General features: G+C 40.4%; 2 protein-coding genes across 3 annotated transcripts; both read left to right on the plus strand.

The window, feature by feature from the left end:
• Positions 1-883: 883 nt before the first annotated feature.
• Positions 884-36,140, plus strand: sh3tc1 (SH3 domain and tetratricopeptide repeats 1). 2 transcript variants are annotated; one of them, XM_033651651.2, is made up of 19 exons: positions 887-1,117; positions 3,839-3,910; positions 10,507-10,637; positions 13,087-13,192; positions 13,276-13,416; positions 14,083-14,281; positions 14,425-14,501; positions 14,681-14,876; positions 14,990-15,120; positions 20,221-20,259; positions 20,358-21,722; positions 23,312-23,452; positions 23,541-23,762; positions 23,861-24,041; positions 24,404-24,554; positions 25,013-25,135; positions 29,566-29,716; positions 31,212-31,408; positions 34,754-36,140. In XM_033651651.2, the coding sequence occupies exons 1-19, from the start codon at positions 1,003-1,005 to the stop codon at positions 35,012-35,014; spliced, it is 3,999 nt and encodes a 1,332-aa protein (XP_033507542.2). In that variant the 5' UTR covers positions 887-1,002; the 3' UTR covers positions 35,015-36,140. The 2 variants fall into 2 exon arrangements, with proteins under 2 accessions (XP_033507543.2, XP_033507542.2); XM_033651652.2 differs by lacking the exons at positions 29,566-29,716; positions 34,754-36,140 and having other exon boundaries at positions 884-1,117; positions 31,212-31,365.
• Positions 36,141-43,153: 7,013 nt separating this feature from the next.
• Positions 43,154-46,288, plus strand: LOC117272875 (uncharacterized). The gene is made up of 2 exons (XM_033652000.2): positions 43,154-43,423; positions 43,581-46,288. Exons 1-2 carry the CDS (start codon positions 43,252-43,254, stop codon positions 44,615-44,617), a joined length of 1,209 nt encoding a protein of 402 aa, XP_033507891.2. The 5' UTR covers positions 43,154-43,251; the 3' UTR covers positions 44,618-46,288.
• The last annotated feature ends 4,958 nt before the right edge of the window (positions 46,289-51,246 follow it).

The raw sequence follows: 51,246 nt of genomic DNA on the forward strand, positions 1-51,246 counted from the left end.
CAAAAAAATACTGAGTCTAAGTATCCAAAATGTTTAGTCAACTGTTAACTTGTTTAAATGTAGGGTTTTTTTTTTCATAAGACATCCTAAATAGCCCACTGAATAATAATAATAACAATAATAATAATAATTATCACCATCATTATCATCATTAGTAGTATATTAGTAGTAGTAGTAGTAGTAGTATTAGTATTATTAGTATTATGGTGCAGCGGTTAGCATTGTGGCCTCACAGCAAAAGGGGTCCTGGTATGAACCCAGGGTTGGGGGGCTCAAAAACCGGGGTGGGGGACCCCCTCTATGTGGAGCCTGCTTGTTCTCCCCGTGTCAGCGTGGATTTTCTGAGGGTACTCAGGCTTCCTCCCACAGTCTAAAGACATGCAGGTTAGGTCAATATTGACTCTAAATTGGCCATAGGCGGGAATGTGAGCATGAATGGTTGTTGTTATTATTATTATTATTATTATTATCATTATTAGTCATTTAAATAAATTGAATCTTCTCGAGGTTCATACTGTTTTGAAGAGGTATCATTCAGTTTGTCTTTTTTATTGGCTAATTATAACAAAACATACTCTATTAACCAGCATAGCATTAGAATACAAAGGCCATATTCAGCAATGCACGTTATCCAAAGGTTTATTCAAATATGAATTCCAACAATATATTTAAACAATCTCCTTTTCAGAAATAAGTTGCTAACCTCTTCTGTCAAAGCAAGGAACCTTTCTGTTAGTTTTGACCTCAGTGTGCATTCATTTTCATTAGACACAGTTAAAAAAATCTGCAAACCATTCCTCTACAGGTCAGTCAAGGTCGTGAAGTTTTTGTAAATACTGTAGGACTTTTATTTTGAAAGGAACCGCCAGGTCAGGTACTGTGGTGAGTCTGACACTCCTGTCTCCTGTACTGGCGCACAACTTTTGTTGGCAGAAGCACGTGAGGATGGTGAGGCGTTGACTGATCACAGGGGAACGGGGACACTGGACAGTTGTATTGGACATGTCAGCCAGGTGGGACCGAGACGCCGGCAGTCGTGGGAACCGGAGAAAAATCTCTCCAGAGGGCGAGCAGCACCGGGAGGTGGCGGAGAAATCAAACCGACACAGCAGAACGGGTAGGCTGTCTCCGTAGATCTATAATAGGAAGTTCAAAGCCAGAGCAATGTGATAAAATTCTGACAATATGTCAACTGATTAAAAACTTTATGTAGCCTAATATTCAAAATTATTTAGTGGAAGAAATGAGCTTAAATGATGTTAGCCTTTATTATAATTTTTGTCTGTATGATATTTTGTTTGGATACACTGATGGGTTACATTTATCTCCTGTGCTTAAATTTTTTTTTGTTTGTTTTTAATCGGTAACACCATTTAAAATGGACCAAAATGAAAGCCACTCCTGAATGGTGCGGGGGAAAAAATCGATACAGCATGGTGTTGCAATATTTTTGTGTGGTAATATTGTAATGTCACACAGGACCAAATATATATTTTTTTATAATATAAATTTTTAATATGACAAATACAAATTAAACATTAGTAGCCTACGAGAATAATATAACCAATTGTTTTTTTCAGTCCAACCAGATACATCTTGCTGCCGCTGCAAAAATGACTGCAAACTTTTTCTTATTAAGTAAAACTAATATTGACAAAGTTTTCATTTGGAGACATAATTTACAATTGAAAAAGGTTATATATTGCAGTATGTTTTATCGCAATACTCAGCATATCACAACATATTTAAAATTGCTAATCGTGACTTAAGCATCATGATAATATCGTATTGTGGATCCTCCGGTGATATCCACTACTCATTATGCATCACTCTTTAAAAAAGTAATAACATGATGTTACTGATTGCTCCCTGCTAACAGTAATTCGTTACATTTCTCGTTATATTACTTTTCCGTTATACAAGTGGTAATTTAATTTAATTAAGTGGTAACAGCTGTGTGTGACCTGTATTTTCCTAAGGCTCTGCCTAAAACATGGAGAGTCAATTATGGGGTAACATTTCATCCATAACATATCCATCCACATACTTCATTACTTCTTTGCATCCTGCAGCTGCCCATGAGTAAAACCTGGTTTTGGTTGTTTAGCACTACAGCCGACCTCTGCGGCTAAGAAGGGCTAACCTTTGGTGGGATGTATTTCCTGGAGCTTCACATTGTTGTGCTGTCAGTTATAGCAAGTGTTTCAGACTAGGGATGCATGATATTGAATTTTTTGCCGATATCCAATATGCAACAACTCATTTGACTGATAACCAATATCGATATATCCACTTTTCCCCTACCTAATTATAGTGATCATAAAGTCTCTTCTGTAGTAGATTTAACATCATATTATACATGATGGCCCACCAGCAGATGGAGACATGACATACAATACTTTTTAATGTATGTAATATTTATTCATTGTGCAAATTAAGAAAAAGTATATTGGCCAGTTCTGATAGTTCATTTTTAAGCCAATATTGGCCGATACAGATGACGTGCTGATATTATCAGCATGATGGCCGATTCCAATAGTTCATTTTCAAGCCAGTATCGGCTGACACCAATGACGTGCTGATATCGTGCATCTCTATTTCAGACAGAAGGAAATGTTTTCTACAGTGGAAAGAGTTTTAGTATGACTACTTGCAGCAACAGTGTTCTTGTTGTTTTTCCTCCCAACAAAATCAAAGTAATGGGAATATTCCCAGTCACTAAGGTAAGCGTTTCCATCTTCTAAACTGCTGCTTTGTCACTCAGGGCACCTTGTTTAAACTGCTGTAGCCTGCCTACTGTTGCTGCTTCCTCTGCAAGCCACTTTGCAACCTGCCTCCACCCCAGCTTTCATGTTGTGTCTGACTTATCAATGTCATTTCTGTTTGTCACTGATGTTTGCTCTGATTGGTTCCCGGGGGGGTCTTTGCTGCTGCATGGAGGGGCAGGGAGGTTTGCTCTCTCTGCCTCAGTCTTTCCTCGTTTACACATGGAAGGGCAGAGATATGTGCTTTCTCTGCTTTAAGGCTTTCCACAGGGGTGCATGGAAGGGCAGAGAAGTGTGCTCTCTCCACCAAGGAAAGGCAGAGAGGCCCCAGAACAGAACCATGCCACCAAATATGATACTGCAAATGGAAATAAAATTGTCTTTAACTAAAGTGGTCCTAACTGAACTAAAATCGCGTTACTGCCCAACACTGGTTGTGATGTCAGAAATCCTGCTGTATATGTCCAGGAGTTAAACTAGGATTTAAATTATCTGTATGCAACATTCAGAGCATTAATATAGCAGTAAACCACTAATTGCTATATTAAGATATAGTAGAGTATCTCCGTGTTGAGAACCATGTCCAGACAAGTCCTACGCTCTTAATTTTGCATAGAGCCCCTTTAACATTTCCTTCTACAGTACATCATTCTGTACAGTGAAACTCAAAAGTCCACAGTCAAGTAAGAGTACGCAATAACTTTGTTTATTTTTCCGTAAAAATTCCATTAGAATACCTACATTACATAATTGTTGATGGGTTAATTAGTGGAGTATTAGTGTTTAATTCATAGTCACACCTGGAGGCTGCCCAACACAATCACAATCTGATCTGAGCAGCACTGGAGCATTTAGAGAACTTCACAATGTCAGAAATTGTTAGGTTCTGTTTTCAGATTAAAATTGTTATACTGCAAACGGTACCTGCAGAGTCCATGGTGTGTGTTCCTTTTTGCTTTTCTGTTTCTTTCCTGTATTGGAAGGAAATGCCACATGAGTTCTGTAATAGTGCCTTAAATAAAAATAAGCCACCTGCAATTTTGGTTACATCAGTGTCTTCATGTTCTCAACAGTGCGTGGTTTCTCCAGAGACGCTGCAAGTCTAAAGGGAACTGCGTCAGCATGCGAGGAAAACTTCCCAACAGGTACCTGTTTTTTTGTTTTTTGTTTCTTTTTGACTTGCCGCTACTGCCACTATTGGTCACTTCACCCGTTAGGTCCAGACTGAAATAACACCTGTAGAGTGGTGAAGGGATGGCATTTATGCCAACATGGAAGTTAGTGGAGCCCTGGTTTCCTCATCAAAAAGCCTATGGGGTATGATTTTACCACTGGGTTTTGCATCATTACAGTAAATAAGTTCTGTGGCAAACTAACATTTATGGTACTTACACATTTTGTTCAGCAAGATAATCTTCACAAATTAACGCCGCCTTTACAATTTTTGAAGTGTAAATGAAATCACCAGAGGCAAAAGCTAATGTTAGGCTATAAATAAACTACACCACGGTCACATGACTTCACATTGCCATCATAATGAAGCTGTAAAGCTGTGTTTAGTGTGAAAATGTTCTGTGGTTGGTTGAACTTGCTCCTCTCCCGCTACCAGTCCACACTCCATACCATGGTCCCTGCCGGACTTAAACAGACTACAGACTGAGCTACTCTTTAAAAATTTGTGCTCAAACCTCATCTAGAGAAATAAATCCTGTTGAATGGGGCTTTAGAGCCTAAAAACAAAATTGTAAGACTGATTCAAAGTTTCTTTAGGATTGTTATCAGACAAGGTGAAGTCAGTGTAAAAATGGTGGTGGTTAGTGACTGCTATCGTGTTCACCATGACAATGCTAATATCCTGGTGTTTGGCAAGTATAATACCCACTGGTTCACAATCTTAGATTAGCATGTTAACATGCTAACATTTGCAAATTAGCATTAAGCATAAAGTACCGTTGAGGCTTATGGGAATTGTCATTAGGCACTTGTTCATAAAACAAAGTACTGGACAATTGGAAATTATGACCTGAGAATACTAAAGTTGGTAGGATTCATCGCCTGGTAATGCTGAACATTCATGCAAGGTTATGTGCCAATCCATGGCTCCATAGATGAGATACTTGAGCTAGATGAAACTTTAGAAGATCTTCAGAGTCTTTAGGGTTTATTCTATTGAGCATAGGCAGAGCCAGGGGGATGACTTTTTGGGGTTCCAGCCCCTAATGTTTCCTCAAAAGTCCAAACTCTATAGAGCGCTACAGAGATGGTGTTTTTCTGTTGCCCGGTGTGAAAGTTAGCATTTCCCTGGTTCCCTTGTCAAAAGCCTGTGGGATTTTTCCATTGTATATTGGATTATTACAGAACATAAGCTCTGTAGCAAACAAGCATTTATGATACACGTTTTGTTCAGCAAGATAATCTTCACAAATAGACACTACTTTTATGATTTTTGAAGCATAAATGAAATTGCCAGAAGTAGAAACCACCACAACGAGGCTGGAGAGCCGTGTTCTATGTGATGACATTCTGTAGTTTCATTTAGCCACTTGTTAGCAACTGCTTTTTTAAAGACACATAAAAGCATCAACATTCATAATGGGAACAAACTGAGACTGCTTGATGTTCTTCTGTTTGGTGCCAGACAGTGTATCCTATTCCAGTGGATCTCTGACAAACCTCCTAAGCTCTCACAGGGTTACAGGGTATAATGGAACTTATTCCTCTGGCAGCAATGACCTACTGGCTTAAGGACAAACCTCTGTTATTTTATAAAACTTGGAACCCCTTTTTGAATTACATTGGTATGGAGAGTGCACAGACTCTACAGAAGGGCCTCTATGGACTTATCTGGTCAGTCATTCCTAGAAAGAACCACACTTGAGTTTTGGTATCAACCAAACACCATATAGTAACACTGTAATGCCTGGATATATTCCTTCAACTGTCAATTTGAGCTTTCAATGTTGTTGTATGGGGTGTTTTTTTTCCCTTATGTTGTTACATATTTCTGTACTTCATATAAATCTTCTTTGAATTTATTTTTACTTATTTGTTTGTTTGTTTGTTTGTTTTTTCACTGTGTGGGGGTTTTTGTTCACCATGTTCTGTATAATATGAGGTGCTTTTATGTTTTTGTACAATGCTTTTCTTGTATAAATTGAAAAAGTAATAAAGATAACTTTAAAAAAAACAATGGGAACAAACTATAAAACTCTCTTAAGATTGTGTTGACCACAGACTTTATTTCAGGCATCTAACCAAAAACCCGTTAAAAAAACCCCCACTGAATTCGAGATGAGGGAATCAGGAGTGCTAAAATGTTAACTCATCTCCTGGTTTTAAGACTCATTTCTGCAGCACTCTATTGGATGCATGTCTATAAAGTTTGGAACAGATATTCATGGTGCCCAGGGGAGGGCAAAGTCACTGAAACTAATGACATCCCCATCAGCCTCGGCTACACTTTGTGTTTTGTGCTGATTTAGCATGCAAACATAGTATACTGAGATGGTTAATTTTATACCTGCTAAATATGTCAGTATTGTCACTGTGAGCATCTTAGCATGGTGATGTAAGCACTTAGCTCAAAACACATTTCTATTAACAGCCTCACAGAGCTGCTAGCAAGGATGTAGTCTGCTAGTGTTACTATCAAATATCGAGTTTTTGTCTTTTGCACGTGTTTTGTGTACAGACTAAGTTAAGGTGACACCATGGGGTAGGGATAATAAGTCAACTGGACAGAAATCTTATACAACGCACAAAATGTCTTTGTGATCATTAGATTTTGATATTTGTTATGTTGGAGAGGATATTAAAAAAAACGAAGTAATGATTAAAATATCGCCTTTAGTAGAACTGTCAACCTCGACGAGTCATAATAGAACACCTGACCTGTAAAACTGAAGTGACCTCAGTGAAAAGTCATGTGGGAAAATTGGAAGTGGTTTATACCTTGAACCTCTGTGTTCCTCTGGAGTCACTTATTAATCTGTGAGTCAGTCACACATTGTTATTATTGACTCAGATCACTAGATGAGCTCATAGGCAGCCAAGGGAGCTCAGTGTCAATGTTTTAATAGTGTGTGGGTTGGCTTTTATTGTGGAAATCTAACCCTATCCATCTAAACATTCACCACAACCACACCACAAAACAACAACGTACATTTTTATTTTTTTAATAGTGTCCATATCTTGCTTAATATTTTCTATCCTGAACCCTCTATAGCTAAAATTAGCATGTTTGGGCATATAGGATAACCTTAACCCTTTTCTTATAATACTGTTCTATTCAATTATAACTTGTATTTGAAAAAAGCTCCCTTTATTGTAACACTGGATTGTGGATCTTGTTTTATTACACTAGTTAAGTGGCAGAAACTGCTCAGCTCATTCTTTTTTTTTTAACAAACATTAACAAGAGAGGTGTTTGTCTAACTGCCTTTGAGGTTAGAAACATAGCAAATTACTCTGCTTGTGGAGATGTACACTATTGCTGTTGATGCTTTAAAAATGAATCTATATTTTACTGCAAGTTTATTTAAGTAAAAGTTAAGTTACATGAGCTTAAATTAAAATAGGTTATGGTATGATGCACTTCCTGGTCTCATTATAGCATCCGATAACTCCACCAAACCACTCAGAGGCCCCTTTTACACTGTCTGTTCGAAGCAGGAATATCGCGCCATTATTCTGCCTCGCAGTTCTGTAGAAAAGGTACGATTGCAGAGGGGACAGAGTTGCCTTGTATCTGAGCGTAGAACAAAGGTAATAACAGCTCTAAAACGAATTCTGTATAAACAAGACAACCAGCGGGACGGAATCATGGGTGGCACAGGGAGATTTTAAAGTTTTTTGTGGCCACTAGAGATTTTTGTGATGTTTAAAAAAGAGACCAAGATAAATCATTTCATGTGACTTACAACCTGTACAATTCAGTTATAAAACAAACAAATCTTTTTGAGGGAAAAAAAATTAAAAAATGAAAACCTATTATAACTTGGTTGCATAAATGTGCACATCCATAAACTAATACCTGATTTAAGTATATTTTTATTGCATAACAGCATTCAGTCTTTTTGGGTAAGAGTCTATCAGCATGCCACATCTTAACTTCACAGCATTTGCCCACTCTTCCTGGTTAAAGCGCTCCAACTCTGTCAGATTGTGAAGACATCTCCTGTGCACTTCCCTCTTCAGATTTTCAGTTAGATTTAGGTCTGGGCTCTGGCTGGGCCACTCCAAAACTTTAATTTTCTTCTGGTGAAGCCATTCTTTTGTTCATTTGGATGTATGTTTTGGGTCATAGTCATGCTTAAAAGGTAAAACTAGCAGTGGGACTCACCAGAGGCCCCATGATATTATATTATTATAATACATTAGTTATGATACAATATTATATTGCAGTATATTGCAAGTTATTACTTTTTTTTCCAGAGGTAAATTATGTCCCCAAAGGAAACTCAACAGTTTTATTGAATGAAAAAAAGATGTTACTCTGTTCATCTCACTTCAGTCATTTTTATCACAACAAAATGTATCTGTAGCTGAAAAAGCAACAGATTATATTATTCCAGTAGGCTACCAAAAAATATCATTTGTATTTGTAATGTCTGTGTAACAATACGATATTAACAAACAAAAATATTGTGATACACGCTGTATCAATTTTTTTCCCCCATCCCTTCCCTGCACCTTGACTAAAGCCCCAGTTCCAGCTGAACAAAAACAACCCCAAAGCATGACGCTGCCACCACCATGCTTCACCATGGGTATGGTGTTCTTTGGTGAAGCACAGTGTTGTTTTTGCGCCAGGCATTCCTTTTGGAACTATGGCCCAAAAGTTCGACCTTGGTTTCATCAGACCATATGTTACGACCCCTAGCTCGTGGTGGGAAAAGGGAAGCAACATAAACCAGTTGTAGTTGGTAAAAGTAAAATTATTTATTAAACAAGGTTTGGCAAACAGAAATTGTGAGGCGAAGCTAAAGGAAAGGGCTGATGGATGCTGCTCAACTTAAAGAAACAAATAGAACCAAAACTAGAGTATTAATAAGGAGACTAAATAAATCAAAAGCAAGAAACAAAATCGCTAACTAACTCTAGACTGGTTCAAAACATAACACAATTAGAGCAGCACCCCTTAACCTAGTGTGTCTAAACAGTAGAGATACCTATCAGTATCAGTATCGATAGTGCAATCAGTTATTGAACCTTACTTTACCTAGCCCAGTCCTATCTATCTAGTGCCTCATATACTTCAATCATTCAAGTTAATGCCACATTAACATTTACATAACTCAAGAGACACGTTTGGCAAGCTGCTCTACAGCCTCCCGATTGATGATCTGGCTGAGGCTTATATAGCCTTGCTCCTCAACTGCAGCCTGGGGATTGGTGGAGCTGATGTGGCACCATGCCAATCCAAATGAAGGAGACGCGGCCATGAGATGGAAGGTGGGGGGAAGGCACACCTCCTCAGCGTGAGCCAATCAGATGCAGGGGATCATACAGCCTGCTCAGCATAAAACACACAACTATATATCAAGTTAAACTATGAGGCAGGGGTACGGCGGCGGTGGCCGTAACACCATAACACATTTTCCCACATGCTTTTTGGAAATTTTATGGGTTTTTTGTTTGTTTGTTTTCTTACAAAATGTAGTAGAGTTGGATGTTTTTCTTTGTAAGAAAAGGCTTCCGTCTTGCAACCCTACCCCATAGTCCAGACATACGAAGAATATGGGAGATCATTGTGACATGTAGTACACAACCAGTACTCGCCAGAAATTCCTGCAGCTCCTCCAGTGTCGCTGTTGGCCTCTTGGCAATCTTCCTGACCCGTTTTCGTCTTGTCTTTTCATCAATTTTGGAGGGACGTCCAGTTCTTGGTAATGTCACTGCTGTTCTGTATTTTTTTCACTTGTTGATGACTGTCGTGTTCCTTGGTATATCTAATGCTGTGGAAATTATTTTGTACCCTTCTCCTGACCAAAACCTTTCAGCAATGAGACTGCTTTGATGTTTTGTTAGCTCTTTGTAGATCACAGCTTAAAATGTAAGATGCAACTCAGTAAATATGAGGAAAATCCTACGAGAACAGCTGAACTTTATTTAGAGTCAGAGTCACTTTAATTGATGGAAGGTGTGTACTGACTACAATTTAACATGAGTTTGAATGTATTAGTTTAAGGGTGCACACACTTGCAACCAGGTTACTATAAGTTATTAATTTTTTGTGTTCTTCCCCCTACAAGATTTGTTTATTTTTCAACTGAATTGTACAGGTTATAATTTACATTAAAGGTGAAAAAAGTTTTAAAATGATTTATCTTGGTCTCATCTTTTCACATCACAAAAACCTGATATTTTAACAGGGATTTGTAGACTTTTTATATCCACTGTATATCACAATAAAGGCTGACACTGTTGTGTTACATGTCACGCCCTTCACGCTTTTTTTGTTTTTGGGATGTCGGCATGCTGTCTAAAATCACACACTGGAGTGGCATGATGCTGCTGTGGTTTGGTTCTGTGTAAAAATGCAAAAGAGGCGTAAATTAGGGACTTCATAGAGGCTCTATAGCAGGATCTCTGTGTAAAACAGGACAAAGTCAGACACCATTACATACTATGTTATCTTATGAAGTGTTTTGATAACAATCCCTTCAATGTGGTTACATCTGTGTTCAGGATGTGTAGTAAGTGGAACATTTGGCATAGTGTCGCTGTGTTGTGTGTTCAGCTCTGCCAGTGCTGCTGGATGTGGTCAGGGGTCCTGACCGCCTTCCTGCAGATGAGGAGTCACAGGAAATGCTGAGAGGGAAACTGCGCATTCTGCAAGCTGACAGCACCAAGGTCAACGCTCTATTCATGGTAAAGCTCATGACACGCACACACACTCACACACACACACACACACACACCCCTACAATTTGGCAATTTAAGTTGTGCAAAAGTCCACTTCCTCCATATATTATAAATGAATCATACTGTAACGGCTGTCTGTCTAAGTGAGTTGCAGTTCTGCCTTCTAGTGGCCAGAATCTAAGCAGCTTAAAGTTTTGTGATAAAGGTTAAAAGGATACTTCTACCAAAATATATTCTTTTGGTGGTTAGAAGCTACAAGTTAGTAATTTTATCCGTCCTGGAGAATAGTGATTGTAGTTGATTTTGAAACTTCTTAAACCACCAGTCGTTCAGTAATGGTCATTATTGATGCACAGTGTTACAGTTACCACATTGATGCAAAGACCAATTTAAAGAGTAACTTTGGTCATTTTTAACCTGGGCCCTATTTTCCCATGTTTTTGTGTCTAAGTGAGTAATAGATATAAGTTTTGAAATTGGTCCAGTATTGAGCGAGAGCAGCGGCAAAAACAGGCTGTAATGTAACCACTCTGGGCAATTTACTCGGTCAATTTACGTCTGCTAAAAGTGATTGTTTTTGTCACTGACAGGCTCAGATTGTTATCTGAGTGTCTGACAATATTATGGAGAGGATCCCCACAGAGATACACCTTTTTGTTAAAGAGTAAGATCTTTTTGTTTCAACAGAAACAGCCCTGAAATAACCATTGCCAAACTCACCAGACTCCATTTAACGGTAATTTTATCATCGTAAAACACACTTCATTCAAAGTCGACAGAAACAAAATAAAAATCTCAAAAAACATCTTGGTTCGTCTTTCCAGTGTTCCAACAATCACCAATTTTGTTTTTGTTGAAATAAACCCTTAATTCACCCAGTCAGATGTGAAAATATGCTGGCTCTATATGTGGTTAAATTACTGTTTATTTATATGGAGTTTGGTGGAACTGGCAATGGTGATTTCGGGATTTTTCCCGAAATCACCAACAATCTGAGCACATCTGAGCAACAATCTGAGCACGTCGTTGACAAAAACAAACACTTACTACATTAGGAAGGAGGAGTGATATGTGCATACATGTATTGATGTATCTGTTTGTGCTTTATATGGATATATGTAGGCATGTGTATACATATACAGTATATGTGTACAAGTGGAACGTTTATTAGTATAGTCTTATTACAACCCCCTCAAAACTGAAATCACATGCTGATCCAACTTCCGTAAATTTTATCATGGCAACTCATGATGTGACTCAGTAGTGTGTACGGCCCCAGTGTGCCTGTATGCACTCCCAACAATGTCTGGGCATACTCCTGATGAGTCGGTGGATGGTGTCCTGGGGGATCTCCTCCAGACCTGGATCAGGGCATCAGTGAGCTCCTGGACAATCCGTGGTGGTACTTGGTGGCATCCGATGCACCAATACGTAACATCCCATAGGTGCTCAGTTGGATTTAGGTCAGAGGATCAAGAGGGCCAGTCAATGGCATCAATGCCTTTGTCATCCAGGAAATGCCTCCACAATCTGGCCACATGAGGCCAGGCATTCTCCTGCACCAGGAGGAATCCAGGGCCCACCACACCAGCGTAAGGTCTGACAGTTACTGTGAGGATTTTATCCTGGTAGCTAACAGCAGTCAAGGTACCATTGGCTCCCTCCAAGGATATGCCTCCCCAGACCATCACTGACCCACCACCAAACCGATCATGCTGGATGATGTTATGGGCAGAGTAACATTCACCATGGCGTCTCCAGACTCTTTCACACCTGTTACATGTGCTCAGTGTGAACCCGCTCTTACCTGTGAAGAGAACATGGTGTCAATGGCAGACTTGCGGATTCTGGTGTTCCATGGCAAATGCCAGTTGATCGATGCCGATTGATTTGTCATAAACATGCACACCAGTAGCCTGCTGGAGGTCATGATTTTTCAGGGCTCTGGTAGTGCTCCTCCTGTTCCTCCATGCACAAAGGAGCAGATACGAGTCCTGCCACTGGGTTGATGCCCTTCTACAGCCCTGTCTAGCTCTCCTCGTGTAATGGCTGGTCTCCTGGTATCTCTTTCATGCTCCTGAGACTGTGCTGGGAGACACAGCAAACCTTCATGTGACTGCATGTATGGATGTACCATCCTGGAGAAGCTGGACTACCTGTGCAATGTGATTGGGCTGCTGGTACCGCCTCATGCTAGAGACAAGGACACTAGCAGAACACAAAACTAGAGAAGAATCAGTCAGGAAGGTTCCCAAATAGACAGATTGAAGTTTAACTGACTTGGTGTTATACTGTTTTGCAGTGTATTTTAAATAGTATACATAATTTGGAGGTGAAGCTTGAACCAAAAGAAGACTATATTTACTCACGGACATATTCTTGAAAAAAAATGACATTCACATCAGAAATATCAATACAGAGGTATCATTTATTAACCCTTTTCTTTTCTCTGTAGGAGCTATCCACTAATCTCATCTCCATCAACAGTGAAGAAAAAGTGATTCTTGTGACATTCAAAACATTTGAGGAAATATGGAAGTTCACCACATATTACACTCTAGGTAGGTTTGGAATTGTGCTGCCACTGCTGTTGCTGCTGTAAGTAAAAATGACGTCACTTGTGCCCTCACCTCCTCCCCTCTAGGTTTCCTGGGTCAGTGTATGGAGAATTTGTTGTTCGACCAGAAATTCTGGCTCAATTCTTTGGAGGAAGACATCGCAATCGAGGTTTCCATTCAGGAGGAAACTCTTAACCTGATCTACAAAGGCATCCTCATGCAGGAAGGTTTGACAGAGTTCAGCTTTTTGTGCTGCTCTTGCATATTACTTCAGTCACTCAAATCAGAACATGCTTATTACCCAAAAACTACTGTATAATAAGTTTGCTTCTTGCACCAATAATTACCTCAAAATGATCTAGTAAATAATATACAACTGAAAAATAAGGCTTAACTTTATCATCATTATATTTTGTGATGTTAAAAATAGAATAAAAATGGAATAGGTCAGGACCACTTTAGTCAAAGAAAACTTTATTTCCATTTGCAGTATTATATTTGGCGGTATGGCTCCGTTCTGGGGCCTCTCTGCCTTTCTTAGGTGTGTGCAGAAAGCCAGAGGTGGAGAAAGCAAACCTCTCTGCCCTTCCATGTGCAAACAAGGAAAGCCGGAGACAGAGAGAGCAAAGCGGTTTACTGAGGAGGCAGCAACAGTGGGCAGGCCAGAGCAGTTTAAATAGGGCGTTAGTTGCATACAAAGGAATGGTGATCTATCAGCTGACTCCCTTCCATCAATCAGCTGATCCAACAGTTGATTGGGCTGTTTGAGATCAGCTGATGTAGCTGGGATGTGAGCTGAGCTTGACATCATGTCCTGCCTGAACTATTTCACACAAACACACACACACACACACACACACACACACACACACTTACTATTTCTCTGTCTTCAGGTTCATTGTTTGCTAGTTGTAGTACCAACCAGATGTTTGACAGCTCCACCTCTGGAGGTGACCTGTACCTGGAGCAGGGAGATATAGCCCAGTTTGAGCCTCCCTTCCTGGGCTCAGGATGGACAGTCCTCTGCCTGGCTGACGGAGCCAGAGGGACAGCACCCAAACCTGCTCTGGAGCTGGTCGTCCCTTTTTATCAGTGAGTCACATTAACACACAGCTGTCACATCAACACACACTGTGCGGACTAACAGTCTCATATAGGTGATTGTTACTGGTGTCACTGATCTGTGACTATACAGTATACATATAAGATGCTCACATGATCCCATCTGTCCACAGATGGTTTCTCAAATCCTGTGCAGAGAGCATTTTAGTTGGTGATGGGAAACCTGCCTGTGACTTCCCTCTGCAGTTTGGTAAGTGCAGAAAACCTAATGATATAAAATAAGAGAAATTAATTTCTATTTCTATTTAAATTGACATTTCAACTTGACTTTTGAGCTGCTTTAATATCCTGCACTTTAAATGAAAGCCAAAGAGTGGTACTTAAAGTTATGATTTAACTAGTCTCATGTTATCCTCCTCCTTTGTTCAGCCAGAGGAACCTGTCTGGCCACAGAGGAGTATGATGCTGAGGGCCCAGATGAGCTGAGTGTGGTATCCGGCGATCGCATCATCATTGTGGGGCTTCTGGTGTCCTGCTTTGATTGGTTCACAGGGAGGAAGGAGGCGACAGGAGAAGTGGGTCTGGTCAAGACAAGCCTGGTGAAACCATCCACGGACATTTACAAGTGGGTGCAGGAGTATTACTGTGTTAGCCATATTAACAAAACATACATTAAATCATTTTACAATAGAGCATATAAAAATACTGTGTCTTGTCCTGTGCTTGTCACCCTTCCAGCTCAGAAGATATCTTTTTGGACAGAGAGGACAGGACATTGTTCAGTCTGCAAGAAGGCAAAGTCATAAAGGAAACAACTGCCTTATTGAAGGAGAAATCTCAAAATGATATTGGTCATAGCTACAAACTGGGTGAGGCAGAAAGACTCACAGGTCACACTGATTTACTGTATACAGATTTGTGTCATGTGTCCACAAATTTCAACAAGTCATCCAAACTAAATGGCAAAGTATGTTGTCATTGCTCATATAAACAACCCATATGAGCATATTCTGATCTGTCACCTCTATTGGCAGGATGACATGCCATTGCCTTCTAAAACAGTTACAGATGACTGTACAAGACCAAGGGCCATGTTGTACACCTGGCGCACAGTGCAGTGCAAATGTCATTGCTAGTTTCAGGCCAATGCAGTTGTCATTTTCACTGCCAGCACCCATGCTGTGGAAGAAGCAAATGCACTTGTGCCCATCTGTACGCTCATAGGCATGTAGCTTTTAAAATGAGGTGGTGCATGCAAAGTTTGAAAATAGCAGAGATAAGAGCAGAGCTGCTATCTGACTTCACATTAAGAGAGATGCTGTGTGCATTTACAGGATCAGCTTGTCTTTGATTCTGTCAGAAGCTAAAAGTTTAATTATGTTTCCTCTGTCAAGTTTGTGAATACAGTTTTTAGTTTTGCTGCTCAGATATCCCACAATATTTGCTGCAGTGACATCACTGCTCTTACTGCATTACTCTCAGCAGGAAACTCCAAGCTTCTCCAATTTAATTAATAACAGCAGGCAACCTGGCTTTTAAGGGGAATGGGAGATGGCACTCTAATTGGATGAATTCATGTCACACTCAAAACACACTTTGATTAAGTAAGAGACAAAATAAAACCCCTTTGCCCCCTTTGCCTTCATTTGCAGTCAGATTATGCACTATTCAAACAGCAAAAGTGAAGTGTGACACACCTGAATGCACTTGCGCCATACACTTCAGAGACCATGTGCTATAGACGCTTTCGAGACCTACGTCATCGCCTCTACAGGATGCGCGCACAACAGGGCGGCAAAACGCTGGATGGAGTTTTGTGCCCACAGTCTCGAGTCCCATGTATGAGAGCAGCGGATTTGTTATCTTTTCTTTATATAATTTATTAACGTTAACTTTTTGTCATGTCTTCCTGTTGTGTTGTGGGATGCCAGAACAGATCTAGTAAAAACAAAGAACTTAAATTTTACCGGATTCCAAAGGGCAAAAAATCCTTCAATGCTAACCAGAGAAGACCATCTAGCCTTTTTGGTTTGTGGAAGCTGATTTGTTTCAGTGGAGCTGGCTGGACCTCTCTCCTGGACATCTTCCACATGCACGGTCCTGATGTACAGGACGCCTTCTCTGTCCTCCCCATCCTAACATAGAGCTCAGTCTTAAAGAGCACTGCTGCTGCATGGCTGCAACATGACCCTAGCCTGCAATGTCAGATAACAAAATGACAGGACAACAAAACTGAGCCTTGCCAGCAAATGCATAAGAGGTAATTTACTGGCTATCTTAACACACTGCAGTTGTAGCTTATAGGCCCGTTTCCACCGCAGGAACTTCAGGGTAAATTTACGGGGCTGGGGCCGTTGGTGCGTGTCTCCACCGCAGTAACCACCCCCGAAGGACAGAGTTCCGGAATTTTTACAGGGGCTAAACAAGTCCCTGCCCCGGAGTAGGTACTCAGAACGGCCCTGAAAAACTCCTGGCTGGGGCTTGGGGGTTACTTGGTGCTGATTGGATATACTCAAGGCGGAATGTGACGTCAACAGAAAGCAACAAAATAAAAAACTCAGCAGACGAGGGTTAGCTCATTCATGGCTTCCACCGCCATGTAAACAAACTCAATAACCGGCCCGTGAAAAACATATTTTTTTCCGGCAGATATCTTAGTTACAACGTGATTGAACTAGCAAAGCAGTTTTGTGTTGCTATGTGTGGTATTTATTCAGTTTTGGGAAATCACGATGTCTAGAAAGCATCAGCTGACAGGGACAGCTAACAGCAGCAGCAAAGCTAACATCAGGACATCATCTGTTAAAAGCCTCCCGTTGTCGGATACAACATGAAACTACTCCAATTAGCTCAATCATGTTGTAACTAAGACATCCGCTGGAAAAAATATTTTTGGATATGCATAAATATCTGGCCACTGGATCGTGGGCCATTTGGTTGGATCGTCCACCCATTCCTTTGGATATGGATGCGGAAGTCTTTCGCCGTTGGCTAATATTAATTTGTTTGAATACCATTCCCGATCCTTGGGATTGAGCGACTTCACATATCTCCCCAGCTCTGCCATGTTTACTGCTGCCCTGTTGTGCATGCATATCGAGTCACGTGATCACTATTTACCAGCACTCAAGGGGTCTATAGGTTGTTTAAATGGGGTCATAAGAGTCTACGGCCATGCTTGCAGCTCTGTGAGGCTGTATGGCGCAGCTGTGCTTTGAGCTAAATGTTAATGTCAGCATGCTCACAATGACAATGATAACATGCTGAGGCTAAGCAGGTATAAAGTTTACAATGTTCATCTTAGTTTAGCGTGTTAGCATGCTAACATTTTCTAATTTTTGATGAACTCAAAGTAAAGTTGAGACTGGTAAGAATATCATTAGCTTTTCAGATATGTAGTCATAAACTTCAGCATTGGACAAACTGAAATTTTCACCAGATGATGGCGCTAGATGAAAAGTCAGAAGGTTACCAAAGTTATTACAAATCATTCTGAGGGGAACATAAATGTGTGTCCCCAAATTTCATGGCAATCCATCTAATAGTTGTTGAGATAGTTAATCAGATAAGGGAAACCTGTTGGTGTTGCCAGATGAAAAGTCAATGGATCACCTAAAATCATCTTGATTCATCATATAGAATCATGTATCTGTAAAGTTTAACCGATCCAATAGTTTTTAAAGATATATATTGGCATGCAAAAGTTTGGGCACCCCTGGTCAAAATCTCATTTACTGTGAATAGTTAAGTGAGTAGAAGATGAACTGATCTCCAAAAAGCATAAAGTTAAAGATGAAACATGCTTTTCAACGTTTTAAGCATGATTAGTGTGTTATTTTTGTTTTGTACAATTTTAGAGTGAAAAAAAGGAGAGGAGCACCATGCAGTTTTGGGCAGCCCAAGATATTTGAGCTCTCAGACAACTTTTACCAGGGTCTCAGACCATCAAGGCTGTAGCCATGAAGTCAACATTGGGGGGGACCAGGGACGTCGTTAGGAGTTGAAAACATCCGGGGCTTTAGCCCTGAAGTGGGAACAATTTTTTACCCAGGGGTCCGGGGGTTTCTCCCCTGTGAAAATTTTGAATAATTCCCCGTTAAACACGTGATTCTAACATATTTTGACAAAGAATTTTGACAAAGAATGAGCACTCGTCTTCTATTATTGGGTTCCCCAAATTGTTGGAAACCTGAAAGTCCCCCAACTGGAACGACTTTGCAAATGCAGTGTGAAACAATGCACTGGTCACGAAGAATACAGTGATGTTGAACATCAAATTAAACAGCAGAGCCTGGACTACAAGGCTGCCGTAGAATAGCAATGAAAAATAAAAATAAAATTTTGTTGTTGTTTTTCAGTTTCAGTTATATATTGGGGGGGACATTTTGGGCAAATCCGAACATTGGGGGGATGTGTCCCCCTCAATATATATGATGACTACTGCCCTGCAGATCATAATTAGCTTGTTAGGACTGTGGTTTGTTCACATTCATCATTAGGAAAGGCCAGGTATTGGAAATTTCAAAGCGTTATAAATGCTCCTGACACCTTGCCATGAGCTCCTCTAAACAACTGTCTAGTACTCTGAAAACCAAAAACATGCCCACAAAGCAGGGGAAGGCTACAAGAAGATAGCAAAGTGTTTTCATGTAGCTGTTTTTTTCTCAGTTCTTAATGTAATTAAAAAAATGGCAGTTAACAGGAACTGTGGAGGTCAAATTGAGTTCTGGAAGACCAAGGAAACTTTCTTAGAGCACTGCTCATAGGATTGTTAAAATGGCAAATTGAAACCCCCATTTGAGTGCAAAAGACCTGCAGGAAGATTTAACAGACTCTGTTCTATTATGCAGTGACACCTGCACAAATATGACCTTCATGGAAGAGTCATCAGAAGAAAACCTTTCCTGCATCTTCACCTCAAAATTCAGTATCAGAAGTTTGCAAAGGAACATCTAAACAAGCCTGATGCTTTTTGGAAACAAGTTCTATGGACTGATGAAGTTAAAATAGAACTTTTTCTATGAAAAGGGTGCTGAATTTCATAACAAAAACACTGTCCAACTTACTACTAAGTACTGACCATGCAGGCCCAAACTTTTGCGTCAGGCTCTTTTAATTTTTTGTTATTTTGAAACTGAAAAAGCTTGAAATTAAAAATAATCTTTACAATATTAAAGAAATGTGTCATCTTTAACTTCACTCCTTTTGGAGATAAGTTCATCTTCTACTTACTTAACTACTCACAGTAAATGAAATTTTGACCAAGTGTGCCCAAACTTTTGCATGCCACAAAAGACCAAAAATGTCAACCTGTTGGTGGTTTTAAATGAAAAGTCAGGGGATGACCAAAGTCCGTAAAATGTATCCTCTGAGCACAATGACTGTCTGTGCCGATGTTCATAATAACCTAGGCTATCCAGTACTTATTGAAATATTTCAGGTTTGATGAGGTGGTGGATGAACTGCCTGATAGACCCATAGACTGACACTGACATTCCTAATATGGCTTAAAATGATTCATATTGCCATTTCCTGATCTGCTACAGTTATTTTCATCATTTGGTCAAATGATGAAAATACAAAAACTACCTGGTCAATGTTAGAGAACCTTTATGGTCATGGTTAAAAACCACAGTTGATCAGTAGGAGACAAGAAACAAAAACCTTTGTCAGGTTTGTTAATCCAACCATCCACCCTGACCTTCTCCCTACTGCTTTGACAATTTCATATTACTTCTACCTTTGCTCCTGACAGAAAAGTGTCATAGTTCATATGGCCACAAGAAGTCCTATTCAGATAACCAAACGACTGATGTTGTCATTTTTCTTTTGAGGATGGACACAAACCATGTAACGCTTTTGCAGTCTAAATGGATCAAAGAATCAGATTGACATTTACATGCTTTAATCATCAGTTGTTGAGATCTTATGGTCTTTTCTCATTCACTCTTCTCTGTGTTCAATCTCAGATATCATCAGTGACCAAGACTCTGAGAAAAAAAAATCATGTAAGTACTGCCACCCACAGTAAATGTCACATAACTGTGTTTTTTGTTTTGTCAAAGTAGTCTCCCATGTATCTCAACATCATTTTACTCTTTTGCAGGCAGCTCTTCAGGCAAAGTTGATTTTCAGCAGCAGACTGACCTGAAGAGAAATATTCAGAGAATTCTTGATCAAGGAAAAGACTCACTACCAGATTCCAAATTGACCATAAACGGGACACTTGGGGACTTGGTCCTGGCCGCAGAGGACAAAAACCCAAGCCCTCCCTGTTTCACTGTTCATCCTGTTGTAGAAGGAAACAACAACACTGAGAACTTCATTCCTCTCTTCTCTTTTTTGGATGGACAAGACTACAAAATAGAGTTTGGCATTTTGTATGGACTAAGTTCGGAAGTCCTCACCTCCTCCACCTTCACTGGTCACTCAGATGAGGATGAGCTGATTGCCTTCCTGGGCGTTGCTAGGGAAACGGCCAGGAAGAAGCGACTCTTTTGGTCACAGACGCGTTTGTGCTTCCTGTTGGGTAAGCTCTGTGCTGGGAGGTCAAAGTTCAGCCAGGCCCGGGTTTACTTTGAGGAAGCCCTCAGTGTGCCACGAGAAGGCTTCATGGATCTCAGGCTATTGGCCAGCATCTACTCCAACCTGGTTGCCATATATCTTTTGCAGAAAAATACTGAAAGTTTCTTTGCTCTGACAGAGCGGCTTGTTGCCTTGCTAATGGGAATCCCAGACTGCCTGGAATGCTTACAGGACAACTCTGCTCTTAAATACATCCTCAAGAAAGCTGTTCTCTCTCACAACCAAATGGCAGAGGCCAGGGCTTGTCATCTATTGGCTAAGCACCACTGGATTCGTTCTGAGGGGGTGAAATCTCTTCCTTACCTTGAGAGACTGCTCGTTCTTTGTGCTGAAACTCAAAGAACATGGGGCATCTCTACCAGTCATGAATACCTGTCCCTGGGAAGGCTCTACAGCAAACACCGACTTCCCCACCTCAGTGTTAGTTCAGCCAGGAGAGCTTCTCTACAGCCCTCTGCTACACTGACAGACTGCCTTAGCAGCATGGTTCTGGTTTTGGACGATATCAATAGACTGTATGGGATTACAGAACAGGAAGCCTCCATCCCACCTCAAGTGGCTCCATATTTACATCAAGCCCTCTCTTCTAGCAAAGTCCAAGGAGGGGGAAGTGATCAAAACCATGTTTTGAGCCACCAGCTTACTCTTTGCCTCTGCCAACTCTTTTGCAAGCACAGAATGGTTGGACACGCTATCAGCCATATGCATACTCTCATAAACGACAATCCTCCCTCACAGCGACTCCCCATTTCTGTTCCAGAAAGAAACAGTGCCCTCATCTGGCTAGCATGGCTTCACATTGACAACAATCAGCCAAATGTTGCTTTGGATATCCTGGACTCTGTCCTAGCTTCCATGCCAGAACACTGCACTACCCCTCAGGAAGGTCTGTGGGTTTCTTTGGCTTATTTTCTTAAAAAATATCAGGTACAGAGTGTTTTAGAAGCTGTATTGCAAGGAAGTATATCCAGGAATTAAAGTCAGATACTGGACAAGTCCAATTTTGGCATTTCTGATAGCATTTCCTTACATTGGAATAACCAAAGAAATCCTCTAGACAAAAAAACACATTTCAACTTGTTCGACGCGCAGTTCTCACACATGGTTACACAACACATTTATGATTTTCTTTGTTTCTGTTGACCAATAAAAGAGTGGTAGAACAGGGTACTAAAAACTCCAGGCTGTCTCCAAGTGGCAATGCTTCTTAGTGTTTTGTAAGGCATTTTCGGACCAAGCAGTTCTGGGGACTCCTTGAGATGAATTGCCCACAGTAGGTCCCACAAGAACTGCATACCTTCAAGGGCTTTTTTTTCCTGTTTGCTTTTGCACCGACATAAAGAATGCTCAAATAATTTATTGTAAGCCAGCCGGCAATCGGTAGAGTCAAAATCATGTTGTATTTCCACTGTCACATATGTGCCTAGTCAAGCCTGGACTTCACTGTTGGTCCATTTGTCAGTGTTTTCTTCCTTTTTTGTTGGTACAAGATGTCATTAGTGTTTTGTGTTGTCTGTTGTTTACACAGTTAACAGGTTTTTAAAAATGGCAGTTGTCAGTGCTACATTGGCTGAGTTTGTCCAATCATTGTAAACTTAGGTCTGGATTAATCACCATACACTTATATCACTCATGGTTCCTCTTGTGTTGGAACAGTTACTTCACTGAAATGGGAGGTAAAACGTACCTCAAAACAGTGGCCTTTCCTAGTTCTTACGGTGCGGACACAACAAAAAGGGGGGTTCTTAAAACTATGAAAAAGTTTCTCCAGTATGAAAGCACCTTTTGTTATTCAGTTTTGCTTTAGTACATTACTGTATTTTACGTACTAAAGTTTTGTTTCTGTTGTTCACACTAGTGAGCTAGTGAACTTACTAGTTAGCAAACTAGACACTCAAGCACTAACCCTGAAGCTTGGATGTTTGACATGTCTTATTTTACCGAAAGTCCAATTTGTGCAACAATCGGCTATCTGGAAAACAAACGCCCATTGTTCTAAAAGGGCTGTTTCAATGAAAATATGCTACAGACTCTTCCAACCAGAAGCACATGGCTATTTATTATGGAGAATGACAGACCTTTCAACTATGGCAAAGCATGACCCGCTTTTCAACCACTGAAGTAATCAGATAGGGTCCACTAAATTTTATTGATTAACCATGTAATCTAAACTACAGATTTGGAAGTGCAAGAGTTGAACATTGAAGATATTACATAACTGTCAGCTATTATTGTTTATGTGAAAAGCTACTTCCAGGTTCATCATCTTAAGTATGATGATTTGTGCCTCTGTAATTATTTTGACTCTAACAGGAGCACTTTATGTTTGAATTGAAGAACTTAGCTAACGTTTTAAATACATTAACATAGGATTGACTGGAAAAACAATAATCAGTGTGAGTTAGAGGCAAATACTGATTTAAAATCAGGCTATTTGATAACTGTTAAAGTAAATGTGTTTAATTTAATGCAAAGGTGTGGTCCTCAACATGCGTGGTGTGGCCCTTCGATGCATGGGTGACATTCGGAGGGCAGCAGAGAGCTACCAGGCTGCTGTTGACATCTGCCAAGAGTATGAGGATATGCCAAACTGGGCTGTTGCTCAGGCTAACCTAGGTAACATAGTTTATGCTTATTCTCAGATGATTCTTCCAATGAACATCACTTCTCTAAGATGACTCTCTGCTTCTCCGTCCTCATAAAGGGTTGTTATGTCTGAAGGCTGGAGCTAAAGGACTAGCGCAAAGACACCTGACTGAGGCTGTGCAGCTCTTCTCTGAGTTGGATGAAGAAGGTCATGAGGCAAACTTCATCACAGTACTGCTGGAGCTGGGACAGCACTATGTTAAGCAGCACCAGCTGGACTACGGGAAAGGATGCTATGAATGGGCCCTGCTGATAGCTATCAGCACCAACCTGTTAGACTGTAAGTATGTAAGTCATACACCCTCACTTGCTCTACTTTGTGTGCCACTTTTTTTACTTTTGCTATTTTCAATGAACTGAACTATTGCTCATTGCTAGGCCAGCTCACTGCAACCCAACACCTGTGCCATCTGTATGGGTGTGAGAGTCCAGACCAGGCCCAGTGTATCATCTACAGTCAGCACCAGGTCCAGCTGCTGAGACACACAGGAGACAGAGGACAGGAGGGGGACGCACTGGAAGCCATCAGCCAGCTCTACCTCACACTGGGCACAGAGAGGTGTGTGGGAGGGTGGAATAAGTCCTATAAGATTCACTCATGTGCTTATTTGCCCCCACTCATATATGGCTTTTTCAATAAAACAACAAAATACAGTTTGTTTGCATTTTTAGAGCAGGGGGCTGTATCAAATGGTTTACTGTCAATTAAATGAATTTGAATATATTATTATTGAATCATCCATGCCTCATAATCTATGGACTTTTATAGAAATTAGTGGTGACATTTATAAACACTATAACCTGCTGTTCCAATTTTCCTTGTTTTGTTTTTTCAATCAACATCAATAAAATCAATGCTTGTGTTTTGTAGGGTTAATGTTCAGAGCAACGGGACTAATCTAAGTTTCTGAATGTTTTCAGGGCGTACAGGGCAGCTCTTGACTACACCAAGAGCAGTCTGGGTATTTCTATCGACCTGGGCTGCAGGGAGAAGGAGGCGTATGGCTGGCTGCAAGCTGGGAAGATCTATCACCTGGTGAACCAGACTGAACTGGTGGACCTTTATATTCAGGTCTGAGAGCAGCTGTTTTTATTTCTATCAGTTGCAGCACAATGTATGAAAGTTTTGAAACTCAATCATGAACTGTTTTCAGTGTTAGTGTATTGTAAATTAAAACATTTAACTCACTGAACTGCAGAGACAGCCATCTATTGGAGATGGGCCCTTTTTTCTATTTTCCCTGTTCCCTTTTAGTTCAAATTTGAACTCTTCCCATACTCTACATGAATTCATTAACAATTTAATATTATTCCATAGCACCAAATCACTAAAGCACAGCACTTAACTAAAATAAAACATTTTATTACAAGATGAGCAGAGGACTTCAAGTTGTACTTCATGTTTTTAGTGCCCTCCTGTGGCCATAAGACCTTAAGCACCTGCTTAGGTAGCTTCACTTTTGTGCTGTCTTTGACAGGTAAACTAAAACACAGAATGAAAATCTGTATTTTTGTAAATGTCATCACCAGGCAGCTCAGGATGTTGCTCTGAGTACAGGAGACACCGGGTTCATTCTGAAGCTTCTGGAAGCTGCAGGAGACATTTTCTTCAACAGCAACCAAGACCGGGACAAGGCCATCACCTTTTATAGGGTACAGTCTGAATGAAACACTGAGACTATACAAATATTTAAAATATTTCCTTACACTTCCTACTGTCATCAACCCGTGTCCTGGAGCACTTTTATATTAAAGCAGATGCTATAAGCACCCAGGTGTCTGTAGCCACAATGCTGTTTGCAACTGGGATGCAAACAAGTCTACGTCAACAAGCACAAGTCTAAGTTCAAATAAACACAAGAAATTTGTGCTCTAAATAAAGGATCAGCGCTCAGTGAATAATCTCCTAAGCCCTACGATAAGCTCTTATGGCAAGGCTTAACTATACAGACCAGTGAGCAGTGATAACTAACACGTCTTTGGGGTCATCAGGTGGGAACCTCCTTTCACCAGTGTTTTGTCTAGTTGGTCCCATGACACTTCCAGGAGGCTAGACAGTGATCTCTGGTGTCCCAGAGACACTCTCCTAATGCCAGGTCTCACTGCTCCCCGCACCAACCGAATAACCTCCTTTACCTTACTTACACATGGCTTTCTCAGCCCAAACAGCAATGCCACCTTCAACCAAACCCAGGCTCCTTTGATGCGCGCTCCAGGTATAGACTGTGCCGATACTGCCTTTCCTAGCACATTCACCATACCCTGTTTCACACGCTACATATCATAACTCCAATATAAGCTAAAGTTAAAGGAGATAGAAAAGATTAACTCACAGAATCAGCAAACTCACTCACCTTGCAGCATGGTCTCAAACAAAATGGATTCAAATAGGCCACTCCCACACTTAAATAACCTTCTTCTTCTTCTTCTTCTTGGATTTTCTCCTGAGACAACTGATTGGTGGATCTCTCCACCTGATCTCAAGGAGTTATGTACCCTGCCTAGCAGTTCCCCCTGCTGGCCCCCAACTGACATTATTCCTCCTCATCAAAACCCACTGACTAGCTCTAGCTGTTTCATCTGACATTTCCTTCACTGTCTTCTTCAAACTCTGTCCCTGCACTCCGAGTTCCCCCAGGAGCGAGACAGCTGATTGTGCTTTAAATCCCCTACACCCCACTTCCACTGGACTAGTTTTCCACCCTCGCTGCTCAGCTTCTGCTACTAAGTCTGCATACCTAAGCTTTTTTCTTTCATAGGCTTCTTCCACTGAGGCTTCCCAAGGAACTGTCAGCTCAATGAAATAAACTATCCGTTGGGGCGTCGGTGGCTTAGTGGTAGAGCAGGCGCCCCATGTACAAGGCTGTTGCCGCAGCGGCCTGGGTTCGGGTCCGACCTGTAGCCCTTTGCTGCATGTCATCCCCTCTCTCTCACCCCCTTTCACACTTACCTGTCCTGTCCATTAAAGGCAAAAAATGCCCCAAAAAAAAGAAATAAACTATCCGTTGACTCACTGACCACACTATGTCAGGCCTCTGATTGGTACAAACTATTTCCTGGGGAACAACAAGCTTTCCTCCTAAATCTACTTGCATTTCCCAATCACAAGCACCTTCTAGGCGGTCACGCCCTTGCCTCCTTACTAACTTATCACTTCTGTATTTCTCCACCTCACGGACAAACTGAATTGCTAAACTCCTATTCTTAAAACCTTCTGAATTTGCCTGTCTTCGTTTCCCTTCAATGTCCGCAGCTAAACTTTTCATCACCTGGTTATGTAGCTGTGTATACCGGCCTTGTGACAAGCTAACTTTACAGCCTGACAAAATGTGCTTTAAGGCTGCGGTACCTGAAGACAATGGGCATGATGGGTCCTCATTTACCCACAGTTTTAGGTTCTGGGGGGTTGGTAACACATCGTATGTGGCCCCTACCAGGAATCTAATACGATTCTCCTCCATATTCCACAGGTCCTTCCAACTAAGCTTCCTCTTCTCTACACTTTCCCAATTCAACCACTATCCCTGCTTAGCCTGGGCCACTACCTTTGCGCTCCTTAATATCTCCTCCTGTCTATGTATCTGTTCCACAACCAGCTTACTTTTATCTTTGGGACCTGCTTTACTCCATACCGGTTTACCTGAGCCAAGCCCCAGGCCTCCCTGGCCAAACTGACCATTACCTACGATCTCTGCATGCCTAAGAGCTGCCTCTGCCTCCTGAACTGCCGATCTTGACTCCGGGTTTTTTTTTGACCTAATTGTATTGCAGAGTTTTGCACAGCGGTGAGCAGATCTTTGCTCTCAAACCACAAAAAATGTGATGGCACAACAGTCTCCTTCACTACATTATTCTATGCTTTCGTTTGATTTTCACATTGGCTAGTCATCCTGTTTAATTTGTCTTCTGATTAAATCGGAACCGTTGAAACAAGTTGTAGGAAGCCTCTGCAAGTAATTGGTTGCTGGCAGACACTCTGTGCTGCAGTAAAATGGTTAATCAGCAGTGCCGTGCACTGTAGAGCCGATGCGCTGCTGGTTCTGCCGGCCTGAATAGAATATAATGTCTATAGCCTTATTGTTGTGTACAGCCTTATAGACTGAGCTGGGTAGTGATGCGCGGGCCGACCCGTAACCCGTGGGGCAGGTCGGGCAGCAGTGATCGTCTGTTAAATCGGTCTGTAAATGATATTTTTACATTATTGGCTATTACTGTCATGTCATCCGAAGGTACTGATGCGTTGAGCAGGTGACAGTCCGCGGTCGTTTCAAAACACACTCCTGTCACGCACTCCAAAAGAAACTTGTTGAAACTTTAAACAATAATTTATTGTACAAAACGGGGGAGACAAACTTTGACAAAAATGGTTCCATAATTCATATTAAATTCAAAAGATAACGAAAAAACAGCTTCAAGTTAGAGGGAATAGTGATAAAGTGGTAAAACTTGGCACTGATCCACAGCCTCAGATGGATGCACTCAAGCGTGCCGTGCGCACAAGCTCAGTAGGCTATACTATATTTTCACATTTTTAACAATACAATTTAAAAGTTTTGATTTTTATTGATAACCTACATTTACCAACAACAAAAAGACTACATTTAGCACCAAAAAAATATGTTCAAAAAAACAAAAAGAAAAAAAAAAAGGAATATCAAATACCAAATTTTCATAACGAATACCTACCCATTAGAAACGAATATTCGAATATCCAAATATTTGGGTACAGCCCTACCAACCACTTCATAATATAGGAGCTAACTGACCTTTTAAGTCTCTCCACAACGGATATTGGAGTTTCATAAATTGACAGTGGCCACATTAACCTAGGATATAGACCAAACTGCAAACACCACAACTTCAGCTTTCCTGGAAGTTCTGATTTTTCTATTCTATCCAATCCTTCAGCCACATCTTTTCTAAATTTCACCACCTGTTCCTCATCATTCAACTCCACATCGTACCACCTACCTAAGCTCTTTACTGACTTTTCCCTAATTGTTGGGATTTCCTCATCATCTATGACAAACTTCCTATCACTTAATCTCTACGTATTGAGATGCTTCTAGACTTACTTGGCTTGATCTTCATGCTGTCCCACTTGTGGTCCTTATTTACCTTCTCTAGTAGCCTCTTTGTACATGGCATTGTTGTAGTCACCAGTGTCATGTCATCCATGTAAGCCCTAACTGGTGGAAGATGCACCCCGTTCTGCCGTCTCTCCCCACCTACTACCCACTTGGAAGCCCTGATGATTACTTCCATCGCCATAGTAAATGCTAATGGAGAAATTGTACACCCTGCCATAATACCTATTTCTAGTCTCTGCCAACCTGTTGTGAAATCTGCCTAAAAATAAGAAAACTGACTGGCACAGGACTTGAACCCCAGCCTCCTGTGTAAACGTCCTGTGCGTGACCCATTTATCTACCACTTACTTAACTCTTACTCCCTCCATGGACCCTGTGGCTCTTTATACTACATCATCCGTCTCTCTGGCACTATGTTTTTGAGTTTGTTTCTGTAAATTTACAGCTTTAATCTCAGAGATTATCTAAAATTCTCTAGCACTAGCCATGACTTCTTTGCCCAAACCACCCCCAACCTTGACACTTAATTGCAACAAGTACTAGCTAATTAGAGCACACAGTTGGATCAAACATAACACATAGTAGAGGTGGATGTGCATAGCCAAATAGGTGCATTACAACTATTCTGAAATGGGCGCTAATAGACACTCTGTTCTATTAATCTCAGTGAGTTCCAATTTAGGTTACACCTATATGTCCATGTATTTAGTAAGATCTGGCTTGCTGTTGTTGCTCTTTGTAAAGCGTCTTTGAGTATCCTGAAAGGTGCTATATAAATCCAATGTATTATCATTATTATTATTATTATTATTATTATTATTATTAAATGTACACTTCAAGTAGCCATAGGCCTTTTGTGCTATAAAATCATTACTGTTATTGTTATGAATGATGCTTAAGATTTAAGAAAAAAAGTATCAAGTTGTGATAAACCAGAGTTATCCCTAGGCCTATTATAATATCCAGTGTATCTCTGTGTATTCCACTTGGTAGGACCGTGCTCTGCCCATCGCAGTGAAGAGCAGCAGTATACGTTCCAGGCTCAGGCTGTGTAATAAGCTGACTGAACTGATGCTCAGTCTCAAGCTGTATGAGGAAGCTGTGGAGTTTGCTCAGACTGCACTGGACATCAGTATCACTCTGGGTACGGAAAACCTCCAACACAAATCATTTTAAATATTAGAATGTGCCCAACAGACTGAAGGTCAATCTATAAAATTGATTATAAGCAGAGTTGGGTATGTGTTATAAAGTAACGCGTTGGAGTACTTTGATTACTTTTTGCAGTAATGAGTAACCTAACGCGTTAGTTTGCTGTTTGAGTAATCAAATACTTGTGTACATTTTCAAACAAGCCATCAGTTATCTCCGTTACTTTTAGAATGCTGGTCCTTCAGCTCCAAAACAGCAACGACTGTCTTTTGGTTCTAATAATGGAGATAACATTAAACCTATCAGTCCGAAAGAATCCACGAAGCTTATGGCTAGCTACATGGTAGAAGAAATGCTGCTATTGTCTACGGAGTCTAAAACATTCCACAGTATCGTCAGTAAAATACCCACAACTCAATAGGTGGAGGAGGACTCGCTGACAGACAGGTCAGACTCAGGACTTGCATTATGCCTGGTACACACTACACAACTTTTCTGCCCGTTCTGAAAGTCACTATGTCACATTACACGATTATGGAGTCATAAAATCATGCCGTGACTTGGCCGACAGACATGACACACTACACGATGGTACTCACTAATCATCCCTGGTCGTCTTGACTTTTACTATTATTTGAGTCGCTGTGTCTGTTCATGTGCCAGCCGAAATGTTGTTGTAGTCACCTAAAAGCGTCAGCAGATGGCAAGAGCTACATTTGAAGCACCCTACGCAAACATTCAAGCTACTGTATCCTCCACAACAACAACAACACACAGTGCCTCTGCTGTTTCACACCATCATTTTCCCCTTTTACTTTGTGTGGTAACATCCCTAGAGGAAATATTAAAAATGCTGGGTTGTTGTTGTCATACAGTTGTCTACGGCAGCAGATCATTATGTGCTTCTACTGGTCAAAGTGATGGCTGTGATGGGAGAATTGGATCTCAGTGAAGGGCAAGTGGTCCATAACTTTAATTTGCGGACAAAAATGTAGGCTTAGCGCCCTGTGGTTCATTGCCCAATAGGAAATGTAGAATACTCAAAAGTACTTTAAAAATACTTGAGTTACTTTTCTCAGGGAGTAACTTTGTAAAGTAACTGGTTACTTTTCAAAAAAGTAATGCAGTAAAGTACTTTGATTTTTTCTAAAGTAACCCTTACCCAGCTCTGATTATAAGGTATCTTATGTAAGAGTAAAGTTGATGGAGTGTCCAGAATACAAAGGGTTCATCCTCTGGGAACTATGTATGTGCTCAGCAAATATCCTGCTCATTAGCTTACATTTTGTGTGAAAGTATACAATCTGGTGACCTAAACCATTAGAAATCTTCCTCTGTGATTCATAAATATCAGTATGAATTATTGCCATTGACAAAAGCGGTACACAGGCAAACTGATATCTCAACTTACAATTTTCCTGACAGCTGATAGTGATGTGCTTTAACTGAATAACTGTGTCTGCCTTTGTGTTTGTTTGTACATCTAGGTGAGCGTCTGAATGAGCGAGTGGCTTACCATCGTCTGGCCTCTCTGTACCACTGTCTGGACCAGTATGAACTGGCTGAACACTATTACCTAAAAACCCTGACCCTCTGTCCAGCACCTCTGCTGTTTGATGAGGAAACACTGTACTATGTCCGGGTGTATCAGACACTGGGGGACATCATATTCTATGACCTGAAGGTAAATGATAGACGTGGTTTATCCATATTTCAAATATTGGGAATTGAGAACATCTCGCCAACATATGACATTTCTCATTTGTTATTTTAACCTGGATCTGAACTCTACTGGATATTCTATCTTGCTTCCACCGGAGGAATTGTGGTCTAAATGTAACTCCTCAGCCATGGTCCTTGGTCCCAAAAAAGTACTTGCTGCTGGGTTTGTACTTTCTGATAAACAAGGATCTGGCAGCATTCAGTGCTGAATGTTGGTAGCTAGTTGAAAACAAACGTGGTGGCTGCTTTACATATGCAGCTTCATACAGTATGAAGGAATGAACAACTAGTTCCTGGTTAAGTTCCTGAGATGAATTCCTGTGGCTCTGTAGTAACCAGAATTGTTGTCTTGTTAGTTTCCAAGCTGGTCACCAGTTCATTTCACCATCATTTTTTAATCATCTTATTTGGAGATCACAAATTAAAAAAATGTATCTCGGGATGTGGAATAGTTTCTTGTGTGCCACCACATTCTGTTAGCACTGGGCACAACACACCTACATCACGAATCACAAAATTAGAGCTCATGTCTGACAAAATTCCAGTTATCTGCCAGCAGCGGGACTTCACTGTTTAGCAAGTCATAATAGTGAATGTGGTAACTTTTAATTATTATGTCTCTAGTCAAGTTTTTGCAGGCAATGTTGGTCAAAAGCTCATCTCTTACACAGGAGATAAACTTTTAAAATTAATTAGGCATTTTTGAGAGTGAGAAAGCTGTGCAGAATATAGCTCTAAGTGTAAAGGGCATTAAAAGTTTAGCCAAATGCAGCATAAATTGAAGATTTTGCGGCAATTACCGCATGCATTTGTTTTGGAGAGCGAGAGGATTAACTAACGTCAGGTCAGTCCAAGTAATTAGTGGAAACAGCAAAATTACTCAGTAAATTCTCCTGTCGTGTTTTTGTTCTGATCTAATCTAATCTGTTGTGTATTTTGAGCTACTAAGGCTACCGTAGTAGTGTGAGCCTCAAGTTATTCTGGGTAATGTAGTAACCATTGTTGTGCTACTGGAAACAATGAGAAGCAATCGTGTACGTTCGGTGTAAGGAGGAATAAACAGATAACAAGTCATCTGCTGATCAATTTTCAATCAATCACTTTTATTTATAAAGCCCAATATCACAAATCACAATTTGCCTCACAGGGCTTTACAGCATACGACATCCCTCTGTCCGCATGCTGAGTCCGCATTATTATGTGAAAAGAATACTCCGACGATTTGGGAGTTATGCCCTTTTTCTATCATTTTCATATTGCGACAGCGGTTAGCATGGCACTTGTAGGGGGTCAGTACATCTTGCGCGGAGGGATACACCGGTGAGTAACAGCTGCAGCTGGCTCTGGGACAGGTACGCTAGGTCACTTGGTAAAAGCAAACAAAGAGACGACACGGACAACATTACTCACCCGACTGAAAGCTGTCCATCAGCTCCTGCAGGCCTGGGGCGTTTTTTCCAGTTCATCTTAGGAACATGAAAAAAAGTTTCAATCACGCCAGGATTAGTGATTGCTGCAAAGTTTTCACTCCTTGTGATGCACTGTCTGCGGCGCTTTTCCTCCTGATGATATATCTCCCCAACGATGGTAGCACCGAATCCCATTCTGTGCAGCAAAATGGGAGCGGAGGATTCAGCCTCTCTTCTCGCCCGCTCAGCATTCAACACATGGAGTTCCTCATCTGTATGCTCCGGCTCAAACAGGTCTGGCTCTGGGTCTGTGTCCGCTACAAGAAACTCTTCAAAATCGCGTTCAAAGTCGTCCATTGCAGCTACTATAGTCCGGAGATATTGCTAGGCTAAATAAACAGCTGAGTTTTGTTTACAAGCTACGTCTGTGCCTGCTCACCGGTGTATCCCTCCGCGGATCACAGTGCAGGACGTACTGACCCCCTATAAGCGCAATGCTAACCGCTGAGACCCAGCCACTGGACGTACAGACACAAAAAAGATATTGATCATGTTGTCTCAATATGAAAATGATAGAGAAAGGGCATGACTCCCAAATCGTCGGAGTATTCTTTTATGTGAAGATACACAGTGAAGACATAACATAATCCTAACACAGCAAAGCTGTTACCTGCAGCCTTCGCTTGCAAAGCTAACGCTACTAACGTTAGGTCAGTCCAAGTAATTAGTGGAAACATGCTAACATGCTAACGTTACCCACAAATTAGTAGTAAAGTAAGACCTGTTCATAAATGTTCTGGTGTAGCTCTGAATTTCTTATAAACTGAGGACAACTGCCTGCTGTATATTTGTGTTCATGGTCACAGTCACAGATAATTTTAGATGATGCTCCTTTGTTATCCGCCATGACATCAAAAGTACAACCAAGTCCTCATAGATACATCTCTGGTAAAACTGTTAGGTGTTATGTGTTCAGCAATGCCCACTGCATACTGCTTACTCAAAGAACACTGTAAACACGGCTCCTTCTTCTGTGGTTTAATCGCTGCGGGCTGCTGCAGGCGGGCAGAATCACTTACGCCTCGGGTGCCGTATTCTGGTTTGCTGACTTCCGCTGTGTGTCTGACCCGAGTGAGGCTACGCTAAATAGCCATATAGAGAAAGACTTTTTTGTCGCTGTTGGGTTCAAATAAATATGCGGATCTTCAAGGGGGGGTGATACGAACTAGGGACAGTTTTATTAATGGTAAAAAGTTCCGCACAGCTGCTTTAACTAAATCCAAGTTCAAGCAGGACACAATGTCAAGGTCAGCTCATATCCCAGCTACATCAGCTGATCTCAAGCAGCACAATAAACTTAGGGATCAGCTGATTGATGGAAGGGAGTCAGCTGATAGATCCCATGATTCCTGTCTATGCAACCAATTGGCAAATATCATTCAGGGCACGCTATTTAAACTGCCTTGGCCTGCCTACCGTTACTGCTTCCTCTGCAAGGGGGTTTGCAACCCGCCTCCAGCCCAGCTCCTCCTTTTCATGCTGTGTCTGATCAGCGGTGTCTTATCAATGTCATTTCTGTTTGTCATTGATGCTTTCTCTGATCTGTTCCTGGGAGGTCTTTGCGGCTGCTCTCCCTGCCTTAGGCTTTCCATGTAGGCGCATGGAAGGGCAGAGAGGTTTGCTCTTGCTGCTTTAAGGCTTTCCAGGTGGACCTGTGGAGGGACGGAGAGGTGTGCTGTCTCTGCCTTAGGCTTTTTGCGTTGGTCAACTGAGTGAGCAAGAAAAAAAAGAGATTTTTTTCCACTGACATGACCAATACAAAACCTCAGGGCTTCTGTGATGGCCAATAATATGACAAAATTCTTAAAGGGTTGTACATTTTGCTATTATCTTTACAGGACCCATTTGACGCTGCAGGCTACTACCACCTGGCTCTAGCTGCAGCCATGGATCTGGGCAACAAGAGATCTCAGCTACAGCTTTGCACCCGCCTCGCCACCATCTACCACAACTTCCTAGAGGACCGGGAGCTCTCTCTCTTCTTTTACCAGAAGGCTAGAGCATTTGCTGCAGAGCTCAACGTGAGGAGGATTAATATCTCACCGGATCAGCATTTTAGCAGCATCTCCCAGTACAAGACCACCGGACAAAAGGAATGACAAGTCAAATATTTGCAACATAAACTTGAGCAGATAGCTGGATGAATGCTTGTTTTTGGTACAGAAAAAAATATGATTTTAACAGATCCCAAAGGAAAATCCATCTTTAAAACCTTATCTGGAAGAGATAATGAAGATCAGAATGTCTATTCTAATCATCTGTTGCATTATGAAACTGTATATGTGCAACTGTATACGTGCACACATGCAAAAATTCAGGATTCAACTTTACTCAGGCTTCTGTTAATCCTCAGGAAATATACAAATAGAATATAAACCAGAAAACAGTGAAACCTTTAAGTAATTGTATGTCATCACCTTTAAAAATTGGGTAGATGTTTAAGGTCATTTGATTTATTTTTTCCAGTATTTTTTGGTAATTTTTTGAAATTAAAAGAAACATGCAGATTTTAACTAATCACTCCTAAATACATGTACATCATCTGCATATAATGGAATTCTGTGTTTTCTGGTACTTCTTTTAATCCCCCTTAGCTGACAGCTTGCTCTTACAGTTTCAGCTAAATGTTCTATGAGCAGCAAAAAATAACAGAGAGAGGAGACCACCCTGGATAACCAGTATCATAAAGCTGCTTATCACCTTGTTTAGTTAACTTTGGGTTTTCTTCTGCAGCCACAAGCATGTTTATGTGATAGAGACAGAGCTGCTAATTACAGCTCTTAATTATGAGTTCATTAGATTAGTATGTTATATAATATGAAATGAAACTGTGATACTTGTGGAAAAATGTGATTAAAGCACAAGGTGAACTATAAACAACATAATTAACTAGAACAGAAAAAGCTGTAGAAACAGTGATTTCCAAATATTAAAGTAAGGCTAAAAATAAGTTAATTAGTTATGTCTTTATTACAAAGTATGTATTTTTGCACTTTTGTCTGATGATGAACAAACTGTTATCCATATATGTTAGGGATGGGAATCGCCGTATTTTATCACGATACTTATGTCATGATATGATATAATTGCAATATTGCAATATGCTGAATACTGCAAAAAAATATATCGTGATTTATTGTCTTTTTATCCAGCTGTAAATTATTTCCCCAAAGGAAAACTTTGTCAGCATCAGTTTTACCCTAGATAAAGAGAGTTAAGAAAGTTTTTAGTGTGTTCACCTGGCTTCATTCATTTTTATTGCAGCAAAATGTGATGCAAAGCAGACAGACTAACCAACACAGTCATAAAAAACTGTCAGAAATGCTGCATACACCTGACAAATTGAACTGTTGGCAGATTTAATTCCCTCTGCGTGGCCAGATTAAGCACGAGAGTGAATCACTTCACATACAGGTGTTCTGCTAACTGAATGACAACACCCATGTTAGATGGGTTGTCTGTTACAACAACAGTCCTCCATTCGTGTAATGCGTTTTACAGGGAGTCTGCAATGTTTGCTCCAGTGTGACTCTCAAGTACTGCTCTAGCTTAGAGAACATGAGACAACAGTTGCCAGTCTTCTGTGAGATAATGTGCTGTTATAGTCACATGTGAATCCATTTACCCTGAAGTCCAGGCATCACAAGTTAATGCCATCCGTCTTGCTTGGGTGCGGCTGAGTGAGTGACAACGGTAAAGGTAAGTGACGCTTTGAGGGTTATCATGTCTGCCTAATCAGACATTGTGGCGGTATTAAGAGAAATATTGGATTACTTCATTACGATATCAGCACATCCGTTAACGTTACTGTCAATAGCAAAACAAACAAAAGGAGGAACCCGTTCAAGTGTTGTACTCCTATGTGACACTGGCATAGTAATCAACCACATAGCCGGCCATCCCACCTTCAGCAATCCTGTCAAATCACCCATCCACTGAGTGAGAGCACACGGGTCGGCCAGTCTGGTCCTGTTGGTCAGTGTTTACTTATTCAAGTATCACTAGCAGCAGTTCCACAGAATGAGTGACCAGATATGGTGCGTTGCGGTTGGAGAAACGGAGCGTTATATTTCTTAAATTAAAGAACAGTTAATTATAGATTAACTCCGCCTGGTGCTCTGCTGCTCCATCACCCCTCACCTCAGAGTGCCTAGAGTGTGCTCTGCCACTCCAAGAGTGTAGTGCTCTGGATAACGGTACATTCTGACGGCGCTCTGAATTTACTAACAGTCCAGTTTGAGCCAGAGTGCACCCTGGTACTCGGATTTAGTATTTTTTAATGCACCACTTGCATCACCTTCCTCCATTGTCTTAAACAAGCCAACAGAACTTGTTAGCTAGCACTAGCTAATGTCTGTGGAGAATTGTTTTGCCTCCAGCTAAGCCCCGCCCACCAAAAAACATCATACTGTTTACTAACAGTAAAAGCATATATATGGTCTATCAGTTGGAAATGTTGCATTTATAGTTTGTGTGGAGTATTTTTCACAAACTTTCATGTCATTCTGAGCTGCAGTGATGGAATAAGAGTGTAAGAGCTGTCAGACACTGCTGCCTTTAAAAAACAAGACAGAGTATTACACCTGCTGTCTACAGCAGTCTGTCTCTGTCTCAGCATGAACCATCTGAACAAACACATCTCCGCTCTAGGCTGTAGACAAGATTTTGAATGAGCGTAGGAGCACATGTGGCTCCACTCTTTTAATGGAAATGTTCTTCAATGATCCATACTGCACTCTCCACTCAGTCAGTCTGGAGGAATCTGTCATGAGATGGATATTTAGCCACATATGTAACAGAGATTTGTGGTCCTTGACTGAAAAGCGGCCAAGCTGTTTCCACTTATTTATCATGAAAGTGACCATAAATGTCGAACATGTTGAATAATGACCATGAATCAGCCAAGGAGAGAAGTCCTCTAGAACGCCTGTGTTTGGCCATTAGACGTGTGAGGTCACTCTGCCAGTACTTTTTGAAAGAAACCCAGGAGCAAAATGTCAACACTGTCTGCTGTCTTCGGTCAGACTGACCTGACCTCATCACCTCTGTATAAGATCTTGAATGACCCTGAACTGGGTGAGGTCTGAATCTGGAGCTGAGAATCTGAGTCAGAAATCATTCTCAGCCTTGGAGTCATAATTTAAATTTTACCAGTGACCACACAGACATAAAACACCTGGATATCAATTGGTGTAACTTACACTTGTTGCGGATATTATTATCTCTGATGTCCAGATATGTGATGATGTGCAGATAAATGTCCATAAATCTGCATAGAAATCATAAAAAGGACATGTCACAACTTTGCTGAAAATCAACAGGTTTTTAAGTTTCCTTTTATATTAAAGTATTTCAGGCAGTACATTTACATGACATTAGAGAAAACTGATTTACTGTGTTAGTCTGACTAAAACTGGACTTTTAAAGTACATATAAATATGTTAGTCCAACTGAAATCATACCAAATTGAATTTCTCAAAGTCGGACTAAGAAACCCAGATAATGCGATTGGGAGTTGAATTACACCTGCATGTATACAGTCAGTCAGGCACAAACTGGTCGAGGTGCTTAGCGAATGCTCCACAGTTTCCACCTCAGGCTTTGACCCAGAAGTTAAAAGCATTGATGCGTAATAAAAGAAAAAGCATACAGCATGTACGAAATGTACTGAGCTATAAAGTTGCTCACCATGGTACCAGTTTGTCGCTAGTTGATTGTAGCTATCTTGTTTGTCGATTGTTTGGTCTGTGATGTACAAGTCAACCAGAAATAGGTCCAGTACTAACAAGCTGAAAGGGGGCATATCACCACCTATCATAGCAGAGTCAAACATACTTTGGTCAATAAATCAATTCCCCTCCTGTGCTTGGACTGTAGTCCAATTAAATGTCCGAGTCACGCCATAACTGTAGCTCGCCTTAACTGTGCATGTAAACGTACTGACTGATAGTTCTCTGTCTATCCATGGGCACATTGCTAACAGTACCTGCTCATAGCTAATTCCGCAGCTGTGGCTGGACTGAATTAAATTTTAGAGGGCTTAGGTGAAAGGTCAAGATCACTCTGACCTTATCTGTCTCACTCTCCTGAACAGGATATTTCAATAAGGCCTTGAAAGAATTTCTTAAAATTTGGCACAAATATTCACTTAGACTTGGAAGGAACTGATCAAAATTTGTTGGTCAAAGGTCAAGGTCACCGTGACCTTGTCAAGAAGGCTTTGAAGCAGTTTCTTCAAATTTGGCAAAAAGATCCACTAGCACTCAGGTATGAACTGATTTGAATTTGGTGGTCAAGGGTCAAAGGTCAAAATCACTGTGACCTTGCATCCGTCTCATTCTTGTGAACATGATATCTCAAAAACGCATTGAGAGAATTTCTTAAAATTTTGCGCAAACATCCACTTGGACTCAATGATGACATGATTAGAATTTGGTGGTTAAGGGTCAAGGTCACTTTGACCTTGAATCCGTCTCATTCTCGAGAATGCTATATCTCAAAAATGCATTGAGGGAATTTATTCATATTTGGCACAAATGATCACTTGGACCTAACAATAAAACTGATTAGAATTTGGTGGTCAACGGTCAAGATCACTATGATGTTTTGTGTGTCTTATTCTCGTGAATGCGATATCACAAGTATGCCAAGACACAATTTCTTCAAATTTGGAAAAAAGATCCAGTAGGACTAAATGATGAACTGACTTGAATTTGGTGGTCAAAGGTCAAGATCACTGTGACCTTGCATCCGTCTCATTCTCGTAGACATGATATCTCAAAAATGCCTTGAGGGAATTTCTTCAAATTTGGCACAACTGTCCACTTGGACTCAAGGTCATTGTGACCTCACAAAACATGTTTTTGGTCATAACTCAAGAATTTATATTTATGAATTCTTAAAGTAATTATGACAAATTTTCTAACAAATGCCTCAGAATAAAATGATGAACTGATAAAAATTATTTATATTGAAGAGCTCAAAGGTCAACTTCACTGTGACATCATAATGTTCTACAAAAACACTTTTCTGGCCATTAGTCAATGTCATATCTCAGGAACAGAAGGGGAGACATTTGGCCAGATACTGAATTGATTGGTGGCACTAATCTTGGGTGCCCACCTTGAAACTGTGCTGATTGTATAGCTCTGTGCTGTTGGGGGGGCAACGTTTGAAGCATCCATGTTTTCACAGACATGGATGTAAACTGTAAGAGAAACTTGACTGGTGAGTGCAGGCATACAACTGTGTAGCGGCAATGCTACTTTTTTTATTGTATAATTATTTTAGGAATTCTGCATCACTGATACTTTTCAAATTACCAGTTTAAATGTCACATATCCCCTGCAATACTTCAAAGTACCCCTAGGGGTACCCATACCCCCATATGAGAAACACTGCCCTAAAGAAATCAATCCAGTCTGAATGGGTCTACAGACAGGATTTTAGGACTCAAGGTTATTCAGGTATCAGTGATACAAAGTAATCTACCAGGGGCTTGCATGTATTTGATTAACCAACTCAGCCCCTTGCATCCCCCCAATGATTTAAACTTTAAACTATGTATGGATTTTTTTAATGTGGTTATTGATTTTTCTTTAGAGTTACTGTGTATTTTTCAATTATGACTGAATTATAATGGTATTGCTACTTTGTGATTCTTATTATGATCACCCGATGGTGCACAAATACAGTATACACAAAACAGTTTGGTTTTGGCCTAAGTGCTTAATTAATGAGTCATAATGTGTCAAATAGTCAGATAAATATTACTAAGTGCTGTCTGCATCCCCCCATGACCCTCACAAACTGTGTGTTCCTGCTGAACAAGGAGTCCTGTGTTTCCTCAAGTGACAGACCATTTCAAATAAACACACCCACGGCTGGGTGACCAACACATGTCTCTGTCGACACGCCTCTTGTCTGTCCAAACAAACATGGACTGTCGTCGATCCATGAATATGAGCCGTCCACTGCTGGCCTCCCCTTTGTGACCATCAACCTGTCAGAGGAAAGCAAGAATTAAAAACAGCCTCACATCTGTAAGTGTGTGTCGAATGGAAGGGTTCTTAGAATATATCCTATCCATCTGACAAGCAGCTTAAAGACACAGAGAGAAACATTTTTGCTAGATGAGGTCATTTTGGACGAAGGGAAATTCCACGTTTTACAACCTGAGTCTTGTTTTTGTAGTTTTGACCGTTGTTCCTGGTGGTTATGATTACACCAGCTTCATTTATCAGGGGACACCAAGACTCCTTCAGACTGCTTTACACCATAGTGCACGTGGCAGCAACACAAGTTTCAACATGTCATCTAAACCACCTTAAAGTGAGACTTTTCAAATAAGAAATTACACAATCATCCTTTTGGGATTCTAAGCAATAAAACACACCCTCGCTTAACTCAATACAATCAGGGGTTCTGCTGCAACAGCCTTACTTGGTCCTTTGGTACATTTCCACAGCACTTATTCTATCAGTGCAACAACAGAGTCATGTCATACTCTCCATCCTGCTGAGGACACTTTCTCTTTGCAAAGAAATAGTTGGGGAACATGCTTATTTGTTTTCTGGTGGAGATTTGGATTAGAAGAGCAACACTAGCAGCTGCAGTAGAAAAAGTCAGAATAGTCTTTGGCATGAATATTACCAGTCCTCCAGTGTTGATTTATTGTGCACGTGCAGCTGGATGAAAAGCTAAAGCAACGCCGCATATCTGTCTGTTCAGGGCTTTACAGCCAAACTTGACAGAGTAGGTTGTGTCTTCCAGCAGAGAAGGAATACATGAAGAGGGTGATTGTCCTTTAAAATTTGTAAGACAAAGTTGTACGGTGTGTGTGTGTGTGTGTGTGTGTGTGTGTGTGTGTGTGTGTGACTGCATGGTCTGGTCATCTTAAATTGCCCTTACAAGGGGACAGTAATGAAAGCATGTCCTCATATTCCCAGTCTGCACCAAAGAATGAATGACTTCATGTTTTGGAAAGAAAGAAAGAAAAAAAAAGCAAGTATGGAGCAGCCTGCAACCTGAACACACCACTGAGCCACCATCCACTGCTACGGCTACATATACACTTACTGCTGTTGCTAGGATTCAAAAATTTGTGTCCTGTATGCTCACTGATTAAAGTTTACAGTCTTTTAACCAATAATATTACTCAAATGGGCTACTGCTGTCAAACACTAAAGAATGTTTAGAATGTTTGTAAACAAACTGAGTGGATGACCTGAGCATCCGGAAGATTTATCAAAAGAATATCTGGAATGGGAAATTAAGGAAAATGTGTATATACTAGGGATGCATGATATAGGATTTTTGCCAATATCCACATATGTTTTTCCACCCAATTGCAGAGAACGTCAAGTCTATCCTGTATGCCTACTCCACCAGGGCCATATTGTGATGGTAGCTGTAGACATAAAATACAATGCTTTTCAGAATGTACACTGGGCAGAAAGAGAAAACTACTTTAACTTAGATTACATGTAAAACATGCCATACTTGATTTCATGTAACATTTTCAAAGAAAACTGTTAAATTCATCCCACTTGAACGGGCGTGGATGATGGTCTCCGTAAGACAACCCTGTCAGTAGCCAAAACCAAGGCAAATTTGACCTGTTTCAAGTAATTAAAGTCATATAATTAAAGCGTCATCTTACTGGCCTGTCATATTGGCAGAGATGTTCATTTCGTTTTAAGGCTGTTATCTGCAGATACTAATGACGTGCCAATATATATTATGCATCCCTATTCCCTAGTATATACTGTGTGTCAGACCATGATCCACCACCCATCTACTGGTATTAAAATCACTGGAAAGATAAACCTGGTAAATCTTGAACAATATCTGCACAGTACATTTCCTTGTTTATGGACAATTTGAATATTAAAACAGCAAAACAACCTATCAAATAAACATTTGCAGACTGAAATATGCATTATAGATGCTATTAATATATATATATATATATATATATATATATATATATATATATATATATACACACATACATATATATAAGAAGAGATGACCTGGGGAACAATGACCAATGACATGGGTTAAATGTAATATTCTTTCTTTATAACCTCATCTTTTTAAAATTATTATTATTTTAATTTTTTTTTTTTTCCTAATTTAACATACACGGGGTAGATGCAGGCCACATCCCTACTGCTTTTGAATAAAATGCCATCAGTTGAAAGCGGAACGAAAAGCTCCCGTCCTTCCACTGTCGGAACTTAACAGTGTGACACCCGGCGGAAGTAAACAACAAACGCTAGGACGATATTGTCGTTGTAGCGCAGCTACTTATTTAATTTATAATTGAGCAACAATGTCTTCAGTTGAGTATTTGAGAGAGTTTGTGAACGAGCGGTTGACTGCTGCTGCTGAGGAAATATTTAGAGTTTTTCGGAACTCTATCGTCCAGTATGAGGAGGAGATCCACCGGCAGCGCACACTCTTGGATGTCGTTTGGAAACCCGAAATAAAGATACACAGGATAGGTGAGTTAAACTTAATTATTTTAACAACACAGAATTTGATTTAGATATGACCCCGTTTGTTTAGATATATTCTGGTACTAGCTAGCATGTCTGCGTTTTTTTCTCCATCATCACGTATGTAACCTGACCATCATTCTGTTCTTGTATGTCCCTCCAGAGCTCCTACAGCAACATGTCTGTAAGGAGGAGGACCAGGGGCTCTGTATTCAGGAAAGGAACTCCGTTCTGGATCAGGAGGACCCAGAGTCTCCACAGATCAAAGAGGAACAGGAGGAACTGTGCATCAGTCAGGAGGGAGAGCAGCTTGTACTGAAGCAGGAGACTGATGCCTTTATGTTGACTCCTGCTCATGAGGAAAGTGACCACAATGAGGATCTGACTCTGAACTTCAGTCCTAATAACACCCTCAGTGCAGCACAGAAAGAGTCTGTAGTCAATATAGCAGTTAAAAGTTCTGTGCGATCAGAAGCAGGAAGTGACTACCAGCTCCTCCCTCACGACACTCATGTAGCTGAGAGCCAAGATCAGGAAGGAGGCGATCATGGAGACTCAGGATCAACTACAGACGCAGAGCCAACACCACAGAAGAGACATCATGAAAGTGAAAGTCACAGTAACAATGTACAAAACCCTGCCACTTCAGAGATTGACTGTAATTCTCAGACAGCTAAAAATCTTTTCCAATGTGACACTTGTGGGAAAGCTTTTAAGTTTAAGTCCCGTTTGCAGAGACACCTGATCACACACACAGGTGAACGGCGGTCTTACTTTAAGACTTTAAAATGTGACACATGTGGGAAAGCTTTTAACTTTCAGTCCAACTTGGACATGCACCTGAGGACTCACTCGGGTGAGAAGCCATACCTGTGCAACACCTGCGGAACAAGATTCAGTCAGAAATCCTCATTGAACATTCATATAAGGATTCATACAGGTGAGAGGCCCTATTTGTGTAACACCTGCGGGAAAAGCTTCAGTCAGATGTCAGCACTGAACACTCATAAAAGAATCCATACAGGTGAGAGACCATATACATGCAAAACTTGTGGGAAAGCTTTCAGACTTAGTAGTGACTTGACAGTCCACATGAGAATCCACACAGGGGAGAAACCATATACCTGCATAACATGTGGGAGAGCCTTCAGACTCAGTGGTGCCCTGACAGACCACATGAGAAGAGCCCACAACGGCTGAGAGGCCGTAACTTTGCAAAATCTGCAGGAAAATTAACTTTTATGTATCTGATTTGTTAAAGCATACAAGATCACATACAAGCATGCGGCCTTGTGTTTGCAAAATAATTAGGGGACAACTCAGTTGTAGTGGTTGATGGTCAAAACCTACAAGAGCTCACAGAAGTGAGGAGCCACATAATTGCAGCACTTTGGGAAAAACCCAAATCAAGCAGTTAAAAAACAGCTGGTCGGTGTACGCATAACGTGATTTTGACAAGAAGGACATGCCCCTGGATCAACATCCCACATCGCGTTCCAGGATCAACATTGCCTTCAACCAATCACAGCTCTCTGACATCATCATCGTGCCACTCCATTGCTTCATCAGAGCTAAGCTAGTTTTTCCAAATTGAAGTTAGTACAATTAAACAAAAACCTCAGTAATGCTGATAAAAAAATCTTTAAAGCTACTACAGTGTTAGCGAGTTAGCTTGCTAGTAGGCAAAAATATTGTTCATGAACATTAAGAGTAAGGATAATGTCATTTTGCAGTTGCAAAGACCTGTGATGGACAAATTTCCCCTCCTTTTTAATAGCCTAGCCAAAGCCTAGTCGTCATCATCATCATTATCCTGCCTAATTTGAACATCATTGCCATGTTGTTCCTAGATAACTTATGTTGATCTTGACCATCATTGCCATATTGATCCTGAATAGAATCACTGATGTTGATCCAGGACCATTACTGCTGTGTTGATGTCAACATAAACAAATTATCCAGAATCAGTGTGATGATGATGATGATGGTCCTGGACAAAGGAATTTGCAGCTGCAAAATGACATTATCCTTACTCTTAATGTTATTGAACAATATTCTAGGCTATTGGCAAGCTTACTTGTTAGCATAGTCAACCTAGTTAGCACGCTAACTCGCTAACCCTGCAGTAGCTTAAAAGGTTTTTGTTCAGTGTTACTGAGGATTTTGGACAATTGTACTAACTTCAATTTGGAAAACTAGCTTAGCTCTAAAGAAGCACAAAGGAATTTGTAAGAGGCACAGTAGCAGAACGCTGTGATTGGTTGATTGCAGTGTTGGTCCAGGAACACGATGCGGGATGTTGATTTTTTGACTGAGAAACCTACTGAGCTGTAACTCCTGCAGAAATGTGTTCACCAACTGAATAAAGTACAAGTACACTTATGCAATAGCTACAGCTCTGTAACTGCATGTTATGTCATTATCTTAATGTGAAGTATGCCTTTGTGTGATTGTATATTCCTGTTAGCAACAGTATTTCTTTGACACAATCATAATTTCCCAAATCAAGGGCAAATGTTTTCATAATGAGCGTAATGTGGTTGTTATTAAAATTATACTGAAAGTCCCCTAAGGCAGTGGATCCCAACTGGTTCAGCCACGGGGTCCAGATATCTCCCTAGGCATTAGTTTAGGGTCCACACAGTTTAATACACTCAGTATCATACTTGCGTTTGGCCATGTAGTAGTTTGCTGTCTCTGTCAAGTAACTGTCTGTTGGTTACGGCACTTCAAAATAAAAGTTTGGTGCCGGAAATTCACTGTACTTAAAAATAGTGTGTTTTTTTACAAACCACAACCCATCAGTTGGGAACCACTGCCCTAAGGCAAATTGTGATTTTTGATAATGTAAATAAAACTGACTTGACTTTACTTTGTGTGTTCTTTTTGTGTCAAAAGTTTGTTTATGAATCATCTCAGAATAACTTGTAGTTTGAAGTTTAATACAGGCTTAAAAAATCCACCTACCTCAAGTAGTATTTCATACTTCCTTATGAAGCCACACATTACAGCAGCTCAAGATTCAGGAGCAAAAGACAAGGAAAAATGTGACTGAGTGATAAATAAAATGACACAAGATAAAAACATGATAAAATTACAAATATAGTAAAAATGAAGTATAGAATCCATACATTATATATTATATACAGTGCCCTCCAAAAGTATTGGAACAGTGAGTCCAATTCGTTTACTTTTGTTGTAGACTGAAAACATTTGGGTTTGACATCAAAAGATGAATATGAGATAAGAGATCAACATTTCAGCTTTTATTTCCAGGTATTTACATCTGGATCTGATACACAACTTAGAAGATAGCATTATTTGTAATGGAACACAAAATTTTTAGGTGAGCAAAAGTATTGGAACATACAAACTTAAAATAGATTAAAGTGAATGAGACTTAATATTTAGTTGCAAATCCTTTGCTTTCAATAACTGCATCAAGCCTGTGACCCACTGACATCACCAAACTTTGCATTCTTCTTTTGTGATGCTTTTCCAGGCTTTCACTGCAGCCTCTTTCAGTTGTTGTTTGTTTTGGGGGGTTACTCCCTTCAGTCTCCTCTTCAGCAGGTAAAATGCATGCTCTATTGGGTTTAAGTCTGGAGACTGACTTGGCCAGTCTAAAACCTTCCACTTCTTGCCCCTGATGAACTCCTTTGTTGCTTTGGCAGTGTGTTTTGGGTTGTTATCTTGCTGCATGATGAAGGATCTCCCAATCAGTTTGGTTGCATCTTTCTTTAAATTAGCAGACAAAATGTTTCTGTAGACTTCTGAGTTCATTTTGCTGCTGCCATCATGTGTTACATCATCAATGAAGATGAAAGAGCCCGTCCCAGAAGAAGCCATGCAAGCCCAAGCCATGACATTACCTCCACTGTGTTTCACAGATGAGCTTGTATGTTTGGGATCATGAGCAGATCCTTTCTTTCTCCAAACTTTCGCCTTTCCATCACTTTGGAAAAAGTTAATCTTTGTCTCATCAGTCCATAAAACTTATTCCCAGAATTTTTGAGGCTCATCTCTGTACCTTTTGGCAAATTCCAGCCTGGCCTTCCTATTCTTCTTGCTAATGAGTGGTGTGCATCATCCGGTGTAGCCTCTGTACTTTTGTTCATGAAGTCTTCTGCGAACAGTAGATTGTGATACCTTCACTCCTGCCCTCTGGAGGATGCTGCTGATGTCACTAACAGTTGTTTTAGGGTCTTTCTTTACAGCTCTCACAATGTTTCTGTCATCAACTGCTGATGTTTTCCTTGGTCTACCTGTTCGACGTCTGTTGCTTAGTACACCAGTGGTTTCTTTCTTCTTCAGGACATTCCAAATGGTTGTACTGGCTATGGCCAATGTTTGTGCAATGGCTCTGATTCATTGTCCATCTTCTCTCAGATTCACAATTGCTTCTTTTTCACCCATAGACAGCTCTCTGGTTTTCATGTTGGTTCCACCTCTAAATGCAGTCTGCACAGGCAAAACCTATCGTACCCAATCTGAAACTGAGCTCAGACATTCAGTGCTATTTATTGTTTGAATAATCAATGTAATTGGGAGACACCTGGGCAACAAAACACACCTGTCAGTCACATGTTCCAATACTTTTGCTCTCATGAAAAATGGGTGGGTTCAAACAAAAGGTGCTATCTTCTAAGTTGTGTATCAGATCCAGATGTAAATACCTGGAAATAAAAGCTGAAATGTTGATCTCTTGTCCCATATTCATCTTTTGATGTCAAACCCAAATATTTTCAGTCTACAACAAAAATAAAGGAATTGGCCTCACTGTTCCAATACTTTTGGAGGGCACTGTATACATTATATATAATTTTCACCAATACAGATGGTGTATGTCCATGATTGATAGTTGCACAAGATGACTGTAATACATGCATCAGTGTTTAGTAATTTACCTCAAAAAAATATAAATATTACTGCAGAGTAAGTCATAAAATATTGCACAAGCAGAAAATTGCACAAGATTGTTGCATAGTATAAATATAAAGGATATGGATAAGGATATGCACATGTAGCCCTATATGTATACAGGTCAATATTAATTATACATCTGACCAGCAGACTAAAAGCCATTTTTGACAGTTTTACTTGATACAACATGACTAAAAAGATAAATTATCAAAATAGCTGCTGGTTAATGCCAATTAATTTTAAAGATGCTATAGACAGCAGCTGGAGCATTAATATAACAGTAAACCACTATTTGCTATGTACAGGTGTAGCAGAGTAATGGTGTCCCTAAGCAGAGAATGAAGTCACGCTACGTCTGTGTATGTTGTTGTCTGAGCTTCTCTGTTTTTTGTTGTGGTAGACAGTCTGGCTGCATGTTCATGTTACTGCATGTTCATGTTACTGCATGTATGTCCCTGTGTGTGTATTCCACTGGCTAGCTGATCACTCCTGCTCTGTACTGTGCTCATATAGCGGTTACCACTGATTACACTGTCCCAACCCATGTAAAAACATAGCGCTACAGTATTAGCTGTGAGCTGTTCCGTTTGCTAGCAGCAAAGCTATGTTAGCAGCAGTGCTAACACCATCAACAGTACTAAACAATGACAACAGTGCTGACAGAGCTAACGTTATTATCCAAGGGGGGAACCGGAGGGTGGGTGCTATGCTTGTGTGATGACACCGTCCCGATATCAGTGGTAACCATCGTAGTGCAAATCAGTGAAAATTAGCTAGCCAGTGGGACACATGTATTAACATGTGCAGCTTGCCAATACAAACCACAGAGAAGCTCCGATTACAATACACACAGAGGTAGCTTGATGTCATTCTCTGCCCAGGACACCATTACTCCGCTAAATAGCAAATAGTGGTTTGCTGCTATATTAATGCTCCAAATGTGACATACAGAACCTTTAAAGAGAAGCACGGAGACTCTGTATCAATTTGAAATACAGAGCCGACGCCACAGAAGAGACCTCACAAAAGTAATAGTCACTCTAACAATGTATAACCCTACCAATTCAGGATGTGGTTAGCCTAGCTTAGCATAGAGGTGAGGGAAACAGTTAGCCTGGCTCTGTCCAAAGTTCAAAAACACATCTACCAACTCCCCTAAAGCTCTTTAATTAAAATGTTGTATCGTTTTATTTTTATTTTAATTAATACATGAGGAGAAATATAAAAATGACAATTTGCGATTTGTTGGAACTGTCTCTTAATACAAAGATTCTATAAACACAGAGGCCATGTCGTCAATAATTTCTGGGAATTTAGCAATGTAGGGGAACATTTGATTTTACAATTAAAAACAAATGTGAAAAAAAATCTGGCTATTTTAGAGCCAACAAAACACAAGTTAATAAAGGACTATGGCAAGGTACTGATTTTGGTGCCTATTGAATACCTTACTTTGAGGAATATAAAGCTTTTACCATTTTTTAAAAATTCAGATACAACAAACTACTAAATAAAGTAATAAAATATAAAAATAAAATTGAGTAAAAATGATACTATGAAACACTTACTGTCTACAACAATTCGTTACTTGCCACAAGTCCTGTAACTTAATGACAGCTCCAAATTGGAACTGAAGATGTCATGACTCTGGCTATCTGGCCTTACAGCTGCCAGGTGACAAACAGCTTGTAGAAAGCCCCAACATGGCTTCGTGGCTTCTTAGATAAAACAAACATGGAGCACTGAGCTGCCAACATACACCAAGCAAAAGCAGCAAATATTTTATACTGGAAACAGGTGATACTACAATAAAGTCCTTAATATAACTGCTCTTGGTCTCCATAGAGTGACAGAGGAATGAATCCTAAAACCTGGAAATGAGTTAGCATTTAAACACTCCTGGTTCCCTCGTCTTAAAGTCAATGAGTTTTATAAAATGGGTTTTTGGTTAGATGCCTGAAATAAGGTCTGTGGTTAACACAAGCTCAAGAGACTTTCATGTTTTGTTCTAAGACATAAAATGTGTGAGTAAATACCCCACTCATGAATTTTGAAGCTTTAAAAAGGTGGTTGCTAACAAGTGGCTAAATGAGACGTAGTGTCATCATGCTAAACACGTCTTTACAGCCTCATTGTGGTGAATATTAAGTCATACGACTGAGGTGTAGTTTATTTATAACCTAATGTGAGCTTTTTAGTTCTGCGGTGGTGTGTCTGTGTCACTCTGCAGTTACACCTCCAAAACACTGGTCGGTGGCGGAGGTTTCTGTGAAGTGCTGTTTAGCTTAAACACACATTAAACATGGCTTAATTGTCGCTATTAAGCCATGTTTAATGACAGACAGGAGGTCTGCGTCACCGCGACGCGTTTACAATTCTGGAGAGGTGCACGTTAGGCTACGGTGTAGGTTATGGCGTAGGCTCTACGACGTGGAGCCTATTAGCTACAGCGTCAATGCAGAACTATACATTTTTTTTTTGCCACAAAACTTATTTTCTGCAATAGCAAAATCCAATGGAAAAAACCCCAAATTGATTAATGCATTGACATTTGTGATTATATTCCACTACTTTATTTGTGATCTATCAACTTATACGTGGGGGGACTTTGAATAAGCCATTTGGGCTTCCTTCTTCTTCAACACTGAAATCACTTCTTCAGTGTATTTTGTATTTTATTATTTTATTATTTTATTGTGCAAATAAATAAACCAACCTTGTAACCCCAACCTCCATAAATATGTTTATATATCAATACAATTGATGACAAAAAGGGAAGAATGTTGGGAGACAACATTTACAATAAATAAATGAATTAAAAATTCAAATAAAGTGCTGGGTGCACTGAGGGGACTTGTTGCACTCATGAACCAAGTGTTTCTAAAAGTTATGCCAGAGCCCTGGTC

The sequence above is a fragment of the Epinephelus lanceolatus genome, chromosome 22 (assembly GCF_041903045.1).
Source record: "Epinephelus lanceolatus isolate andai-2023 chromosome 22, ASM4190304v1, whole genome shotgun sequence".
NCBI lineage: Eukaryota > Metazoa > Chordata > Actinopteri > Perciformes > Serranidae > Epinephelus > Epinephelus lanceolatus.

Coding starts and splice junctions, on each gene's coding strand:
- sh3tc1 (XM_033651651.2), top strand. CDS start 1,003: ATGTCAGCCAGGTGGGACCGAGACGCCGGCAGTCGTGGGAACCGGAGA. Junction 23,453..23,540: donor TGTTGCTCAGGCTAACCTAG/GTAACATAGTTT, acceptor GTCCTCATAAAG/GGTTGTTATGTCTGAAGGCT. Junction 23,763..23,860: donor CAGCACCAACCTGTTAGACT/GTAAGTATGTAA, acceptor GCTCATTGCTAG/GCCAGCTCACTGCAACCCAA.
- LOC117272875 (XM_033652000.2), top strand. CDS start 43,252: ATGTCTTCAGTTGAGTATTTGAGAGAGTTTGTGAACGAGCGGTTGACT. Junction 43,424..43,580: donor AATAAAGATACACAGGATAG/GTGAGTTAAACT, acceptor ATGTCCCTCCAG/AGCTCCTACAGCAACATGTC.